This window comes from Populus euphratica, unplaced genomic scaffold (assembly GCF_000495115.2).
Source record: "Populus euphratica unplaced genomic scaffold, PopEup_1.0 scaffold201.1, whole genome shotgun sequence".
Lineage (NCBI taxonomy): Eukaryota > Viridiplantae > Streptophyta > Magnoliopsida > Malpighiales > Salicaceae > Populus > Populus euphratica.
In genome coordinates, this window is record NW_011500084.1 from 1 (window position 1) to 63,394 (window position 63,394).

The following is a 63,394-nucleotide window of genomic DNA, read 5'->3' on the forward strand; positions in this document are numbered from 1 at the left end:
GGTATCAAGACTTGCTTAATACTTGCCCTCATCATGGTTTTGAAACATGGAGATTGGTTTCACATTTCTATGAAGGGTTAACACCTAGAGATAGGCAAATAGTTGAATTGATGTGCAATGGAACTTTTGAAGATAAAGACCGTGATGAAGCGATGGAGTACTTAGACTTGTTAGCTGAAAATGCTCAAAATTGGGACACCGCGGGTACTTATGAGGCACCGAGTAAAACTCAACCCCATACATCTAGTGGAAGTATGTACAACCTTAGGGAAGATCATGACCTTCAAGCCAAGTTTGCATCTTTAGCTAGAAAAGTTGAGGCACTAGAATTGAAAAGGAGTGGTTAATTAAAATCTGTTGAAAACATTGTGTGTCAAATCTGTGAAACAAATGAACACTCAACCAACGATTGTCCAACCTTGCCTTCTTTTAAGGAATGTCTCCATGAACAAGCCCATGCTTTAAATAGTTTCCAAAGGGCCAACCACAACCCATACTCCCAAACATACAACCTTGGTTGGAGAAATCACACAAATTTCAGTTGGAAGAGTGAGAACAACAATGCACAAACTTCACAACCACCATTTCAAGCACACCATAATTTCCAAACTTCTCATGGATATGCACCTCCTTATGCTCCACCTCCTAGAAGAAATCTTGAGGAAACATTGCATGCATTCATTGAAAAGCAAGAGACAATCAATACTCAACTTACTCAAAACATGACAGATTTTAAAGATACTCTTGCAAAATTAACATCTGCTCTCAGTTTCCAAGAGAAAGGTAAGTTTCCATCTCAACCACAACAAAATCCCAAGGGGCAATACAATGCAAATGCAAGTAGTTCCGGAAGTCAACACATGAATCAAGTCAAATCAGTCACTACTCTGCGCAGTGGTAAGGTTAGTGAAAAACCCTATCTTGAACCTTATGAGAAAGATGATGAGTCAATCTTTGAGGGTAAGGAAGGGGTTGAATCTGAAAATTGCAAAGAAAAGACTAATTCTCTGTCAGCACTTCCATTTCCTCAAGCCATGACCAAACAAAGGAAAGTCAATCACAACTCTGAAATCTTTGAAACTTTCAAACAGGTAAGGATCAATATGCCTTTGCTAGATGCTATTAAACATGTTTCTTCCTATGCTAAATTTTTGAAAGATCTATGCTCTATGAAGAGGAAACTGAATGTGAAAAAGAAAGCCTTTCTAGCCGAACAAGTAAGTGCTATTCTTCAGAATAATAATGCTTTGAAATATAAAGACCCTGGTTGTCCTACAATTTCTTGCTTTATTGGAGAGCATAAAATTGAAAGAGCCTTACTTGATCTTGGTGCTAGTGTGAATTTGCTTCCATATTCAGTTTTTCAAAGTCTCAATCTAGGTGAGTTAAAACCAACTTCTATATCTCTTTTACTTGCCGATAGATCCGTAAAAGTGTCTAGAGGAATAATTGAAGATGTGTTAGTAGAAGTCGATAAATTCATTTATCCTGTGGATTTTATTGTCTTGGACACACAACCTGTTGAAGTATATAATTCATTTCCTGTTATTTTAGGACGTCCATTTCTTGCAACTTCTAGGACATCCATTTCTTGCAACTTCTAATGCATTGATTAATTGTATGAATGGATTGATGAAGCTATCATTTGAAAACATGACATAGGAGATGAATATTTTCAACATTTGCAAGCAACCTAGAGATGATAATGATTTACAGGAAGTGGACTTTACTGAAAAATTAATTCATAATCAATTTCCAACCACTTACAGTAAAATTGAGATTGATGAATCTGATGATTTGGAAATGATTTATGAGATTGATGAATCTGATGATTTGCAAATGATTTATTTTCAAGAAGAATCAAAGACAAGTAATTGGAGGCCACAAATTGAGGAATTGCCACCACGATCAATTAAGTTCATACCTTCAAATGTTCAACCACCAAAACTTGATTTGAAATCGTTGTCATCCAATCTCAAATACTTATTTTTGGGAGAAAATGAAACTTTTCCGGTAATAATCTCTTCCAAACTTAATGCACATCAAGAAGGTAAGTTATTACAAACTCTGAAAATGCATAAAAATGCATTAGGATGGACCATAGCTGATATAAAAGGAATTAGTCCTTTGATTTGTACACACAGAATTTATAGTCCTTTAATTTGTACACATAGAATTTATTTAGAGGAAAATGTTAAACCCTCTAAAGAAATGCAACGAAGGCTAAATCCTAATATGAAAGAAGTAGTGAAAAATGAAGTCATTAAAGTTCTAGATAATGAAATCATTTATCCTATTTCTGAGAGCAAATGGGTAAGTCTTACCCAAGTTGTACCCAAAAAGTCTGGAGTCACTGTGATAACAAATGAGAACAATGAGTTAATTCCCACTAGAACTGTTACTCATTGGCGCATGTGCATTGACTATAGGAAACTTAATTCAATGACTAGAAAAGATCATTTTCCTTTACCTTTCATGGATCAAATCCTAGAAAGAGTTGCAGGTCATGAATTTTATTGTTTCCTAGATGACTATTCGGGTTACAACCAAATTGAAATTGCATTGGAAGATCAAGACAGGACTGCTTTCACATGTCCATTTGGTACTTTTGCATATCGAAGGATACCTTTTGGATTATGTAATGCACCAGCCACATTTCAAAGATGCATGCTTAGTATATTTAGTGATATGGTTGAACATTTTCTTGAGATTTTCATGGATGATTTTTCTATTTTTGGCGATTCATTTGATGATTGTTTGACTAACTTAGAAAAGGTTTTGACCAAGTGTGAAGAGAAGAATCTTGTGCAAAATTGGGAAAAATGTCATTTTATGGTAACAAACGGCATTGTACTTGGTCACATTGTTTCATCAAAAGGAATTGAGGTTGACAAATCTAAAATCGAGTTAATTGCAAACTTGTCAACACCAAAATCTCTTAAAGACGTTAGATCATTCCTAGGACATGCTGGTTTTTATAAAAGGTTCATCAAAGATTTTAGTGTAATATCTAAGCCTTTAAGTAACCTTCTAACAAAGGATATTATTTTTTAATGGACTAAACATTGTGAAGAAGCCTTTGTTAAACTTAAAAACTTGCTTACTTGTGCTCCTTTCATTCAACCTCCTAATTGGTCATTACCTTTTGAAATAATGTGTGATGCTAGTGATTATGTCATAGGTGCTGTTTTGGGACAAAGAAAAGATAAGAAACCTTATGTAATTTACTCTGCAAGTAAAACTTTAAATAGTGCTCAAATGAATTATACCACCACTGAAAAAGAATTACTTGCAGTAGTATTTGCATGTGAAAAATTTAGATCTTATGTTGTTGGCTCACCTGTTGTTGTTTTTAGTGATAATGCAGCATTGAAATATCTTCTTTCTAAGAAAGATTCTAAGGCTAGATTGGTGCGGTGGATTTTATTACTTCAAGAATTTGATATCACAATCAAAGATAAGAAAGGCAGCGAAAATGTTGTCACATATCACTTGTCAAGATTGACAACAAAAACAAAAACCGACATCACACCAATCGATGACTACTTTCCCGATGAATCTCTACTTTCTGTCTCTACAATGCCTTGGTTTGCTAATATTGTCAATTTTCTTGTTTCAGGACAATTGCTAGCTCATTGGAGTACCCAAGATAAAAGAAAGTTCTTGAACGAAGTGAAGAACTTTTATTGGGATGATCCTTATTTATTCAAATATTGTCCTGATCAAATATTTCGATGATGCATTCCTGACAATGAGGTAAGTAGTGTCATTAAATTTTGTCATTCTAAGGCATGTGAGGGGCATTTCTCATCAAGAAAGACAACTGCAAAAATCTTACAAAGTGGATTTTATTGGCCCACCATGTTCAAAGACTCACATGCATTCTGCAAGTCTTGTGAAAATTGTCAAAAGTTGGGATCTATTTCAAAACGTCACATGATGCCTTTAAATCCTATTATTGTCATTGAGATCTTTGACTGCTGGGGTATAGATTTCATGGGTCCATTCCCTCCATCATTTGGTTTCTTATACATATTAGTTATAGTAGATTATGTTTCAAAATGGATAGAGGCAATTCCAAGTCGAAACAATGATCACAAAACAGTGATAAAGTTTTTGAAAGAAAATATTTTGAGTCGATTTGGAGTCCCTCGAGCCATAATAAGTGATGGTGGAACACATTTCTGCAACAAGCCATTTGAGTCTTTAATGAAGAAATATGGAATCACACACAAAGTTGCCACCCCTTATCACCCTCAAACAAGTGGATAAGTAGAGCTTGCTAATAGGGAGATCAAACATATTTTGGAGAAAACAGTGAACCCTAATAGGAAAGACTAGTCCTTAAGACTTAATGATGCACTTTGGGCTTATCGAACTGCTTATAAAACATCATTAGGTATGTCACCTTATAGACTAGTCTATGGAAAACCTTGTCACTTGCCTGTGGAACTTGAACATAAAGCTTATTGGGCTATTAAAGCTTTCAATTCAAATCTGGATGATGCTAGTCAACTGCGAAAATTACAAATAAATGAGCTTGAGAAAATAAGAAATGATGCATATGAAAATTCAAGAATTCATAAAGCAAGAATTAAAGAGTTTCATGACAAGAAAATACTGAGAAAAACATTCAATGTTGGTCAAAAAGTCTTGCTTTATAATTCTCGACTACATTTATTTCCTGGAAAATTAAGATCAAGATGGAGCGGTCCTTTTATTGTGAAACATGTGTATCCATATGGGGCCTACGACATCGAGAATCCAAAGAATGACAATGTTTTCAAGGTAAATGGACATCGTCTGAAAGTTTACTTTGACAATTTTTCAGTTGAACATGACTCTATTGAATTGGGTGATCCTGTATATAAAGATTGATTTTTTTTTTTATGTTTCTTTTTTAGTGATTTTTGCTAGTTTCTCTCACCCCGGTCAAATAGCGGATAACGATACTTCGTGACTTAAGTCGGTTCTTTCAATTTCCCACAATAACCGATATTTGTGTGTATATTTGTGCAATTCTTTGAATCTCTCTTTCAATTCTCATTTGAAAATGGACACTAATCTTGAAAAAATGAAAAAGTATTTTCCCGCTTTGCCTCAGAATGCGATTACAAAAATTTACTGTGCTAGATGTGCAAGATTGAGATTGTTAATGAATCATGGAATTCCTGAAGATATTCGCTGGTTGATTGAAGCAAAGGTCCGATTATCAGGTGAGTCCTCTAACTCCTTCATTTCACATATGCCTGGAACAGGTAAAAGTACTTTTGCAAAGAAACGTCGTGCAAAATGACTGAAAGTCTGTCATCAATGTGCTAGATGGACTTGTAATACACAATGTCGTTCTTTAGGAATGGTATCTATAAACTATGAAGATAAAATACAATTCATTAAGGATGGCCTGAGTAAGGAGTCTTTAGATAATCTTCTATTGACTCTTGAGACGCATCCTAGTGGAGATGTGCATCATGTAATTCATGATTTATGGCCATTATTTCATAAAGAACATGATCGACTTAGTCTTGGGAATCTGACTAAAAAAGACCATGTTTGCTAGTTTTTAAGAAAACTAGATGGGAAGCCTATCCCCGACCCATAGAGGGCGTTTAAGCCGTTCTTGGACGTAAAACCAAGGGAAGATGTGAGCCACAATCACAACTAGCTGTACATACACATGCTCTTTCAAAAGTAAATAAATAAATAAATAAAAAGAGAGAGAGACTGTGAGACTTCAGCTGGCCTATATATAGGTGTTATGATTGCCTTTCTAATTTGTCATCTATAAAACCCTCTCTTCCTTCCTTTCATTTCTACTCAACCCATACATTCAACAAATACAGAAGTGTGTAGAGATGGCATGTTCCTCAAGTCATCATATAAGAAATATTTGTGTTTTCGGTGGATCTAGTCCTGGGAAAGAAAAGGAGTTTTTAGAATCAGTAAATCATCTTGGTCAAGTGCTAGCTTAGAGAAAGATTCATTTAGTGTATGGGGGAGGCAGTCTTGGGTTAATGGGAGGTGTGTCAATAGCTGCATTTTTAGGAGGTAGTCAAGTTTTGGGGGTCGTCCCCGAAGCTTTTGCACAAGGGGACATCATTGGAAAAACAATTGGAGAGGAACTTCAGGTTTCCACAATGTCGGCTCGAATGAATGCAATGTTTAACCATGTTGATGCCTTCATTGCTTTACCAGGTGGTCTAGGCACATTGGAAGAGATCTTTCATATTTCCTCTTGGCTCAACTGCACATTCACCATAAACCCATAGGTTTGTTAAATGTTAATGGTTATTATGATAAGTTGTTGTCTTTTCTTGATCATGCTATGGAACAGGAATTTCTAACATCTTCTGCATGACAAATCATAATCTCTACTGCTACTGCTAAACAATTGATTGACTAACTACAATCTTTCATCCCTAAGATTGATCCTTCCATGAGTCGCATAAATTGGTCATCTAAGGAAAGCCGTAAAAAGCTTAAATTGGATTTAAGCCTTCATTTATGAATATTTGTGTCTTTTGGTTTTATTATTGTGCTTTGTTGTTTCTTATATTTGTTTTAGTGTGTTTCAGGTTTGTCAGTGTTCCTTATTTCAGGTGATATCTTCTATACTCTATCTTTCTACCTTAGAACATTGAGGACAATGTCTCGTTTTGGTTGGAGGGAGAGGGTAGTAGTTGATAAAAAAAAAATTGTTTTCCATTTCATAAAGCATATGTAACATTGTTGTTACTAGGATGGCGGAGTAAAGGAGCTTTTTTGTTAAATTGACTCTTGAGATGTATCTTAGTAACCATTCTTAATAAGGTCTATCATAATACTTCTTGAAATATTCAGGTTTACAAACTCTCGCATTGTTATCAATTAATTCTGCTCATATACTTATTTAACATGTATTCTTAAACCTTAATTTACACACACACACACTTTAACATATGATTGTGGGTTGCATATTGGATTATTACATTATTTATGTTCTTTTGTTAAAGGTCACAACTAAGGGAAATGGATTGTATATAATTAAAAATAAATAAAAAAAAGAAAAAAATGATAATAATAAAAATATAGATAAGTTCGGTTTCGTAGCCTTCCTAACCTAAGCAATTAATCTCGAAGGGGTGTTTTAACACCTAATACCCTTAAGTCAACTGACTTGGGAGCTATTGGCCCAACGCTTGTTACATGGGTTGAGGAGAAAAGCTTAAGGAAATCAAACATTGCACTATCTACATATCAGTATCTGCAACCCGAGTTACTAAACTCGTAGGGGTGTCTTAACACCTAATGCCCTAAGACCAACTGGTCTGGGAGTCATTAGCTGAAAGCTCGTTACATGGGTTAAAGATGCATGATGTTTTTAAATTATATGTATATATATTTAAAAAAAAAAGACAAAAATAATAATCCCAACCCAAGGAAGTTAACCTTAAACATTAGAACAGAAATTTTGTTTTCGTCCAAGAAAAGCCTCATAATTATGTGTTAATACATTGAGCACAAAAGAAAGGTTTATTAATATCTTGTTAAGAGGTATTGAGCAGATATATATATAAATGAGAGTTTGTTTATCTAGATAGATTAATGGAAGTTAAATGATGAATACCTTACTTTGTGGAATTTGCAAATTGTTTTTCTATTTTAACGATTTGATTACTAGGGATTAGTAATAAGCTGGTTGGGGGGTGTGATTAGTACTTAAAAGTGTATTTTTATCATGGTTTTATATCATCATTTTGCACTTGAAGTATCAATAACTCCTTAACTAAAGCATGTTAAAGTATAATGTAAACTTAATATGGACTTTAATGTTTGATACTAACATGTTTTGTATTTGTTATCTTGTTCTCTCTTTAATACTTTGCTTGTTAAATGACTAATCTTGATTTATGTTGTATATCACTTGGTACAACAAATGCTTGGCACTTTCATAGCCCATAATGTATGGTATAACCGACACCTGAGCTATGAAAAGAACTTGATTTGTTTTCAACATAAGTTATAATCATGAATGCTTGACGAGATTTACAAGTATTAGTATTAATTGAATAAGATGACTAATGTAATCATGTTAACAATATATAATATGATTGGAACCTCCTTTGTGTGTGGTTTCCAATTCAATAATAAGAGTTTATACTATACTTGTTTGATATACCATTAGTGGAACCTCTAACCTTGACATTTGTTATTATTATTGTTTAATCCTTACATTAATTTTTCATCTCCAAGTTATCATCATCTTCTTCTTCTTCTCTTTCTTTATTATTATTATTATTATTACTACTACTATTACTACTACTACTACTATTATTATTATTAGTATTATTATTATTATTATTATTATTATTATTATTATTATTGTTATTATTATTATTGTTATTATTATTATTGTTGTTGTTATTGTTGTTGTATTATTGTTATTTATAATTTGTACAAATAACCTCCCTGTGGTTCGACCCCGGTCTTGCCGGGTTATTTATTACTTCGACACTCCTGCACTTGGGAGAAGACATCAATCTTTTAGTCGTGTCAACATACCATTAGTGGATCCTCTAACCTTGACATTTGTTATTATCATCGTTTAATCCTTACATTAATATTTCATCTCCAAGTTCTCATCTTCTTCTTCTTTTTCTTTTTCTTTATTATTATTATTATTATTATTATTATTAGTAGTAGTAGTAGTACTATTATTATTATTATTATTATTATTATTATTATTATTATTGCTATTGTTGTTGTTTATAATTTGTACAATTAACCTCCATGTGGTTCGACCCCGGTCTTGCCGGGTTATTTAATACTTCGACACTCCTGCACTTGGGAGAAGACATCAATCTTTTAGTCGTGTCAATAGGAACACAAGTAAGCAAGTTTTTAAGTTTAGCAAAGGCTTCTTCACAATGTTCAGTCCATTCAAAAATAGTATCCTTTGTTAGAAGGTTACTTAAAGGCTTAGATATTATACTAAAATCTTTGATGAACCTTCTATAAAAATCAGCATGTCCTAGGAATGATCTAACATCTTTAAGAGATTTTGGTGTTGGCAAGTTTGCAATTAACTCGATTTTAGATTTGTCAGAAATAGGATAAATGATTTCATTATCTAGAAGCTTAATGAATTCATTTTTCACTACTTCTTTCATATTAAGATTTAGCCTTCGTTGCATTTCTCTAGAGGGTTTAGCATTTTCCTCTAAATAAATTCTGTGTGTACAAATCAAAGGACTAATTCCTTTTATATCAGCTATGGTCCATCCTAATGTATTTTTATGCATTTTCAGAGGTTGTAATAACTTACCTTCTTGATGTGCATTAAGTTTGGAAGAGATTATTACCGAAAAAGTTTCATTTTCTCCTAAAAATGAGTATTTGAGATTGGATGGCAACGGCTTCAAATTAGGTTTTGGTGGTTGAACACTTGAAGGTATGGACTTAATTGATCATGGTGGCAATTCCTCAATTTGTGGCCTCCAATTACTTATCTTTGATTCTTCTTGAAAATAAATTATTTGCAAATCATCAAATTCATCAATCTTAATTTTACTGTAAGTGGTTGGAAATTGATTATGAATTAATTTTTCAGTAAAGTCCACTTCCTGTAAATCATTATCATCTCTAGGTTGCTTGCAAATGTTGAAAATATTCATCTCCTATGTCATGTTTTCAAATGATAGCTTCATCAATCCATTCATACAATTAATCAATGCATTAGAAGTTGCAAGAAATGGATGTCCTAAAATAACAGGAAATGAATTATATACTTCAACAGGTTGTGTGTCCAAGACAATAAAATCCACAGGATAAATGAATTTATCGACTTGTACTAACACATCTTCAATTATTCCTTTAGGCACTTTTATAGATCTATTGGCAAGTAAAAGAGTTATAGAAGTTGGTTTTAGCTTTATCTTTTAATGAAAAAGAAAAAAGCTTTAATCTGATGGTGTTCATACTACAATTTAAATTATTATATGTGTTACAGACCTCCTCAAATTCCCTTAAATGCAAGTATGGATTTTCTAATTCTAAGCCATGAAAAGAAGGTAAAAGTTGAATAATGCCTGGCTTAAAATTAAAATGAGATGCATCGGGAGGAAAAACTATGCATGATGGTGCACTTGTTCTTGTAGAATTCATGTGGTCTCTAACTGTTCTACCACGGTTATTCTCATTATTCTCATTATGAAGTGATTGATTATCTTTTTCGGCCATATTTTCTGAAAATGATGAGAATACCCTACAAAGTCTACCACTTGATGTACGTGACCACACTCCCATGCACGTGTAGGAAAAGATTAAAAGGAAAAAGAAAACAAAAGAAGAAGAAATAAGAGAAAAGAAACAAAGTTATATACAAGAAAAGTGAAAAGAGAAAATAAAATAAATATTATAATTTATACAAAACTTACCTCCCCGGCAACGGCGCCAAAAACTTGACACGACGAAAAGATTGATATCTTCTCCCAAGTGCAGGAGTGTCGAAGTAATAAATAACCAGGCAAGACCGGGGTCGAACCACAGAGAGGTTAATTGTATAAATTATAAATAATTATAAACAACAACAATAATAATAACAACAACAATAATAATAATAACAACAACAACAATAATAGTAGTAGTAGTAGTAGTAGTAATAATAATAATAATAAAGAAAAAGAAGGAGAAGAAAATGAGAACTTTGAGATGGAATATTAATGTAAGGATTAAACAATGATAATAACAAATATCAAGGTTAGAGGTTCCACTAATGGTATGTCAAACAAGTATAGTATAAACTCTTATTGTTCAATTGGAAACCACACACAAAGGAGGTTCCAATCAGATTATAGATTGTTAACATGATTACATTAGTCATCTTATTCGATTAATGTTAATACATGTAAATTTCATCAAGCATTCATGATTATAACTTATGTTAACAACAAATCAAGTTCCTTTCATAGCTCAGGTGTCGGTTATACCATACAGTATGAGCGATGAAAGTGTCAAGCATTTGTTGTACCAAGTGTTATACAACATAAATCAAGATTAGTCATTTAACAAGCAAAGTATTAAAGAGTGAACAAGATAACAAATATAAAACATGTTAGTATCAAACATTAAAATCCATATTAAGTTTACACTATACTTATTCTTACACCATTAGTGTAACCTTTTCACATTGACATAATAAACTTAGCTAGACATAATGAAAGAAAGAAAAATAAATAAACAAAATAAGAACATCATTTAACAAGCAAAGTATTAAAGAGTGAACAAGATAAGAAATACAAAACATGTTAGTATCAAACATTAAAGTTCATATTGAGTTTACACTATATTTATTCTTACACCATTAGTGTAACCTTTTCACCTTGACATAATAAACTTAGCTAGACATAATGATAGAAAGCAAAATAGATAAACAAAATAAGAACATAAAAGTTAACTAAGTAAAGGAAAGGAAATGAAAGGCATAAACTTAATATTAATGAAAGCAAAGCATAAAAAATACAAAGAGAGAAAGGAAGAGCATGATCTTGATCTGGAAACCAAGATGCCTAAATGCATGGCAAATGCCTCCTTTTATAGGCCAAAATTGGGAACTATTGATTTGATGACTAATTGATAAGTGGGTGGCCAACTTTTGACTTGGTGACAATCCTTATCTTCTCTTGTCTGCCCAAAACGTCATTGATAACGTCAAAATTGGAATAAATAAGATAAGAGTTAACAAAGCAAAAAAAAGGAATTGAAAGGCATAAACTTGGTATTAATGAAAGCAAAGCATAAACATTACAAAAAATACAAAGAGAGAAAGCAAGAGCATGATCTTGATCTGGAAACCAAGATGCATAAATGCATGGCAAATGCCTCCTTTTATAGGCCAAAATTAGGAACTATTGATTTGATGACTAATTGATGAGTGGGTGACCAACTCTTAACTTGGTGACAATCCTTATCTTCTCTTGTCTGCCCAAAACGTCATTGATAACGTCAAAATTGGAGCCAGTTGCAAACATGAAAGTTACAGAGCCACTTGAAACATGAAAGTTGTATGAAATTGTCTCAGCTTTCTTGTGTAAAAAATTCAACTCATTTTGACTTCTAGAACTCTAGATATGGCCAAACTACTGAATAGTGCTCGGGCTAGAGGACAGATTCGGGCTTCTTTATTGTTGCAATAATTTGGACTTGAAAATGGCCTTTTTAGATCTTGGGCTCTATATGAAAGTTGTAGGCCTATGTCTTACCTTTCCATCCATATAAATTGGACCTAAATCTAATATCTACAACTCTAGATATGACCCAATTACCGCATAATGTTCCGGTATGGACTGCACCGGCATCTCTTTTCTAAGTTTGGTCATCTCTTTGCCCTTGCAATTTAAGTTCTTAAAGTCATCAATCAATCCTTTCATTTATGTGATAGGCCTACATTTAAAATGAACATTTACCACAAATTAAAGGTATTTTATATTATTAGATATATTATTATAAAACATGTTGTAGTTAAGGAGTTATTGATACTTCAAGTGCAAAATGATGAGATAAAACCATGATAAAAATGCACTTTTAAGTACTAATCACTGGTGTCTGCTACTTGTCAATTATCCTTAGCTAACCAGGACCTATTAACCTTGGATTTAGCAACACATATTGAGTCATGCTGGGAGGTCGGGCCTATCGCTGATGGGTCTTACTACTTGGCATAGCCCAAGTTATTAGATCTTGGTTGCAAAGGGGCCCAACGATGTTGGACTTAGAGGCAGTAAGACCCATTTGAGTGGTGGGTCTTGTTGCGAGCAAGGCCCAATGTTGTTGGGTTGTGCTTATAAGCAGGGCCTAATGCAACCATGGATTTAACTACGCGGCCAAATCTAATCTTAATATAATATCTTTTAAAAAAAGGTATGTTAAAAAATAATACAAAAATATCAAAAGAATATTAATGTGAAGTCAAAAATAAATTTTGAATATTAGGTCCTCCTAGGCAACAAAACCCAATACTGTTGACACTTGTTAGAAGTGTTTTGGGCCTCGCTTTGCAGCTAGGTCCAACAGCGTTGTGCTCAGCTATCAAGCAAGCAAGACCCAACAGTTTTTGGTAGAGAAGGCAACACCTCCAATCGCAATTCTTAACCAAAAACACAATAGAGGAACCCCTCCTCAGGTGCTACAGTAGGACCCAACATTATTGATATTTGTTGGAAGTGTTTTGGACCTAGCTTGGCAGTCAAACCCAACAATATTAGATCCAACTACCATGCAAAACCTAACAGCTTTTGGTAGAGAAGGCAATGTCCTCAAGCACTGCAATATTGTCAGCAGTGCAAATACTTTATATCTACAGTGCAAAAGCAATTGTGCAAATTCAAAGTTAATTGTCTCTTGGTCTATAATGTAGGTACGATAAATCCACAGTAAATTGTCTCTTAGTCCATAGTGCATGTATTTATAATAAAAATCTCATATGTTTTAGAGTTTTATTAAGAATTATGAATAATTGGAAAAAAAAATACTCTTAGAAGTTCCATCTATTGAACGAACAACTTTCTCTTATGAGGCAAGGGTAGTATAAAACAAGTTTATCTTTGATTTAGAAAAATTTAGATATTTTATTTATGTTATGTAATGAATCGGATCATTTAAAAAAAATGATAAAAATGTATAAGTAAAGGACTTGTTAACATGGTTTTTAACATAAAAAATCAATCATAAATTCAAAATGTGATACATATTAGACGATATTCTTTTTAAATACTAAGAATATGACATATTAGATAACATCGTTTTTTTAAAAAAAAATTGAGATTGTAACATATTAGATCGATCTAGATCAACCCTAGCTAACCTACAAACCCTACTACTTAAGTTATGAAACCATAATAACTCTATAGAAAGCAAAGCAAAATAAAGTAGGAAGTTTAATTTTCAATAAGCAAAAATATTAAAAGATAAAAATTTAATATATATTAAATTTTAAAAAAGAACAAGAAAAGAGAGTTAAATTAACCAGAGTAAACCCGCAACATCCAATTCATAAGAATAAAATTATCCCATGAAAAACAAATTAAAGAAAATATAAAACCCAACTTTTAAGCATTTCATTTTGAAAGACAAATCATAAAAGAAGCAATTTAAAAATAAATAAATTAATTCAACTTAAGTTAACTTATCAAACTTATGACTAAGATCATAAGACCTAGATAACTTAATAGAAAGCAAATTAAAAAAAAAATCATGAAGTTGAACTCTTAAATAACTAAATATTAAAGACCAAAACTGAAAAGAAAAATAATTATATAAAAAATATGAAAAAGGGCTTACTTTTTAAGCCCGCAACTCGTTTCATGAAACTAAAATAATATGTACAAAAAAATTGAAAAAAATTGCAAATCTTAAATCTCAATTCTCAAACCAACCTAAAGTTGAAGGGGAAAAAATAAAAATAGAAATTCAATAAAAAAAACTTAAGTCAACTTAGGTTAACCAGTCAAACATGTAGCCTAAATCATAAAACTAGAATAACCCCATGAAAAATAAAGCAAAATAAAATTACAAAATCTAATCTTCAGCCCACCAATGTTGAAAGATAAAATTGAAAAAAAATCAATTCTAAAAAAAGACCTAAAAAGAAGACTAGAGTCAACCCTGACTAACCTTCCAAACTCGTAATTTAAATCATGAGACTAAGATAACCATATAGAAAGCAAATAAAAAAAATCATAAAATTTAATTATTAATTAACTCAATAATAAGATATGTAATTGAAAAAATAATAATCCAAAACATAAAAATAAAACAACAATTAAAAAAAAATAGATTTGACATTAAAATAAAATAACAAGTCATCTTGCTATTTTGGAGAAAATAGGTTTGAAAATTGAGAAGATAAGAGAGAAAATAAAGATAAGAAAAGAAATAAAAAAAAAAGTCACCACATGCCTTAACTAATAACAAGCACTGCACTACCATGACAAACTCCACAAGATGCTTATAGAAACATCGAGGATTACAAAAAGCAAAACATATGACAACAGTTCAATGGGTTTCTTCACGCTTACATATTAGCATATGTAATGATGGTGTTAGTGTTTTTTTCCCAACCTATTCACTCAAATCTATATAATTGTTATTATTTACCTAAATTTATATAATTATTATTATTTTAAATCAATAAAATTGAACTTTTTTAGCAAAATCAACATCGCATGATTTTAATTTCTAGGCAATCAAAAGCATTGTTAAAAATAAATTTAATTCTAAAAAATAAAATTAAAAAAAAATGACCAAAACAATACAATGGGGGTGGAATCTTCCCCTAACCTTCAATTCAATCCCTGATTTAACAGCCTATTTGAAATCATATTACATGCTGCATTGAATTCAATTTATAAGCAAATAAATTCAATTCATAAGCAAATTTCAATTTAATTGTAATTAGGTTAACCGAATGGTTAATTTTGGAATACAATTTGAGGGATTTTATAAATCTTTTTGGCTGATTTCTACTTAATTTCTTACCCAAAATGGGCATCTGCTATACAAGAACTAAGGTTCCTCGAAAAACTACATGCATTGTTTATTCCGATTGCCTAATTTTCTTTCCAACCATGTGAGCTTGTTACTGAGCCACTTGAATAAATCTACATTGCTAGTAAATCTTAAATTCAATTTGATCTCAGCGGAGCACTGAATGGTTGTGTCCACTTCTAAGCTTCAAGTCTCTGTTAATTGAAAGAAAATTTGCAGGCTGGCACCTGAACATTTCCTGGCGGATCAATTTCCAATTGCAAATATACATCAAAAACTGAGAAATCAACATTACTTAAGGCAGATTAAAGTTTTGAAAATTCCCGCCAGCCTCAAGACCAGGGAGGGGGACCTCAGATAACTCGAAGTAGTTTCAGAAGAGTTAAATCCTACAAGTCAGCCTCTATTTTACTAAAATTGCACATCTAATATATACAGTCTTCAGTTATAGCAGTTCAGCAATGTGCATATTTTTAACTTCTTCCCCCTTGCATGCCTATAATTGATGTAATTCTGTGATCCCTGGAACTCCAATTCCATTTCATTAACAACACTGATCCCTGATTGTCATCAATTTCCCCTTGCCTTCTCAAGATCAGGAAGATCTGCAAGCAATGTCTCATACAGTCAGATATGGCATCACAAGCAATAGAAGAAATGAAATTAAAGGTAAAGGTGCAGAGACAAAAGCAATTTTTTCGTTTGTACAATGCATAATTTGACACTTGAAATGATATGGACTGCATAATAGTGGAATAATTTTTTAAAAAAGAAAACTGTCTTCGTAGTTTTGGAATAAAAAAACTCGAATTTTCCAGGTGGACTGAAAATCACAAAGCATTCTTTTCATTACATGCAGTTAAAGGGTTGGAAGTTCATAGATGATAGTGCATATAAAGATTATGAAAATTACGCACGCGCTGCTTACTACATTGTTGCAGAATCCTATCTATGCAAGTGAAGTACACACAGAGGATGGTAAATATGATGCAACCAAGGTCTAACTTACAAAGCATTCCTTCATCATCGCTGCTCCCATCATCTTTTTCATCCTGCACAGAACAAGTGTTAAATAATCATGCAGACTTGAAGTGCTGCTATAATCATTCTTTAGATTAACAGAAAACCAAACAAAAAAAGAAAACAAATTACCCCAGCATTATTGTCATCAGAGGCATCAGCTGCAAGGGACAACAGAAATTTGATATTAGATTCAATCAGAAACTGAAGCTGTAAATTCTTGCATACTGAACCATATATTCTTGAGTTATTTAATACAAATCATAAAGCAGCCTTGTTATGCAGTGAACAAAGAGAAATAAGGAAAAGTTCATGCATCCCAGATTGCTAAGGATTGTGTTGGGATGCAATAATGGTTGAAAGAATAGAGACTTTATTTTCATTGAGAAGCACAAGTGCTAACAAAACTCAAAAGCAGCACCATCATGGTATTGCTAATAAATTTCAAGAATTCATGCCACACAGACCCATGGTGCACAAAACAGTCACGACTGCAAACATTTTGAAAGGAGTAAAAACCTAACTAATTTTTCTATAAACATTGGAATTACATATTCTGCACATTATGGCGTTCATTGTGAGATATAATGAATGTCAACCATACAATAGCAATATCAACATCCATGGTTAACACAATTCAATGGCTAGAATCAATCAAAATGACTCTTGAGAGTCTTTTAGCATACAATTCTCCTTCAAGCTAGGAAGATATCTGATTTCCTATGAGCCTATGGTGAGAACAGGTAGAGGTCACAGAATTTTCCTCGCTCGTAGAACCTCACTAATGTGCACTCCCATTTTACATGTGAAGATAGAACAATAACTGTTCATCAAGAAACAGAAGCCAAAAATACAACCCAAGAGAAAAACACTAAGCTATTCAGGGGAAAACAGGACCACACACAAATTAGAGGAAGATAATTTAACAAGGCAAGTCCAACTTGTGCTAGGCTTTTAGATATTAAACCACACCAGTTAAATGAATTAAACAATCAAATGACAGGACTTTGGGACAGGATTAGATATCATGAAGTTCAATCAATTATAGCATACCCTAACTAAGGGCAGAATCATGTTTTGAAAACTTGAGCCCCATAGAGAACTTTGAAAGACCTCATATCATAACCCAAAGAGCAGGTCGTGAGAACTTACAAGCTGACTTCTCATCATACTCATCACACCACTTGTTCCAATCCACCTTAATGTAAGGAGCAGGCTTCCCTTCAGATTTTAACAGCCTTTTCCACCAGACTTTCTCTTCTTTCTGGATTGAGCATATAATGTTCCTCAACCCAACCTTAGTTTTAGAACCCTGCATAGTTAACATCAAAGCCTTAAAGCATGAACATTATAACGTTTCAAAAGTTTGCAATGAAAACAACAACGGAGAAAATTACTAGGAATTTTCATATTTAAACACTGCAATTTAGAAATACTACACGTTGAAATGTCATATGAACAAAATTCTCAATTATGTGGCACCAGGTTTCTCAAAATTGAGCAGGTCAGTTACATGACAAAAAAGTATAAGACGTACAAGACAATTCTAAGTATTGGATATTATATGCTACATGAAAACCTTTTGAGTAACAGATCAGGAATGTCATGAAAAAAAAAATGAAAATTTTAAGATACAAGCATTTTCTTATATTCAATGCTTATGGACACTCAGCAATAATTCTAGAAAATATTCCTCACGATGCTCTTGATGATGTGATGTAAATGAAAACCTAAGGAATGTCTGTGCAAGCACAGCATTGAATTTATCCTGAGTAGTAATGTTTCATCAGAGTGAATTGGAAGCCTGGCTTCAAAATGAGGTTTCATGCTAACTTGTCGATCAGAGTATAACTGGAAGACTGAATGGCTCTATGTTAATTCATTCATAAATAGTTAATCATTTACTTGTAAGCTAACCAGAGAGAGGGAGGGAGGGAGGGAGGGAGGGAGGGAGAGGAAGGAGAGGGAGGGACATCTCTTTGATTAGAAAGGTGTTGCTTGATATTGAATTAGCAGCAAGAAATTTTTTCTGTGTTTAAGTTTTATCCTTCTGTTTCCTTTTTTCCCAGGAGGCGTTTAAGCAAAGGCATCACATCAGAAATGGTTCCAGAGCTAGTGGCAACAAAACCAGAATGACAGGGACAATGATGGAGAGTCATTAAAAGCAAAAGCGATAACAGCAGATAGAAAGGAGAACTATTCTAAGGGGAGCAGTACTGATGGTTACACAGATCGACATTGGATCTCCTGTCAACTATTCTAACTTAATCCATAAATTTTCCCACCCAAAAGAAAAAAGAAAAGAAAGCAGAGCATGAAGCACAACATCATGAGTTATCTTCTCCAAACTACGCCAATTTTTAACACAAAAATGCATAACATGAAGATGCATTAAAAAAGTATGGCCAAAAGAAATGCAGCAATTCCCAACTTGGAAATCTACCAAATTCAAGTATTTTTTCCTTCTTGAGAACAGTAAAACTGGCATGCAGGAAGTGTTACGACACCACAGATATCAAACATGATTTTACCTCCTCTAACACAAGGACCAGCAACTTCAAAAAGAACCCATCATTAACATTCTTCTTCCAATGAAACAAAATGACAGTAAACCATCAAATACACAACTGTTCTCTTTCCAATAAAATGACAAGAACCCGCAAAAGATTTCACAACTCAAAGCCAAAAGAGTGAAAATACAAAGAGAAATAAAATAAATACCTCAGGAACAATGTTTCCAAAGAGTTCCAAACTGAAATCAAAGGATTCGCCTTGAACCCCAACAGCAGAGAAACTAAATAACCCTCCACCTTCACATTTCACTGATACGTCTTTAGCATCAGGTAATGCAATCGTCAAGTAAACCTTGTCTGATCTCTGAGCCCACAGAACCTCTGGGTGCCGTCTGCACATACAAGCCACCACAGTAAAAAATAATTGCAGAGTCAGAGTCAGAGAGAAAGGGAGGACAGGAGAAATGACCTGACCTCATTGTTTCTATGGAGGGCGGGTGACCGATGGCGGAAACGAGTGGTCGTATGAGGGTAATGGGAGAGCGCCGTAACCACCAGTAAAAACGCTACAAAGAAGACGACCACCGTGTCTTTGCCTGTTATTGTCAGTGAACTGTATATAAATGAGTTATTTTAGAGTTTGTGTCTACATGTATTTTATTTAAAAATATATTAAAATAATATTTTTTATTTTTTAAAATTATTTGTAATATTAACAAGATTTGAAAATATAAAAAATAAATTAAATTTAAAAAAAATAAATTTTAATGAATTACGATTCCAATCATATTTACAAATGATATTTTACGCGCCAAATTATAATTTTTTTAAAAACAATAATATTAAATGTAAAAATAAAAAATATCATAAAAGACCAATTATAAAAAATTTATGATCATGATAATTAAAATAAAGTTAATATGAGATATTTTATTAAACTTGTAGTCTATATCATTAGATTAAAATTCAATAAAATATAAAAAGAATCATAAATTTTTTAAAAAATATATGTTAATTTTTCAAATTCATAATCTAAATTATTAAACCTGAAGTACTTTATCTAAAAAAAATAAAATTTAATTCTAAATTAATTAAATATTTAATGATAAAATTAAAAAAAAATTAATTATACAAAAAAATTAAAAAATAATAATTAAAAGAACGAGGATCGATAGTAAAATACAAGATATATTTTATATTTAGTTGTAGGTGAAATTAAAAAGAAAAATCAATTTAGTAAAAGGACCAAAAAAATTCAAAAAAATGAGGATTAACATTGACATAAAAAATATTTTGATTAAATAGTGAATTAAAATAATAATAATAACTTTTAGAAAAGAACAAAAAAATTAAAAGTCAAACCAACAAGAATCAAATTGAAAAATATAATATTATTAATTTAAATTGAACGATGAAATTGCAAACAAATAAAAATTTTACAAAGATACTAAAGTAAAAAATTAGAAATTCAAAAATTATCGGTTAAAGTTAAAATATCAACAACCAAAAAGTCAAGCTAAAATCTTTTGGCAAGGAGAGAGGGAAAAGAAAAAAAAAAAGAAAAAGAAAGGGCCATAAGTGACAAATCACACCACCTTTATAGACAGACACTGAACTAATAGAAAAAAAACACGACACTTCTATGTTATAATTTGGATGTTAGGAGGCGTCACACGCACCTTTTAGATGGTATGGGTGCCTCTCATGAGCCTCTGATACGCCACGCACAAGTCCTCATTTGTTTTTTTATTTATCTAAATACTAAAAATACCTTTGATCTCACTTTATTATTACAAAAATATTATTATGTAAAGACTAAGAGGCCTTTTTACTATAGGTTCAAAATTTTAGCTTTTAAGGATATTTTATCGTTTTACTGCTTGTTTTTGTTATTTATTATTTTTTATATTTGATCAAGTATTAAATTGTCTTTGTATTATATAATGAAAAAACCATTGTGAAAAGACAAAAATGTCCCTTAACACCAAATTTAATTTTTTGTTTTCAATGATATTTTAATTGTTTTACTATACAATCGAGATGAGAAAAGACTCATCTATCCTTGATGAATTTTATAATAATTAATGCGTATGAGAAAAGACTTTAATTCTCTTTGAAGATAGTGTTAATGTTTTTTAGTGGAGGGGTATAACCATTATTGCACTGTTTCTGTTCCGCTGAATAGAAGGTCCAAAGCTAGAGTATTTTTCTAACGCCAATTAGGTTTTATTAATATGAAGAAACAAAAAATTGAGTCACTCTCATTTAAAAAAAAATTACAACAAAGTTATTTTTTATTCAATTTTTAAAGATGCATTTTATCGTATTATACCTTTTTATTAATAATTATATTGGGATAATCTCTTTAAAAGAATAGATGATTATTTGAATAAGTTGATGAACTAAATATTGCATGTTATATTCACCAAGCATGAACATATAAAAAAACTAATATTCAAAATTAGTCAAAAGTGTTGAACTTAGAGGTTCCAAAACTAATACTAACATGATTTATAAGTTCTTCACGAAACTTAACATCCAAATTCATTATAGAATTGAAATCCAACCTCAATATAAAATCAGAGATTCTCTTTATAAAAGACAAAAAACAATTCTTTATAGAAGCTTTGTAGTTGAACCATCAGAATTCATTACTTGCAAGATATTGATCAAACTTCAGAGATCAACATTTTTTTTTATTCACATCAATAATAATAATAATAATAATAATAATAATAATAATAATAATAATAAAAGAGTCAAGGCATCCCTTTTTTACACTAGCAATCCTCCTACTTTGGGATGTATTAATGTTTGGTTTTGTTTAGAAAAAAATCAACTCGTAAACAAAAACATCTAACTCTAGTTAGTAGTTTTTTCTCCTTTTCAATTGCATTATCTCCATTCTTCTTTCTTTTGCTCATGGTTAAGACTTCATATGACATCTGGTAGTGAAATTTTAAGCCGATAGTTTTCACCATTGACAAGTTCAACCAAGAATTCTTAGGAATTAGGGAATATTTCTTTTGCATATTGATGTAAGGCATATTTCTCCAGTGCCTACCTCTTACTAGCACAGACAACTATAACATGTGGACATGGAATCCTAGCCATCTCAAGCAATCTATAAGTATATATGTCTGGCATTATCATTGTAAATATTAATGATCTTATACCCATCATCACCATTATGCAACGCTCTGGATTTGAAATTAAATTCTTTGAATTCTTTATCCTTTTCCCAAATCTGAGGACTGAAGCTTTTTTTAAACCTGACTTCTTCAAACAATACTTTTGTTTTCCACCATGTGCTTGCTATCCTTTAACAATATAACAATACTTTAATAATCAATTTTTAATATTATCTATTTGACCCGCGCCACGTGGATCAAAATATTTAATATTGCAATATGGACTATATATCCAGTTATGTTTAATATCTTTATTTCTTTCAACAAAATTTTTTATTAAATCAAACAATTATCTATACCAATAAAACATTAAAAAAAATAGTTAATGATAAATAAAGACTAAACTTAAAAGATAAGAGATAAATATAAATCAAGATATTTGATCTCGCAACATAAGTCATGCTTATAATTGTGTCTAATAAATTTACTTTTTTAGAATAAATTCTTTATCTAATCAAAATATAATAGAATTTGCTTGTGCTATGCCACGAGCAGAATGAAAAAAATTTGCGAACCCCAAAAAAATGTTTAGACATAGCCAACGCGTTTTCTAGAAAAAAAAGATTTTAACAATGAATATTTGTATTTAATATTAAAACAAAAACATATTAGATTTATGGTCAATTTAGGTTGACCTGTGAAACCTACTAGGATAATCTTCCAAAAAAAAAAATCATAAAGCTAAATCTTCAATTAACTCAATGTTAGAGGATGAAATTCGTAAGAAAAAAACAACACACAATTAAAAAAACCCAAGTAAACTCGAGTTAATCAACCAAATTCGCAACATAGGTCATGCACATCATTGGATCTCAATAATTTTTTTACCCCAAAGATTGTTATTTATTTAATTATACAACAGCAAAAGACATGAGATTTTTTTGTGAAATAATTTTTTTTAAAGAAAAAATAGAACATATGTGTTGAACTGAGATAACAAAGTAGATAATTGATAACAAATAATAAAATTGATGTTTTTTAGTTTTAAGTTAAATAAAAAATTGTGAAATTTTACTCTTTTTTTAAATCGAGGGATAAAAAAGCATTAAACAACCACAAAAAAAGTTCAAATATTATGACTTAACTCATCTATATAAGTCATGAAATCAATAAGTTTAATATTTTTTTCTTAAAATTATATTTAACCTAAAGATAAAATAAATTTAAAAAAAAAACATAAAAAGGCAAAAAGGAACCCAACATGCTTGGGCATTTGAAAGGAAAATCTCCGGTGCATGGGCAAGCCCAGACCTATACACTCAACATTGGTCTTTTTTAAATGACCAAATGACATGTAGCTTATTGAAAAAAATAATGTGTCGTCAGATTCAAGACACTATTATTATGCTTAAAAAACCTTGGCAATAGGTTTTTCACTATAAAAAACCTAATTTTTAAGTCATTTCAATCTAAAAACATTTTACCAATACTCTTAAAACACTTATAAACTAATCCATCAACCTAAAAAATTCAAAAAAGATCCAAGAACCTGAAATCAAACCAGATTAGATTTGTCTTCCTCAAATTATATTTATTTTTAGGCATCAATGACACTTCAAACAATAACTATTAAATTCCTCTCATCATATGAAACTTGTGGACACCAATAACAACCATTTTAGTGATCGAGAATGACATGAAAAATGACTATCTCTCTTAACATAAAAATCTAACAATTCTATTTCTCTCTCCTCTCTCAAACTAAAAACTGAAAAATAATAAAAATAAATTTTTGTATTAAAATTAAATTGCCAAATAATTTAGGGATCAGATGGGTAAAATTTTTAAAGTTAAAGGACTAAACTGAACTTTTCATGAGAACTTTGAACCCAACACCCATTTTCTATTCCTTTTCCACATTATTCCTCTTTCTTTCAATCTTGTCCTTGGTTAATAAATTTGAATTAGCTGCCCTTTAATTTGGCTTTAAAGGAATGCAATTTTCTAAAAAAAAGTTTGACGACTAAATTAAAAAATTAGAAAAAATTTGAATAGTAATGAAATGTGAGAATATGAACAATACAAATGTGTATAGTAATCCCCCACATGTTTTAGAATTTTTGTTAGTAGAACCATTTTCATGTTTTATATAAATTATGGCAAACTACATTAGATTTTACATTAATACTAAAGCAAGCTTTATACTATCATTCTCGATACTTTTCTAATTCTACCTTGTTATATTCCTCTAATTACTTAAGATATTCATCTAATTTTTATATGGTATTTTGGCATAAATTCAAAACTTTTTTTTATGTTTTCATTATGTTTGGACTTCTTTTAATTTGCAAACATATGTCTACACACCACTTCTATTATAGTCTAATCTGGACTCTAAATTATATAGAAAAGAACATAGACCTTATCAAACATAATAAAGTAGTAAATTATATTAATTCATGCAAATAACATAACCTTATAATTAATAAAATGATAATATATTATCTTATAAATTTGATAAGAGTGATTCAATTATTTATTCTTGAGGGTACATAATAATATGATTTGATAATTGAAAAACATGAATGACGATATAATTTTAAAAGCCTAGTGTTCAGAAGACTTGATGAGAGTGTGCAAAAGAACATTAAAGCTTCTACGGTATATATATTTTCTACTAATCATATCAACCTATCTATAAATTTTATTAAAAATCACTTAATCATTATAAAAAAGGTAAAGATTATTGGCTCAAAGGTTATTTAATATAATATGTTGTAAAGAATACTTCTCCATCTTATACCTATAAATCCAAAATAAAAACAAACAAAATATATAACCTTGTACTTTACTCTTTAAATACGTCGCCTCATCCAAGATTTCAAAGCAAGAGGTTTGCTTAAATTAACCTTGATGCAAACCCTAACAAAATTATCCCAGGGTTTATACAGGGTTGCCTTGTCCACCATAATTTTATGTTTTAATTTATTACCAATTCAAGTTAGCGATATTTAACTTGTTTACACTTCTAATAACATGTATCTCTTACCTCAATCCTAACTCAATCATCCCGAATCTCAATCCCACAAATATTATCATACATAACAACTATAATATTTATGATATATATATTATATAACAAATATTATTATGGATGGATAAAAAATATAAACACGCATACATGAAACATAGTTATATGAACTATAGAGTTAACTTTATTTAATCCAGGTTAAACATTAATTGTATAAATTAAGCTATATAAACATTTTCATGTTTACAAAAATATAAGGGTATACTCCCTAGAACTTAGATTACAAGAAATGAACATAAGTTAGGATTTACTCCTATCGTGCATGCGACGGTCTTGAAACAAAATACATATTATTGAAAACATAAATATCACAATAAATATAACAACACAAATATTTAACTATTTAAAAAGAGTAACATGTATCCATATTTTGTTTACTTCTCCCTTCTAGTTTTTATTAGAATCTCTTTCTTGTTCAATTACTAAAAAATGTTTCCCCTTCCCATTATTAACCTTCATTCTAGGTTTTATAAAGTCAATCATGATTATTTCTTCTTAATACAATACCAATACCAATTTCACTGGTATCATTATCATCACCCCGTAGGAGTCGATGCAAGGCGATCTCCTTATCCGGGATCTTAACATACACTAAATATATGCTAACCAATACATGGTGGTCTCCTTACCTGGGATCCTAATACATACTAAATATATGTTATTTTACGCCCTAAATCACAATTCTTATATGTTCTTTATCAACGATAATTTCATCATTTGACAATTCACACAACAACCTTTCATCTAATATCCAATATTCAGTAATTCACATTTCATATCGATAATGTATTAAATCATGAAATTTAACTAGAAAATATAGATGCGATTCACCTGCCTGCAATAGAAGCTATATTCGTACTTCCCTGTTGCACCACGCTTGTGATCCCTCCTATAAATCATATGTTTATCTCATAAATTTTTCTCATCTTAAGGATATGTTTTATAATAATCATATTAACAACCAATAAGTCTTTCTTTCAGTCATTTCTTTATATTTTACATTTTTCTCATTACATCTATTAATATTATCGTTCTTTTTCCAATCATAATTATCATTCTTTTATTTATATAGTGTTACTGTTTAAATCTTGAACTATTATTGTTCAATTGTTACTGTTTAGACATTGAACTGTTATTATCCGACCTCTCCTTAAATTTTTAACTATATCTAGAGTTATAAAACTCCATTTTAAGCAAGACTAGTTTCGTTGGAAAGTTAAGACATGAAGTTATGAGTTCTTTAAAGGAAAGAGAATCTAGTTCTACCCAAAGACAGTTAAAATTGATTGTTAATAAACATTGAATTATTACTGTCCAATTATTATTGTCTTGATATCGAATCTATGAGTTCTTTAAAGGAAAGAGAATCCAGTTCTACCCAAAGACAGTTAAAATTGATCGTTAATAAACATTGAATTATTATTGTCCAATTATTATTGTCTTGATATCGAATTGTTATTGTCCGACCTCTTCTCAGATTTTTTATTATATATAGAGTTATAAAACTCCGTTTTAAGCAAGATTGCTCTTATTGGAAAGTTAAGACACGAGGCTACAAGTTTTTTGAAAGAAGGAGAATCCAGTTCTGCCTTCAAGATAGTCAAAATTGCTCATCAACAAACCAGACCTATTGCCCTACAGGGTCTGTCATGACCCAGTCTCGATTGGTGACCCATAGCTGAAGTTCTATAAATTCAAATTGAGTAAGACCAATTTTTTTAGTTAGTCAATATCTAAAACTATAATTTATATGAAGGAACCTGAACCTAATTCCTTCATCCTCTTACTCGAAATCTCTTTGAAAGTCAAGAGACAAAACTATCTGGGTTCGTCAACCTTTCCATTTACACATAACACATGAAGTTATTAAATTTTAGCAACTAATATTTTTTTTTAAATTCAAGTATAAGAACCCTAATTTATAATTCAACATCCAGGCATCAATTCATAATTGACTTTGAAATGACTCATCAAACCATGTTTAAAACACCTTATCCGGTAAGAAATCGAGGTTTTGATCTTCAACTCCCTCCTTTCCTTTCTAATGACATCCGACCCTCTCCTCTTCTCTTCTTGTTCAAATTTTCTGGTTAATTCATTGCCCACAAGTGTTTATTCTACCTATAACCTTTAATCTTGCATTGGTTCTTGAAATTTTGGTGTTTCTCTCTTGATTTGTAAAAATAGATAAAAAAAAAACTTCATCTTTTCTTTTCTTATGTTTGCTGTAAATTTTTTGTGAGAAGAGAGGTATTTATGCTCTATAATTATTCTCATTTGCATTTAGGCCTCATTTTTTTTAAATGTATTATTTTTCCCCCCACATCTTTTTTTCTTCTTTTTATAATGAAGTTATACCTCTTTTCTTTTCTTATAATTTCACCCCATAAATTTTAGTTTAGTTTTTTTTTTTTAATTTAATCCAACCTTGATTTTTCCTGGGGTTTACAAAGATAGTGATCCACTATTAACTATGAACCTTTAAATGGAATACTTGTACAAATTTCTCGAGCAAGTTCAAAAAATGATAAAATATTGTAAATTGACTTTTGATTTTGCCAACAATATGCCACACTAAAATTACCTATAATAATCTTATGGGTTAGTCCTTATTGTAAATTCATTAAAACTAACACTAATAGGAGTTCCTTGGGAATTCCTAAAATAGTTAGGTTGAGAGGTGTTCTATGAGTTCATTTGTGGCTTGTGAACTTTAACAGAATCAATATTAATTACTCACTTTTTAGCTTTTAATAGGATCAATATAGTTATTGTTATAAAATTACAAGTCATTTGTTTCATAGGATGTTGAATATTTAATGGTCATTCTTGAATCTAATTCACAAAAAGTGATTCACGCTATCATGAATTCTAAAGGTCTATTAATTTCTTGCTATTCTATTCTTGGTGATATTAATGTTCTTAGGTATTGTTTGGTTATTATCTCGAGAAAAGAATTATTTTATATTTTTGTCTCTATTTATCCAACCAAACATGCTTATGTCATTTTTATATATGTCTCTTATATCTTAAAATACTAACTGAACACAACCTTACCTATGATATGTTATGGGTGGGGTTTTAAGCTGATTTTTAACAGAAAAGGAGAAAAATAAGAAGAATATGCTAGTATCAAGGATGAGAAAAAAAAAACCAAACAAATGATTAAACTAAGAAAATAAAAAAATAACCAAAAAAATTAAACCAAGAAAAAAACTGAATGAACTGATAAGAAAATTTTAAAAAATTTAGTTTAATTGGATTTTGGTTTTAGAAATCTAAAACTAAAAAAACTAGATCGAACCAAACTGGTTCAACCTAAACTAAACCTAGTATAAAAGAAAAACAAGTATAAAAATCTCAAACCCTACCTCTTTAGCAATTAGAAGCTGCCCCTCTTCTTTTGCTCTTCTAATCTCCCTTTAAACTTCTTCTTTTTTTATTTTCAAGAATGCATAACCTTTCGCAAACACTTTTGGATCTTATTCTATGTTTCAAAAGTATATGATGTATGAACTTATTACTGCTCCCATGGTTACTATCATCATAATATGTGTTACCATTCAAAGGTGTCATCTAATGCTATTAGGTTGTTTAAAAAATCTGTATTAGTTAGTGCATTGAATACCAACTAACATTTTGTTTACTTTTATCTCCAAATAGGTATAGGGACAATTTGCTCGATTTTTTTTTTTGATTTGGTCACCCTTATTCTTACTAATGCGCTAATTAGCCTATACTTTTATTCACTGGTCAGCTAGAGGATGAAGCATAGGGGGTTCATAAAATTGAACAATAGATTTCTCACAAGTCACAATGGATTTATCACTTCTCTCTCCATAGGAATTTATGTGCAAGGCTAGTAAGAGAGAGAAAAAATCAAATATCTAAGTTAAATTTATTTGAACTCATAAAAAAAACCGAACTGAAATAAATTTAGTTTGAAATGAAAAAAACCGAACTAAACTAACAAAGGTCAGCTTGAACTAGTTTTTGGTTTAGTTTGATTCAAAACCTTGAAAAAACATAAATTTGATTTGATTGTTTATTTTGATCCAAAACCGAACAAAAAATAATTAGCCCTGACTAGTATCATGAACACATTTTCTTGCATCATAAAGAAATCTAATTGAAAAATAAAAAGATGCTATGTATATTTAAAAATTATATGAATTAATAAATCATGCACTAACTAAAGGTTAAAACAAGAAGATAAAAGATAGATGCATGCAATGATTTTTAACCTCGTGACATGTGATGTTTTTTATTTTTTTATCTATTTAATTATCTAGTAATAAAAATAGAGTTTCATCATAAATATAGTAATTTAAATATTATAGAAAAATGTAATTCTTAGTATAATATTTTTATTAATATATTTTTTTAACAAAAAAATATAACTTTCATTGTTATGTTACATGAAAACTATAAGAAATTAAAATTAATATCCAGAAATATTATACCATAATATCTCTTTAATCCAAATCTCCTTCCCTTATTAATTTATTATTCTTTTACAAAATATTTTTTATCACAATTTTTGTTTCTTAAACAAAAAATTATCATCATCAAAGCAAGTTTTATAAAATAAAATAATAAATTGATGATTTTGATATGAATATATTCAGAAAATAAAAATAATAATGTTGAGAAAAGTCATATGAAAAATTTACAATAAAAAAATTTAAAAATAAATTTTTTACCTGAATTTTAAAAAAAATATGGATATTAAGTGCATACATAATTATTTTGAAAAAAAGTGTTAATATCACCATGGAGGATGCTAGTATTATTTCAAAACAATGGCTTTACGTGGATTGTTGTCTAAATATCATTTAAATAAATTTATTTAAAAGTAATTCAATTACAAAAGGTAAAAAACAATGAGATTTTAAAAAATAAAATAAAATAACACATCATTTATCATTTTTTTTTTGTCATTGGAGTAGGGTTCAAGTTTTTGAATCTCAAAAACTCATATATCAACATTTTTTTCATCAAAAAAACATTATAATGGACATCCCATTAACTTTTATAATTATGTTTTTTATAATAAAACACATTTTAATTGACCTAGAATTTATAATCAGATAAAATTAAAAAAAAAAATTAAAATCTAATTTTTTTTTCAACATCATAAAAAGTGGAAACCATCTTCATTAAGTTTCATATTAAAGTTATTGGTAGCTAAAATCTGATTACACAAAAGCTTTCTCTATCTTAATTTTCTCTAATCGTTTTCTCTTTTAATTTTTGGGACATAAATGAAAAATCTAAAATTAGAAGGTACCAAATGTAAGCAAAAAATAAAAAATAAAAAACTAAGATTAAAATATAGATTTTTGCATCTTTTAAACAATAAATAGTTAAAAGAGATTGTCATTTTTGTTCGATGTTAATTTTGATTTTTTATTTTAAAATAATCTCAAAATCTTCCATGAAAAACTCAAGATGCCATTTAATATTGAGACAACCCACAACAGTCAAGAATTATAAAAAATTAAATTAAAGAAAAACGTTTGATGACCAAAACAGAACGAAATCAGAATTCATGGAAATGAGGCAAAAAAACGTAAAATAAATAATTCTATAAATAATAATAAAAAATAAGATGATGAATAGAAAGCGTACACCACCTATTTTATTTGTTTTTTAATTAATGTCAATATATTCGCAAAGCATTTGGCTAAATGATATTATTGATATTGCTTTCATGCGAATGTAACCGAGGAAAAAAAATGAAAAAAAAATGAAACGCATCACATGAATTGCATTTAGAATATAATAATTGTTTTATAAACTTTACTCATTAAAAAAAAAATAATGTAACATAACAATCACTACTTTCATTAATGTCTAGAAAATAATAATAATAATAACAATAATAATAATAATAATAATAATTTATCCTAAATTTCACAAGGATTACATGTGTCCAATGCCCATGCCAAAAACCACCCCCTCATGTAAAAAATTCAGAGAATGCACATTCTCTCCATGTTTTTATCAGTGTCCACGTGCTTTTCACTCATGTCACGTGACACAAAACTTAACAACCTCCCTCTCCTCCCAAGCCTTGGTTTGCCCCTCTCCTCCTTTCCCACTATAAGTTATAGCACTGAAACAGACCACTCTCATGGAAAATGTCACGCGCTTAAAACCCAAGCTCTAACTAAACCCCCGCCTCTAAAACCCTAACAAGATTCTCCTACCTTTCTCCCTCATCACTAAAACGATGAACCAAAACGACGGCGAACCGGCTGAAGAAGAATGCCTCCCCAAACCCGAAACTTTACAAACCCTAACTGCTACCCATTTATCCAGTTCAATCCCGAACCTCTCCGCCTCCTCTCGCGCGATTCCGTCGAACAAAGACTTCCATTTCTACTACAACTTCGATGAATTCAAGGTCCCGATTCAGGAAATCGCAGCGAAATCTCAGTCGCTACTCGAATCAATCGGGTCTTCCTCTTCAAATGATTTATTCAAAGAGAAATTACAGTTCCCTAGCGATGTCGACATCGACGAGGCTTATGATTGGTTGGTGAATGTAAACGACGAGATTTTTGAGCGTTTTGATACTTCAATTGACGAATTCAAGAGAGTCCGAGAGGAAACGGGTCGGGTTGTGGGCGTGGATAATGAGGATGGGTTTCAATTGGTGCTTGGGAAGAAGAATAAGAAGTTAATGAAGGATGCGTTGAATGATGACTCGGCGAGTTGTGCTGGTGTTAAGTCAGGAGTGAAAGTGGCGGATAACAAGCAGGGGATTTTGGGAAATAAGGCAAAGGTCCCGTTTCATATACCTACGATAAGAAGGCCGCAAGAGGAGCATAATATTTTGGTTAATAATTCGAATAGGGGTTTTGAGCATGTTTGGTTGGAGAGAAGCGAAGATGGGTCGAGGGCTATTCATCCACTGGTTAGTGATTTACACATTTTTAGATTTCTAAATTGTGTTATAGGGTTTGATTCACATTGTTAATCTTCTTTTTCACGGTCATTATTATATTTGTAATGTTAGACTTCTGTAAAGCATGCATTCAGAATTGTGTATCTTTAAGGCTTTTCTCAAGTATTATTGACTAAAAATGTTACCAATTACTATATAATGTATGGCAGGGTTAACCCTTGTGGTGGTGAGTAGTCAATTGGATAGTAATTGTAAGGAAAGGCTGAAGGGCTGAAGTGTTAAAAATTAATTTAGATAAATTCATATTTTTGAGCAGTCTGTTGATTTTATTTGGTAAAAATTGTGCAATGTGGCGAGCATCTGCATGCATGGTTGAAGAAGTGAAAAAATCCACTCCCTCTTTCAGCAAATTTTCTAATCTAATGGTTCTTCTTTTACAAATGTTTTGGGAAGTTAATTTGATCTCTATGGTTGTTTCCTTATCAGGCACATTGAATGACTTCTGATCAGTTAGCATCTCTAAATATTTTGATTACTATATAAAATGTAATCTTTGTATCATATCTGTATTCAAAGAAGTTTTATTGATCTTTACCATCATAAGCATCTCTTGCTGCATTCTTTACCAATGTTATCCAGATTGCTTTTTGGATCACACAATTCTACACCTTTGCATTCCAAAACTCACCCGACAATTTTACCCTCTAAAATATTGTACTAGAATGAGAACAGTAATTGAAACACCAAACTCTTTAAAATCTCTGGCAGTGCATTAACTTATTCTCGTTATATTCTCAATTATTTGGTAATTGAGCTTTGGATATGTGACCAAATGGTTTGAAAAACTTCAACACTGAAGAAATGTCTTTTCATGGGCTTGATTTGATTATGGACCTAACCAAGTGTTAATTTGATGACCTTGATCAATAACTTATCTTATATATAATAACTGTGTTTTATTAACCAGCTGATTTTTCTACAAAAATTCTCTTTATATGTGACTGAATATTAAGGAATACTGGAAATCAGTAGTTTTAATATTCATAAAAATATAGATCAAAAGTGTGGACATAAAACTCAAAGACGGGATGGGTGAGGGAAGGATGGGGTTGCACATTTTAACTTATTCTAGTTATATTTATATTTTTAAAACATAATTTTAGTAGTATGTAAAATTTTTCAGTATTTATGATTTGATATTTTAGACACTCCATCAGGATGGGTGAGGGAAGGATGGGGTTGCACATTTTAACTTATTCTAGTTATATTTATATTTTTAAAACATAATTTTAGTAGTATGTAAAATTTTTCAGTATTTATGATTTGATATTTTAGACACTCCATCAAGCCTTCTTAAGAAAGTAATTTGAACAACCTTGATCTTTACCTCAGGTAGCTCTGAACACCTTAAATATCTAGCTTTTATTTTTAGTTCTTTACAATTATTTGATGTTACTATTTCCCGTAAAACGATTCCTGAGCTGCAGATATAGTGAATGAAGTTAATTTTATTTGATTTACCTGAAAGTCACTCTAATCTGTTCAATAATTACCTCTACCTTTTCTCCACTTTCCTCTTTTTGCTTGGAAATAGTTCCCAGTTGTTTCCTCAGGATTCATTTGTTACTTTACTTTCTAGGTTCTGAACTGCCCCCCATGAGATCTGTTGGGTGCATTGCTTACAAATTGACCTGGCTTTTCTTATAACATGCATAAGAGCAGCATACCTTCTAATTTGCTTATTTGGCAATATTCTGTGCCAGAAGGTTTTAATGTCCTTGAAAGGTAATTTAAATGACTGGGAAACCTTTCCTTTGACAGGAGCTGGGTTCTTGTATTTCCCTCCCAGCCTGAGCAATCTTGATTGAGGGATGTGAAGCAATGCTGAATCACCCATAGGTTTTCATCACATCTAGAATTCATAGCTAAGACAGATGCTGACTGTTCTATTCATGAATGAGCTATTTGTTTGCCTTATCCATTTACTTAATCAGGTGGCCTTCAGATTATGTGTGTGCTATGCATGGTTATGTATCAATTTGTAATGGATTCTATTTATCCAACAGAATATATGTTCATGTTACATCATTGACGATGTTTTGGTACATCATAAGGGTTTGAGAGGCTGTTGGTTGTATTTGTTTATATATTGATGCTGTCTGGAATTTCTTTAACTTTGTGATATGGTTTGGACCTAGCTATTCATTTGTTATTCTCATTCCACATCAGTAGCTTTTTGCTTACTTCATTCTTGTATTTTTTGGTTATGATTTCTGAAGATAGAAGACTCTAATTAGCTTCTTATTATTCCTCTCTCATGTGTATAGGAAAAGCTCTCTGTTCTTGATTTGGTGGATAAAAGAATTGGGGATGTTGAGCCTGCGCCACCTCTTCCAACAGAGAGTACTCCATTTAAGCTTGTGGAAGAAGTCAAGGATTTGAAGGAGTTGGCAGCTAAATTGCGTGGTGTAAATGAATTTGCGGTAAAAACTGAGTATTTCAATTGTCATTATTAGTTATAACCTTTGAATAACTAAACTAGAAGTTCTATGAATGCCATTTTGTTTCTTTCTTGAGTCCTCAAATGCACAACCTCGTGTTACAGTATTGCTGCTTTCCTCCTGTGATTACTTTTTTTGTTATCATAAAATTTTGCAATCACTCTTGAAGGTCCAATTAAAGGGCATAACTTTATATAGGATTACCTGTAAACTAACTTCAGTCATAGATGATGGCTTCATCTAATTTTTTTGTATGTCCTACATGCCAGTTCAATGTTAACGTTTGCTTCTTTGTTTGTTTACAAATTGCGGAGTATGACCTTTTTTGATCCAATGGCTAGGTTGATTTGGAGCACAATCAGTATCGATCTTTTCAAGGATTGACATGCTTGATGCAAATTTCAACTAGAACCGAGGATTTTATTGTTGATACATTAAAACTTCGAATACATGTTGGCCCATATCTTAGGGAAGTTTTCAAGGATCCTGCCAAGAGAAAGGTCTGGTATTGAATTTCTGCTTTCCATTTCCCTTGCTCCCTCCCTCTCTTTTATGTCAGGTTTGTCATATTTGTGATAGAATTTAATTTAACTAGGTCATGCATGGAGCAGATCGAGACATTGTGTGGCTTCAACGTGACTTTGGCATATATATCTGCAATCTGTTTGACACTGGACAGGTCTTGTACTTTGACTTTTTTGCTTCTCTTAACCACTTGATTTTATTTTTCTTGCTACTCAACAGTTCTTTATTTCAACATCATATACAATGACTCTGTAAACTCATTTTTTCAATATTCTATCCAGAAAATCTGGTATCATAGTGGGTTCATAGCTAGTTGATGGTTTGGGTGTGCCAATCTGGTAGTATGTCGTGTGATCTTGTGCAATTTTATTTTTCTTATACACTCACAACCTTCTCTGTCATTAAAAAAATTAGGCCAGCCATTTTTTGTATTATTTAAAATGTAGTTTCTTGTTGTCAATATATGCCTCTATGAATCAAGCGAGGCTAGAGGTCTTAGTTGGGAAATTACAGATCAGAAGTCAGTTTTCTGTGTCCCTTTAAAACAAAGTGTCAGATCCTTATTCTTGCACATCTTAGCTGTTAGATTTACCAGAATTTAATTATTTTATATTTCATGACCTCAATAATTTCTTCTTTTCTCCTTTCTCGTTGAATGTTCATTAGCATTTAGTGCTTCTTTTGATTAAGACTTTTATTTCCATCCCTAGGCCTCGAGAGTGCTGAAGCTGGAAAGAAATAGTTTGGAGTACCTTCTGCATCACTTTTGTGGGGTCACTGCCAAGAAAGAGTAGGTCCCCATGTAATCACTTGATCTGCCACTGCTTATGGTTTGATTCATATAACTTTGCACATACTTGTATGCCTAAATTTACCAGAGTACAATGAGTGTTTGTGTTTTTTTTCTTTTTTCCAGTTTGGTGTGTGTAGTTGTTTTTATAAAAATCCCTGTAGAGTTGACTTGTCTGTTCATGGTAGATACCAGAATGCAGAATGGAGACTACGCCCTCTTCCTGATGAGATGATCAGGTGAATTCATATTTTAGAAATTGTCTTTTGTTTTCCAAACATGCCACCTAGAGCATATACTGGAGTCTTGAGCAACTATTTCATGCAATCAGTGAACAAGTGTGCTGGTGAATTCAGATTAATTAGATGAATCATTTTTCACATTTGGAGTCAATGATGGTTTTGGTTTTTGCTAGACTTGAAATATAATCAACTAGTTGGCATAGGTCGCTTTTCCAGCTATGCAATCAAGGATACTTTCCATGTGATGTTATGATACAAGAATGTGTGATATTGAAAGACTAATAAGTAGTGTGTTGCATGCAAAACCTCACCACCCCTCATAATGCCAGTGTAGTGTGACAGCTTTCCCACATACAAAGATTTTCTTGTTTTTGCTGTTTTATTCACTCATGTCAAGTGTATATTTCAATCAAAATTGATCAATTTGTATGTCTGATTTTCTATTATACCAGCCAAAAGTGTTCATCTGTTGATCTGTTCTTTTGATACACAGATATCTGTTTCTAGAACAGTGATGATTCTGTATTTGTTTATATATATATATATATATTGTTCAAGAAATTCTATTTAGATAATTGTAAATGTCAATTTTTCAATAGGAGAATGAGAAAATTGAAAAGGAAATCATGGAGAAAAAAATGGGAGAAATTTTAAGAAAAGGAATAGAGGTGCCGAAAACATGTTGGTTAAACTTTTCTATATATTAGAAAAAAAGGAAGAAAAAGACCAGTGGTGGTTGCTGGGACCACAAGTGAGTGGATATGGAAATGGAAGGAAATTTCACTCTTTGAAGAGTGAGATATTTCAGGCGTTTAATAACACATTGTTGGTATTTTATGAGAAAGTTCCATCTAGTGGTAAAAGTTTCTTTTGTAATAATCTTCCAGTTGTGTAAGCTTGTTCTTCATCATATACAATTTGTTTTCCGGAAACAGGATGAATTAGGACTTGCATGGTGCTCCGAAGTCTTTCAGTTTTCTCATATCTCTTAATGCTGTTTTATCATCGTTGTACATCTCTATTATTGATATTGGTTTAGGTAAATGTAGTCGATGTTAACTCTCTACAGTTATCTAATGGGTGAATTTTTTGGTGACAGATATGCCAGAGAAGATACCCACTATCTGCTGCATGTATATGATTTGATGAGGGCATTGTTACTCACAAAGCACAGTGACCATGATAATGGCGATCCACCATTGGTAGAGGTATAGTTTTGATAAAAACAACAGGCATTTTCTAGATTGTTCAACCATATGAAAGAATGAGACGGCCAAGACTGGGAGGATGGAATGTGACTATCATCTGTCCTTTCCTCAGTTTTGTGTGGGAGCTAGGTCTTCTATTTTGGTTGGTGTTATTCTTGCTTGGCGATATTTTTTGTATTTTTTTTATTCACATGTCTTTGGACAAGTGAAGATTCATACCAAAAATGGCACATTGCTAGAATTTCTGTAAAGTTGAGCATTGGATTTGACATCACTATTTTATTTGGTTACAAGTCCTTTAAAGCTGCAACCTTGATTTCTTCCATGTTATCTTTGATGGGAACTGGGAAGGCTTTCCTTCACCTGATTACTGGAGTCGATTATGATTTTAGAAATAGGTTATGGTCATTGTCGACTACAACATTACTATAACGAGTGAGTGATTGTTGATAACAGGTCTACAAACGCAGTTATGATGTATGCATGCAGTTGTATGAGAAGGAGCTTTTCAATGAAAATTCGTATCTCAATATGTATGGGTATGTTACAGACCATTTTACTTTAAGATAATATGTATCATCACATGAACTGCGTAATATTTTATACAGCAATGCTTTTTTTTTTTCCCTTCTTTTTCTGTAATTTGGCTGTTTCTGTGCCATTTCTTTCTTTGGTATTTACAATATCTTGAACATAATCCACCAGTGCTTAATTTCTATACTTTATTTCTGAGGTGCTGTTATGTCTTGATTTAGGTTGCCTAATGCCGGTTTCAATGCTCAGCAGCTTGCCATTGTTGCAGTAAGTAGTTGCCTTTTGTCATTTACTTAATTTGTCAAATTGAGTGAACTAACACTGCAATAGATACAACTTTGTTGCTGAGTTATTATGGACTCCTGTTTGGTTTAAACTTGGTTATTTTACCTACTTCATTTCTTTAATTTCCAGGGGCTTTACGAGTGGAGGGATGCCATTGCCCGTGCAGAAGATGAGAGCACGGGATATATATTGCCAAACAAAACTCTTCTTGAAATTGGTAAGAATCTTCTCAAATTTGTCATAACTTCAACTTAGTCTCTTTGCATTCTTATGGTAAATGTTGACTCTTAAATCTTCTTTTGTTTGGAAATGGTGAAAGCCAAGGAGATGCCTGTTACGCCTAGCAAATTACGTCGACTGCTGAAATCAAAGCACTCATATATTGAGCGGCACCTTAGTTCTGTTGTTAGCATCATTAGGCACTCCATGCAAACCTCTGCTGCTTTTGAAGCTGCTGTTCAACATTTAAAGGAGAGATGCATGGAAACAGTAAGACTTGCTGCACATATTTGATGATCTCCACATATATATCATAGAGGTGTCTCAGCACTGAATTTAGAATTTATTATGAATCTTAACCTACAAAGATGCCTAAATTATGAGTTCATGCTAGAAATGGATTTAATAGCTATTTAATTGAGGGCCATGTCCCCCTCCCTGGATGATGACAGGCTGAGGATTCAACCTATCTCGTGTGGTGTTGCTTTGACTACAGTTTTGAAGAACAAAACTGTAGATATTCTTTAAAAAAGAAAAAAAATAGTGGGTTTTGATGCTCTAGCCAAGGTACTGGGTCTTATGTGTTTAAAGTGAAGCGAACCTATTCACTTGAGATTAACAGAGTTGCACTCTAATTTGAAAAGTTGGGCAAGCAGAATGAGTCCAGGTCAATCTGAATTAACTGCATGGTTGGGCTTGTTTAATAACTGCTCGAAATTCTGATGGTCCTTGGATGTAAAGTTGTAATCATGTTTCCCATTAAGTTGGAGAGTTGCTTTTACTTTTTTCTCCCCTTAGTGCCCTGTTTATTTGATAACTGAAAGATATTTTTTTTGAAGGCCTCACAAAAAGATACAGAAGTTAATCATGGTTGTGAAAAAAAAAGCGTTCATGTTGGCAATGGAATGAATGGCAGTGTGGCTGCTGAAACTTCTGTGCAGCTGAATAGAGGGCTTCAGAAGCAGGGAAGCAGTATTGTTGAACTTGGCAAAGATGGGCAAGAAAGCTCTGCCAAGCATCATGGTGAAAATGGTGGAGTGAAGACTGGATCTAGTAGTTATATTTCAGATACATCTCCAGCAGCAAAGGTTGTAGATATTTGATTAGTAGATCGATATTTATCCTTGTTAGAGATCTTTAGACTAACATGTCCCCTTTTTCTGCTCAGGTTGCTGGAGCAACTGTTCAGATTCTAAAGAAGCCAACTGGTGCTTTTGGGGCCCTTCTCAGGGGTGCAGCAGCAAAGAGGAAACTTGGTACTGATAAAAAGGTGAACATTCTACCCTTGACTTTGCTTCTTCTTCAATAATCTAGACAGCGTTCACATAAGCCAGAACATGGTAATGGATCTTTCAATAGGGTGGTCTGCCTTGTGGTTGAGTTTGTGAGTATATTAATTTTGAAAGGCATTAAAATCAGTATCATACACACTAAATGGAAGGTGCATGAATGGAAATGTTCTTGCCCATCTCTATCTGTTATTTTTCTCTTTTCTTTTTCCCACTGAAGAGTTTTTTTTTGGTTGGGGTTCTGTTACAAATTCTTTTGAACTGTCCACATTATTTAGCATGTTCCTTTCATACCTTTGGTAATTCCACCACTACTCATTTATGCCAGGGAACACAATTTGGATGTCTTCACATGCTTAACTTATCAAGTCATCTTGATGCATCTAACTGCCTTTTATCCTTGTTTAAAACTCCTTTTATTCTATTTTTGACTTTTGGTTGACATTATTTTTACAAATATTTAGGTCGGGGAAGAGGTCAAGTTAGAAAAGATAAGATCTTCAGTGAACCTTCCATTCCTTTCTTTTATGCCCAGAAATGAACCTCCAAAACCAGTAGTCGAAGAGCCCATTGTTTCAGAAATTTCACATCCTGGAGAATCTTTGGCTGTCCCAGCTACTGTTTCTAGTTTGCAAGATATAATAATGTTGGATGATGATTCGGATATGGAACAAGACACTCTTATTGGAGAACCAGAGAGAGATGATACCAAGACCACAAATGTCAACAGGGATGACAAATCTTCAGGAACTGCTTTGGAAACAGACATAGTTGAGGAACCTGTTTCTCTGTGTGATTTGTCTACAAGTTCCCAAAAGCGCTTCCAATCCAGTAATCAAAATAGAGGAACTGCAGAAGGTAAGAAATCTGGAGAATCAAGTAGTGTTTTGAAGCTGAAGCCATTTGATTATACTGCTGCACTCAGATTTGGTGAAGGCCCGACAGAAAAGTTGGAAGTAGGGAATGACAAAAATCAGAGGGACGTGCGTGTTTCTGTGGGTAAGATAAAAAGTTCTCCAGGAGCCCCAGTACAAAAGGATGATGAGACAGGAGAATTTCGTGAAGGCAGAAGACGTCAGGCCTTTCCCGCAACTGGGAATAGGAGTGCAACATTCCGATGAGTGCGTTAGGAGTGTAGTTGTAGAAAACAGTTAAAGATAATATCTTGTCAACGCTCTGAAATTTAAAACAACTTTTCACGTTACCATCCAATGCAGGATCGCAGCATTTTCCTCTTATGGATTCCTCGGATCATAAGCACCTTGTGCATTGGTGACAGCTTGTGTTTTCATGGAATTCATTCCCACTGGTTGGTAGGCTTGTTATGCTATAGGTTATGTGTGGAAAAGGGATCAAGTTGGGTCGGCAGTGATGTTGGGGGAAGGCATGCTTGTGTTTGTTTGTGATTGCAGGGGGGATTGAACGGGAAGGTTGGAAGCATTTATCATAGCAGCAGTCCGTCCTCTCGTTGCAGTGGGAGACAGATGAATGGTTTCTGCTCAAGGCCTTGCAAAGCCGACGAAGGCTGAAGCTCATCACGTTTCTTCTAGATTTAGGAGGGGTGGAAAGGACCTTTGAAGAATCTTCGGAGACCGACTCAAAAAGGAGAGACTGGCTAGTGCCGATTCCATTATTTGCGTTTTAAAACTCTCTGAAGAGCATTTTTCTTGTCCGGCTAGACTGTTTTATGAAATTCCCCTTCTTTTACAATATTTGAAAGTCAACTATGAGCAGATGCACGTGAGTCTTAGGTATTAAGAGGCCTGGTGCTTGTTTTCGCTGCTAGTTGTCGATCAAAAGTATGTGAATGCTGTTATTTTTTTTTTTTTTTGAAACGAGAAGAAATAACTTAACTAGTATATCTGATTAAAATTAATCGTAAACCAGTTGCCTTGTTTAAATGGTGATTTGGTTTTTAAAAATGATCCATTGTTTTTAACTTTTAACCTCTAACTAGGTGCTTTAGCTCAAGAGCATGGGAATGGGAATGCGGGAATGCGGTGTGAATTATGTTTTTAAAAAATTTAATTTTTTTTTAATAAAATTTAATATATTTTGAATTGTATTAATGTCAGATAATTTTTTAAAAATAAAAAAATATTATTGATATGTATCAAAAAAATATTATTGATATATATTTTGATACGAAAAATTATTTAAAAAGTATTTATAATTACACTGCTAAATAAATTCTAAATCTAAAACTTTCAACAAGGATTAAGATGGGGTTTAGTGTTTTAATTGTAGTATCGAAATGTGAGTAGAATATTCAAAATTTTATTTTCTTAAAAAATTAATTTTTATTTACATGTTTTGGATTATTTTAATATGCTAATCTAAATATTAATTTAAAAAATAAAAATATTATTTTGAAATTAAAAGTACTTTGAAAAAAAATCACAATCAAGTTTTGTATGTTTTTGAATTTGTTATTTAAATTAATTTTTTTATATTTTAAAATTGTTTTGAAATATTGATGTTAAAAATAAATTTAAAAAAATTATTTTAATAAATTTTTAAATAAAAAGCATTTGAAAAAACTTTACTATCTCAAATTCTTCTTAAACTCTAAAAACCTTTTAAGAGGTGAAAGGAAAAGATGAAGACAAATGTTACTAACTTGGTTATCAAATGAAATTTAAAAGCATGATGGACACAACCATAATAAGTTAATTTAGTTTGGACAATGTCTTTATTTGTTTTTTTTTTTTTATTCATTTCTTAGTTGAGTCTTAATTAACCTCGGGTTGGAGTAAATATGAAACTAAATTGAAGAATTTATCAAAAAATTAGAGATAAAATTTAAGAAATAAATAAATCTTGAAAGGATAAAGTTGAAAAAACATAAGTATAAAGAAATAAAAAAAAAAAAAACAAAGCAAACCGAGTATCTTGAATCAAGGTTAATTTTTCCAACCTACAACTCATGCAATCTTAAACCTGGGTTTAACTAAGAAGCTCAAACTCAAGTTAAATGATAAAAAAAAAAGAGAGTTAAAATCTAATTAATTTTTTTTCAAAGTAAAATAAAAAAAGGATCAAATTTGACAAAAACATAAATGAAATCAAAAGTTGAGAATGACATTGAAAAAAAAACAGTTAATAAAAGAATTCAAAACAAAACAAATAACAATAAAAAGAATAGAGACTAAATATGAAAAATGAGAAAAATTTAAGGATGATGAAATTGAAAAAAATAAAATTTATAAATTATTTCAAATAAAACAAATAAAAATCAAAATAAAAAGAATTAAATTTGAAGGAAAAACAAATTGCTTAGAAAATTTAGAGGTTCAGAAATTAAAGAGACAAAAAAAAAAAAAGTTGTTGAAACCAAACCAGAAATTCTTATGCCACAAGCGCCACCTAAAAATAAAAGGTCGCCGAAATGATTCAAATGCTAACCCAAAAATCAATTTTTAGTGGTTAAACACCTTCTCATATACCACTCGAATAGCGTAAAGATGCTTCACATGGTAGCGGGTGAGTTGCATGCACTTAGATAATTTTTTTAAATAATATGTTTTTATTAAAAAACTAAATTACTCTCATTCAACTGGATTATAATAAAACAAATTCAAGATAAAAGTAAAAAAAAAAACCATAAATGTAACTTAAAGAGATTTTACTTTTAAAAATAATTTAGTTATTTTATTGGGTTATAAAAAGTGAAAAATAAAAAGCAAACTGAAGAGAGTATCTTGAACCAAGGTTAATTTTTTCAACTTACAACTCGTGCAATCTTAAACTTGGGTTTAACTAATAAACTCAAACTCAAGTTAATTTAATGTCAAATAATAAAAAAAAATGTTAAAATCTAATACAATTTTTTTCAAAGTAAAACAAAAAAAGAATCAAATTTGACATAAACATAAATGAAATCAAATGTTGAGAATGACATTGAAAAAAAAAAGTTAATAAAAGAATTCAAAACAAAACAAATAACAATAAATAGAATAGAGACTAAATATGAAAAATGAGAAAAATTTAAGGATAATGAAATTGAAAAAAATAAATTTTATAAATTATTTCAAATAAAATAAATAACAATCAAAATAAAAAGGATTAAATTTGAAGGCAAAACAAATTGCTTAGAAAATTTAGAGGTTCGGAAATTAAAGAGACAAAGAAAAAAGAAGAAAAGTTGTTGAAATCAAACTAGAGATTCTTATGCCACAAGAGCCACCTAGGGATAAAAGGATCGTCGAAATGATCCAAATGCTAACCCAAAAACCAACTTTTAGTGGTTAAACACCTCCTTATATACTGCTCGAATAGCGTAGAGGTGCTTCACATGGTAGCGGGTAAGTTGCATGCACTAGACAATTTTTTTAAATAATATTTTTTATTAAAAAACTAAATTACTCTCATTCAACTTGATTATAATAAAAAAAATTCAAGATAAAAGCAAAAAAAAAAAAAACCCATAAATGTAACTTAAAGAGATTTTACTTTTAAAAATAATTTAGTTATTTTATTGGGTTATAAAAAGTGAAAAATAAAAAAAAAATCCTGAACACTAGTTTAAAATTTTTTATTTTAATAATAATTTAGTTATTCAACGTGTTTAAAGATATGAAAAAGATAAATCCACCCCTCACTAATACCGATAAAAACTTCTGATAAAACCAAATTATCCCCATTAACAAGACTGTTATTTTTTTTCTGGAAAAATAAAATGATAACTACACTATTGCAGACTAGTAATCTATACCTAAAGATGCAGTCATTTTTTTATTTATCAAGCAAATTAGTATTACTTGAACGTCCAAAGGCACTTTATTTTTTTTTTCCATATTTCTAATTTTATTTTTCTCTTTAATTTTTTTTTTAATTTTTTTATACTAAAAGAAGAAATAAATTGATGAGACTATTTTTTAAATATTATATAAAATTTAGATAATGCTAATTTTTTTTCTATTTATGTTGGGTTGAATTTTCTTATTAAAATATTTTTGTTTTTTAGTTTTAAAAATACTTAAAAAAATTTATTTTTATTTTTTTTTTAATTCAAATTATTTCGTCTGTGTTTTGTGACGGATTAATAATTTTTTTTAAAATATAAAATTAAATATAAAAAATATTTTATTTATTTAAAGTCTGATGGCTATATAAAATTAAGAGATTTGAATCTGGCTGTGAAGCTAAACTTAATTGGCTTTGAAGAGAGATCCAATGTTAATTGAAGTTGTGGTGGATGTAAAAACGAGTGGATAAAGTAATGGTTAGGTGTGCATTCAGTTTGGCATAGGAGAGTGAATGGCGGGCTATAAAAGTTGACTCTATAGTTATAAAGTTACGAGTTTTAATTTTTAGGCTTGCTTTTATAGTAAAGGAATTTCTTTCTCTTTATTTTTTTCTTTTAAAATATTTTTAGTTTTAATTTTTTTAGGATATTGAATCTGGATGGCTGTTAGGATCTAGCTCCAAAACTAGACTTAAAATAATTAAAATATTCTTCATACTTTTCTTATTTGTTTTATATTTTTTTAAAAAATTATTATTGACCACTTCGAAGCATAACTAAACATGCTAGTAAAAATTCAAATCCTGATTATAACTGTTGCCTGGTTCAGAGGGCACAATGCAAAGCTCCGGATGTTCCTAACACTTACCATCTTCAACTTTCTCATTAGGTCAAGTGGTTGAAGAGCTCTTGCTTTCCATTTTGATAGATGTCTGTGTGTTGCAAAGCTAAGGAATTTGTACAAACAATGCAAAATCTTGTAAGATTGATTGGCAAGAAGGGGGGTTATTTACGCTTCTTTCAAAATCTTCATTATCTTTTTTTTTTTTTTAATGCAGTCAGAACAGAAGGTTACATGACTCAAAAGTCTCATTTAATTTTGCAGCAAAACAAATCAAAAGAGCTCATTGTTGAGATTGCTGCTTTTGTTCCCCCCCCACACCTCCTTGTACTGATTGTCGATTTTTGGATGGAGATGGGCTTCAGGTCTTCAATTTCATTTCTTGGTGAGATTTTATTATGTGCTTGCTATTCATTTAGGAAGCCTTTGATCTCTACTACCCTTCTTTGATTCCAAGTTTTGAACATTGCCCTTTCCCTCACTGACTGAACTCATCCATGGTCGACCGCTGCCAGACCCTCCGGCACTTCCCTCACTGTGATAACCGGAACTCGAGAGATTGCACAGCTAGTATCGAGAAGAGCATTGATGAGATGTTATACAGGAGGACGAATTAGCAGCAAAGCTAGCATGGGATATGGTAGAATAGTGGCAACAACTGCAGGTGGTAGGTAGTACGTAGCAGGTGAGCATGATTGGAAGCATCAGCAGCAGCATGAAGGCATAGCAGCAAGAGTTAAAGGTAGCAGCAGCAACAACAGTTAGTTAGACGTGTACAACAACTGCAGGTGGTAGGTAGTACGTAGCAGGTGAGCATGATTGGAAGCATCAGCAGCAAGAGTTAAAGGTAGCAGCAGCAACAACAGTTAGTTAGACGTGTAAAAGTAAGTTAGTTGTTAGTTAATACGTAGTTGGAAGGTAGCGAAATCTTGCATATAATAGTTTGTAATAAGAAACGTGATAGTCAAGCAATAAAGTGAATAGTTGTTTCTGTAAGTCTCTCTCCTATCTTTCTTCTTCTATTCTTCTCTGTTTCTCTTGAATCCTTCAGTGCTTGCTAAGGGAAACCTTAATTATAACAGTTGGTATCAGAGCCAATCCAAGACCATCAATCAGTTCCAAGACCATCAATCAGCTCCTGCCTTGCTTATAACTAAACAAATGGTGAAGAATGATAAGATGAAGGCTGTGGAAGAACAGTACTGTAGAAGGCTTGATGAGCAAATATATACGAGGCATCCATCAAGAGCTTCAGGAATCCATAGCTGATAATCAAAAGAAATGGCAGGAATCCATGTTAGAGAGTAAGGAACAAAGTAGGAAGACTGTTCTAACCAACATATAGATGGAAGCATTCATCACCACAACTCCAGTCCTCATGGAGTAATCCCTGGTTTTAAAAGCTAAAATCGTGGATAGACAATGGAAAACCATGATTTCCACTGGGCTAGCTGGATACAATGTAGCCTTGCCAAAGGTTGATTTATACCGACTCTTTTTAGAGAGACAATACTCAGAGGGGTTGGATCAGGAATGGTAAGAAGTTGATCCATCACAGATATTAAGTTTCGAATATCCCTTCAACATCTATATTCAATCATTTTTCAAATCTTTAACACCGAATTCCTTGACATTTCTGTAGTAGTTGGGCTGCACTTTGCTGCTGGTAGAATATTAAAAAGCATATAACCGTATATTAAAATAAATTAATCAACTATCACAATATTTTTAAAAAATAAAAAATTGTATGACTTATTTGACAAAGTGAACAAATAAAACACTAGCTTTCTCACTCAAATGGTGATTTTATTAAAAAAAATTCTATCATTTTAATCTTGTCTAACCTTAGTTTAAATGTGACAATAAAAATCTAATAAAGGATTGAATCACAAGAAAAAAAAACAAGAGAGTAAAATGAAATGACAATAACAAACTTTATTAATCCAAATTAAGTTATAAAATTTATAATCTGGCTAATAGATACAATCATAATGAGTTCATCCATCTGGATAATTTGTTTTTCTTTTTTATTTTCATATTTTCTTTACAGCTGGATCTTCATTGAGTTTTAATTGACACAAATCATATAAATTTAGAAGTGAATCAAAGAATTATAAAAGAATTTTAATTAAAACTTTAAAAATATATCATATTATATTAATCTCATTTAATTTTAATTAACAAATAAAATTTAAAACTGAGGTCAAAACATAATCTTAATTAGACATAATTTTTTTAAGATAAGTCATAAAAAATGATGAATTGCATTTTTATTTTATTTTAGGTTAGATAAAAAAAATTAATGATAACAAAAAATCAAATTGTATCTAAAAAAAACTTTAAAGTAAAAAATTAATAAAAAAATCTCTAAATGTTATATCACAACCCATCAAATCAACAATACGCACTAATAAAATAAAAATCTCTAATAGCAAATCAGTGCTTGGCCTAGCGGTGAAAAGGGCTTGTCTCCTTTCACTGCAGCTGGGTTCGAGCCCTGGCGTGCACGCCTGTCACCCCCGCCATGCCTTACATGCCTACTAGGTTTGCAGGGTATTCAGTGGGTCGTGGGGATTAGTCGTGGTGCGCTTAAGTTGACCCGGACACTCCACGTAAATAAATAAAAAAAAACAATACACACTAATAAGTTAATGATATAATATTTTCAATATCTAATTTGTTTTTAATAAATTTATGTTGCCCCCCCTTGATAAAGAATAAAAAAAAATTGAAAACAAAGTCTTCAGAAAAGATCCCAGATGCACGGGTTTAATGATTTGATAAAGAATAAAAAAAATTGAAAACAAAGTCTTCACAAAAGATCCCAGATGCACGGGTTTAATGATCCCAGGTGCATGGGTTTAATGGCCCAGTGGTTAGAAGAGCTTAGGCCAAAATTATATGATTCCAATGAAGCTTAAGTTTTTTAAGGTAAATAATAAAAAATGAAGAAATTTTCTTTAGGTTAAATAAAAAATTAATGATAATAATGTTTTTTAAAAATTAATTTGAAAAAATAATCATAAAAATTCCCTAGATATTATGTCATAACTTATCGAATCAATAATCTGCACCAAATATATGAGGGTCATTAATAATTTACATGATTGTTAATTTTAAGGCTTGTAAAATTAATTGTGGTGTGTATAAACTAACTCAAATATTCATATTAATTTTAAAAAAAATAATCTGCACCAAATAACTCATAACATGTTAAATTAATAATTCATGTTAATATTTTTTTTTAATTTTATCCCTAGCGGATAAATTTAAAGCAATTAGAGGCTAATCTTGCGATCAAAGCACACAATAATAAAAAGTTAAGGGTTCAATACTGCTCTGGTCCGTGGTATGGGTGAGTGTTTTTCACTGTAGAATCACACCCTTCCGCGTTTACTTTATTATTAACGCCGAACTACAAGCAATTTAAATATATAGGTGTGGTTTTGACCTCCTGCCCCTTGGAACGCAAAAGAAAGGCTGCCCCTCGTCACACGTTGAGATATGCCCCCTTCCTTTTCTTCTCGAAGTGCATCCCAACCAAAATACCTTATCTTCTAAGACAAAGCAAATTTGTTTATGTTATAAAATTTCACTAACTTAATGTATTAATTTAATGATTCGCTCGTTTAAAGTTTAGCCTGGGACTAAGTTAGTAATAAAAACCTTGATTTTTTAATTAAAATATTGTTATTCTAAAATTTAAAATACCTTAGATTTTAGGTAAGATTTTATAACAATAGAGTCCCAGTTACTTCACTGCTTTGTGGCATCTATTTTTTATGTTATTTATTAGGTTAAATTTATTTATTATTAAAATTTTAATTTTTTATTATTTTTAGATTATTTTGATGTGCTTAAATGAAAAATAAATTTAAAAAATAATAAAATATTATTTTAATATATTTTTAAATAAAAAATATTTTAAAAACTAACTTCTACTATTTTCAAATGCCCTGAAAATTTTCGGTTGATAGAACACTTGTCACGGACAGCAAATTTTGTTCTAATGAATTATTACTATTGTAACTGTGATCTAACTAAATTACTAATCACAACCCTTTACACATTTCCGGACAGGATGCTCTGTTCAGACATGTCTCATCTTAACAAACCCCTAGTATAGAAATAAATAATCTTAAACTAGTTGCCTTGTTTAAATGGTGTTTTGGTTTTAAAAAATAATCCATTGTTTTAACCTCTAACTAGGTGCTTTAGCTTAAAACTAAAACTTTGGACAAGGATTACGGTGGTGTTTGACCTCGTGATGTTTCAATTGTAGTTTTGCATATTTTTGAATTTGTTTTTATTCAAATTAATTGTGTTTTTGAATAGTTTTGAAGTGTTGATGTGAAAAATAAATTGTAAAAAATAAAATTTATTTTAATATATTTTTAAATAAAAATTATTTTGAAAAATAATCTCTACCGATATCTTCAATACTCTCTAAATCATAAAAACATTTTAAGGGGTGAAATTAAAAGATAAAGATATATTGTATTGACTTGAGTTAACACATAAAATTTACAAGCCAGATAATGAGTATGACCATAATAAGTTAACTCAGTTAGACAATTTATTTATTTTATTTTCCTTCTATAAAATCTAAGAAATAAATAAATCTCGAAGGATGAAGTTGAAAAAACATGAGCATAAAGAAAAGAAGAGAAAAAATAAAGCAAACCAAAGCAAATATCCTGAACTTGGGTTAATTTTCCCAACCCGCAACTCGTGGAATTTTAAACCCAAGTTCAACTAAGAAGCGTAGACCTAAACTAATTTAATATCAAAGGATGAAATTAAAAAAAAATATTAAAAACTATTTTTTTCAAAGTAAAAAAATAAAAATAAAAGAAATAAGAATCAAATTTGACATAAAAATAAATGAAATCAAATGTTCAGAATGACATTGAAAAAAATCAGTAAATAAAAGGATTCAAAAAAAAAAAACAAATAGAAATAAAAATAATATGAACTAAATATGATAAGTAAATAAAAAATTAAGAAGGATGAAATTAAAAAAAAAATTAAATTTATAAATCATTTCAAATAGAATAAATAACAATCAAAATAATATACATCAAATTTGAAGGAAAAAAATTAAAGAAGCTTTCAAAATTTAGAGGTTCATGCATGCAAATCAAAGATAAAAAAAAGGAAAAGAAAAGCTGTTGGAGCCAAACTAAAAGTTCTTATGATGCAAGCATCATCTATGGATGAAAGGATAGTTGAAATGATTCAAATGTTGATCCAAAAACCAATATTTAGCCATTGACCACCTTCTTATATGCCGCTTGAATAATTATTTTTTTCAAAGTAATAAAATAAAAATAAAAGAAATAAGGATCAAATTTGACATAAAAATAAATGAAATCAAATGTTCAGAATGACATTGAAAAAAATCAGTTAATAAAAGGATTCAAAAAAAAAAAACAAATAGAAATAAAAATAATATGAACTAAATATGATAAATAAATAAAAAATTAAGAAGGATGAAATTAAAAAAAAAATTAAATTTATAAATCATTTCAAATAGAATAAATAACAATCAAAATATACGAAGGAAAAAGAATTAAAGAAGCTTTTAAAATTTAGAGGTTCATGCATGCATGCAAATCAAGGATAAAAAAAAAGAAAGAGAAAAGCTGTTGGAGCCAAACTAAAAGTTCTTACGATGCAAGCATCATCCATAGTTGAAATGATTCAAATTTGATCCAAAAACCAATATTTAGCCAATGACCACCTTCTTATATGCCGCTTGAATAACATGGAGATGCTCCACATCCTAGCACTTAAAGTTGCATGTGCTATACAAATTTTTTTAAATAATATTTGTTATTAAAAAAATCAAATTATTTATATTTAACTTGATTATAACAAAAATAAAAATTCAAAAAAGCTTCTAGACACTAGTTTAAAATTTTTTATTTTAATAATAATAATAATTTAGTTATTCAAGCATGTTTAAAGATATGAAAAGGATAAATTCACCCCTTACCAATCTAATAATTACCAGTAAAACTTGCCATAAAACTAAATTATCCCCATTAACAAGACTATTGATGTTTTTTTGGAAAAACAAAATGATAATAACTACATTATTGCAGAGACTAGTAATCTATAACGAAAGATGCAGAGATTTTTTTATTTATTAAGCAAATTAGTATTACTCGAACGTCCAAAGGGGGGTTCTTTTAATCCAAACTTACGAAAAATTCTACCCAGTTTTGTTTGAAATTAAGAGTATTTTATTTAGTAATATGTATATTTTAACTGGTTAAGTCTTAAATTTATTTTTTAAAAAATATTAATTTGATAATTATAAATTCTATAGTCATTGGAAATTTACCTAGTTATTAATTTTAGAATATCAAAAAATTAATCAAAAAATATATAAAAATTGATTAATTTAAACAATTACAGTTAAAAAAAAATACTTGCTGTAAAATAAGTATTTACTTTGATGGAGGTACACTGCATGTAAGAAATTATTTGGTAATGTGGTATTTTATTTTTTATCTAATTATAAAGAGAAAATTATTTTATTAATAAAATAATATATATATTTTATATTAAACCCCACATATTATAACGTTTCATACCATGATATCATAAAAGGTAAAAAACTAGTATTTTTTTATCCATAGAGTCATGTTTTTTTTTTTGGTTTTTTTAACATGCAAAAACTTATTTCACACTAGTTTTAACCATACTTGTATTTTTTAAAATCTATATTTTCAAAATTTCAATTAAAAATATTTTTTTAAACAATAACAACAAAAACTCCTTTAATATCAAACACACATTGACTGGAATGTATAAGCAGCACATCCGATTATTTTTCACTATGCTGGGGGGTGCTGCATGCACCTTTTTAACTATATAATAAACATATGGATACCTTTATTTGTTGGAGGTTCGTCTCTATTCAGAGTTATAGATGGGTAAAAATAAATGATTTATTTGAATATGAAGACGGTGGAGGATGGAGTAATTTTATTTTTTTTAAATTATTATACGCTTTATTTATCGTAAATTATTTAGAGTAGGGATGAGGATGAAGTTTTTTATATATATATTTATAGAATTTTCATCCGTATTACATTTTTTAAGCTTGATTAATACATGTAATTGTTTTTTTTTATATCCCTTAATGCTTATTATATACTTTATTTATTAAAAAAATCATATGAAGCCTGCATTGCATGTCAGGATTGAAAATTTCAGGCGGATAAAAATAAAGGGGCCATGAGGTCAAGTGGCATTATGTTCTCGAAACTCCAGTAATCAAAATTTATATACAATATATTTAAAGTAGTTAAATTCATAAATTTAGCATCCGACTCAATCCGGTAGAATGCTCCAGAACCAAGTTAATTCAAGATTAAATTTAGGTTGGGTTTTGATAGGTTGATTTAATAAAAAAACTTAATTATAATTTATTAATTATTATTTTTATCAAAATAATATCATTTTAATTAAAAAAATTAGAATTAAACTAGGCAATCAGGTGACCTCATCAAAACCCGTGACCTTATTTTTGGGTTAGGTTGATCACCAGTTAAGTTTAAAAACACGGGTTATATCATGTAATGAGTTTTTTTTTTAAATTAATTTTTTAATATTTTTAAATTGTTTTTATTTGCTAAAGTTAAAAATAATTTTTAAAAATAAAAAATATATTATTTTAATGTATTTTTTAATAAAAAAATATTTTAAAATATAAATGTTATTGCCGTTTAAATATCTTAAATGACTTTATTAAAAATTTAATTTTTTATTTAAAATTATTGTTTTAATAATTTTTGATTATTTTAATAGGTTGACATTAAAAATAAAAAACTACAGTGATAATGAAATGATGGGGACAAGAATGCAGTCAGTTCATAATTCGAAATTAAAGAATGTTGGCAGATTATGTATGGACAGGGGCAGCCATTCTTTCAAAATATTCAGATTCTGCATATTCTAATTAACTATATAACCAGATAACATTTTATGAATGTCGAGGTTTCTATGCCCTAACCTCTGCATCTTTTAAAAACACTCGGAAAAAAATAACAGGAAGAGCAATAGATGACAGTTTACAAGATTTTTATGCTATTTAATTGTTTAATATAAAACCTCATTATTTTCATTGTTTTTTTTTTTTTGCATGACAATCCTATATTTAAGCTATTGTAAAAAAGAGAAGAACATCTCGAATTCAAGTCGTGGTTAAATGTTACATCAACATTAGGAAGAATGCGTATTGTAATATGGATTTTGGTATAATTTTCAATAAAATTTAGCTATATTATACTATACTTCAAAACATATGGAGAAACACTATACAAGTATTATAAACTATATTATAAATATAAAATATTTATACCATGAACGAAATTGTAACACTTGAAAGACGATGTGTTTTATGTTTTTAATTTCAAAAGCTTCTAGAGTGCTCATTCGAAAATGACAAGTCCCCATACTACTAGAAATTCGCTTAATACTAATAAAATAATTCTGTCAATAATTTAAGGTCGTCATTACTGATTGAATTTAATTCGTCTGTAATTTCATCTATATCTACCAACGGCCAAATTCCATCGGTATATACGAACGAAATTATGGGCAGAATGTTGAGAATATATATAAAAAAAAAGATGGTTCGCTGATGTGGAGGTTATTGCAGGTATTTTTTACTAATGAAATCACCGAGGGATTCAAAACGTCAACTCCGTACAGTGATGTAACCGATTCACCGATGAAAATACCGACGAAATTACCAAGGGGTTCAAAACGGTAGCTCTGTAAGGTAGTGTGCCTTGTTTGCCGTCAGATTAGCCGATAGAATCATAAATGGAATAGTTTTGTCCATGAAGTCGTCGGTAAAAGTTAATATATCCCCTCTCCATCGACCCTCTCCTCCCCTATTTCTCCTTCTTCTTTCCCATCTCAACTCTCTCTAACTGCAAACAACCAGCCCCCCCAAAAAAATCTCCCTCTTCTCAGCACAAGTTATATTTCTTGAAGTCTTTTCGTCACAGCATCCGTATTCTGATTTACCGATGAATTTTTATTAGTTTTGTACGTAATTATATCTTTTTAAATTTTAACATTTAAATGTGAATTTAATTGTTTTTTAGTATATATATTTTGTTAGTAGATGTACATGTTTTATTTTTATTTCTCAAACAAACTTGTAGTATACACCCTAAGGATTACAGAGGATGGATTATTGTAACGAAGTTCAGGGTTTTATTAATTTTGCAACATCTATTCCTAGAAAGTTTACTGGAGATGATATTGGGTGTCCATGTAGGAAGTGTCAAAATAAAAGTATCTGCATCCAGATGTTGTAATATTGCATCTTCTACACAAAAGGTTAATGAAGAATTACCAGCGTTGGTATGCACATAGAGAAGTATTTGTTAGTAAAAGGAGAATGAGAGAAAGGGTGGTTGGGTCAACTTCGAGTGTTAGCAACGTACATGAAGCGACAAATAACAACACTAATCCTTATAGGAATATGGTTGTAGATGCAATGAGAATGAATTAAGGTAATGTCAGTCAATATCCAATTATAAAAGAAGAACCTAATACAGATGCAACTAGGTTTTTTGATTTGTTGAAAGATTCTAACAAACCATGGGATGGTTGCACGAACCACAGTAAATTATCAGCGGTAGTATAGGTGTTTACCATCAAGTTAGATCACGGGTTGAGTGAGGCCGGATATGATAAGATTATTGAATGGGTGATAAACATTTTACTTGAAGGGAACAGACTGAAAGAGAACTTTTATATTGTGAAGTCCATGATGAAACCCCCCAGTTTAGAATATCAAAAAATTATCATGTGCCCTAACTTCTACATGTTATACCACCTTAAAAATGCTAAGATGATCGAGTGTATGACATGCGGGCATTCCAATTACAAATCTAGAACTAGTAGGGGAAAGACTTTAGTGGCATATAAAAAACTTATATACTTCTCATTCACATCTAGACTGTAGTGGTTATTCATGTCACCAAGGACTGCTGAGCATATGACATGACACTAGTCATATGATGCAGATGATGGAGTGATGGTGCATCCTTCTGACAATAAATCATGGAAACACTTTAATAGTGCACATCCTCACTTTCCAGTTGAATCAAGGAACGTGCGTCTTGGGTTGTATACAGACAAATTAAAACCATTCGGGTCATTTGTTGTTCCTTATCCTTGGTGGCGGTCATACTGATAGTTTATAACTTTCCACTAGGGATGTGTATGTGGTCGGAGTTCATCTTTTTATTTATGGTCATACTAGGTCCGAGTAGCCCGAGCCAGAATATAGATGTTTGTCTTTGACCGTTGATTGACGAGTTAGCACAATTGTGGTTTTTCGGAGCTTTGACTTATGATATAGCGAGGAAACAAAATTTTCTTATGAGGGTAGCTTTGATATAGACTATCAATGATTTTCTAGCTTATGGAATGCTTTCTGGTTGGAGCACGCATGAGAAACTAGCATGTCCATACTGCATGGAAAACAACAAGGCATTCACGCTAACAAATAGAGATAAAGCTTCTTTTTTTTACTGTCACTATCGTTTCTTGCCACATAATCACAAGTATAGAAAAAATAGAAAAGATTTCTTTGTTGACAAAGTTGAAAAGGATGTTGCACCCCCACGTCTTTCTGATGAAAAATTATATGATGTTGTATTAGAGTAATGTAACATTGTGTTTAGTCCCCAATCAGGTAAGCAGAAGTTCCCTAGTTTTCGTTTAACCTATAATTGGGTAAAGCAAAGTATTTTTTGGGAGCTTCCTTATTGGAAGACCAATCTTTTCCACCATAACCTTGACATCATGCACATTGAAAAGAATGTGTTCGAGAACATTTTCAACACTGTAATGGATGTAAAGGAAAAAACAAAGGACAACATTAAGGCTAGATTGGATGAAGCTTTTTTCTGTAATTGTAAAAATATAGAGTTGGTTTGTGATGAGTCACTGGTCGCAAAACCAAGAGCAAACTTCGTGTTAGAGAAAAACGCACAACTACTAGTCTATAAATGGCTTAAGAGATTGCGTTTTTTGGATGTACATGCCTTAAACATATCAATGCTAGTTAATATGGAGGAATGTAGATTGTATGGAATGAAGAGTTATGATTGCCACGTGTTTATGCAAACACTCATCCTATTAGCTTTTTGTGATTTGTTGCCAAAGGGGATATGGGATGCACTCACGGAGATCAGTCATTTCTTTAAAAATTTATGCTCCAACAAGTTGAATGTTGATCACATTGAGAGGCTTGAAACGAATATCATCGAGATACTATGCAAACTTGAGATGATATTCCCTCCATCATTTTTTGACTCAATGGAGCATCTCCTCATATATCTACCATTCGAGGTAAAAGTTGGAGGACCGATCCAGTATAGATGGATATACCTATTTGAATGGTTAGATATTACAGTTGTAATGTAATTCATATATAAAAGTATTTTCTTTAATTTTCTTTATTGAAAATATTTGATTAATTCAATGCAGGTACTTGTTCAATCTCAAGAAAAAGGTTAAGAACAAGGCGTATGTTGAGGCTTCGATATATGAGGCCTATATTGTTGAGAAGATCTCAACTCAATATTTATCTCGTACTATTTCAAAGCTCATTTGAAAACGAGAATCACTCGTGTTCCACGGTATAATAATGGCAGTGAAGTGCCTTCCAATGGGAACTTGTCAATATTTTCCAATCCTGAAAGACCCACAACTAAAAATGTTGTAAGAGAAAGATATTTGTCAAAAATAGAATTCAAACAAGTACACAATTATGTTCTATTAACTGTGATGAGTTGAGACCTTTCATTCAGTAAGTTTATATATATGTAATACTAATTAAACTTTGTCAATAATATACTGTTAATTATATATTGTAATATATTACACTCATTGTCACTTGTAGGCAACATTGATAAAATTTGTTGCCAATAACTCACAGCTAACTGAATCCCAGTTTTTCAATTACAGGATGAACAATTTGTCACGTGGTTCAAAACACATATAAGCACTATCACAATCTCATTCTTACTTGCAAAATTATTGTATGCATGTCATTACGCGATTCTTGTTTACTGTTCATTGATATACATTACATGCAAGGTTTATAAAATGAGAAGAAGTGCTGCTAAGTGTCATTGTCTTCACTAAGACTGGGTCTTGAAAGAAAAGTTAAGTGCTACAACGGGTATTCTGTCAATGGATATGTTTTCCATACTGAAGAATACATGCATGGAAGAAAGCTATATAATAACGGTTTATGTGTTAAGGGATCGACTAGTAATGAGTTAGAAGTTGACTATTATAATAGATTAGAAAAGGTTGTCAAACTGTAATATCATAACAAGCAGAATATAGTGTTTTTATTCAAATGCTATTGGTATGACACGACTGACAGAGGAATCAAAGTTGATCCGCACTATGATATGGTCGAAATCAACTCAAAGCTAGACTCCGCAATGTAAATGATGTCTTTGTTTTCGCAAAGCAATGTCAACAAGTTTATTACACATACACCCCTTCTTTTAGAAAAGAATCAATCAACAGTGGATTGACTGTTCGTTTTAAAAACAAAAATCAGGGGTCGTGTCGAGCTTGTTTAGGATGAGAACGAAGACACAAGTGTGTGAGATAAAGCCTTTCAAGTTAATGAATTAGTTGAACCATATCGAGTTGATCCTTCAACTAACTTGGAAAAAAATTTAAATTTTCATGTTTTAGATGATAGTCTTGTTGATGTTGATATAGAGGAGTTGAATATTATTTTAAGCTCTAGTGGACAAGCAAATATCGATGAAGATGATGATATCCATATTGAAGATTGTGATGAAGGTGATGACTATTCAATTGACAATGAAGAAGAAAATTCAAACTAACTATCAGAATGAAGCTGACACGACGAAAAGGTTGATGTCTTCTCCCAAGTGCAGGAGTGTCGAAGTAATAAATAACTCGGCAAGACCGGGGTCGAACCACAGGGAGGTAACAACAAATCAAGTTCCTTTCATAGCTCAGGTGTCGGTTATACCATACATTATGGGCTATGAAAGTGCCAAACATTTGTTGTACCAAGTGTTATGTAACATAAATCAAGATTAGTCATTTAACAAGCAAAGTATTAAAGAGTGAACAAGATAACAAATATAAAACATGTTAGTATCAAACATTAAAGTCCATATTAAGTTTACATTATACTTATTCTTACACCATTAGTGTAACCTTTTCACCTTGACATAATTAACTTAGCTAGACATAATGAAAGAAAGCAAAATAGATAAACAAAATAAGAACATAAAAGTTAACTAAGTAAAGGAAAGGAAATGAAAGGCATAAACTTAATATTAATGAAAACAAAGCATAAAAAATACAAAGAGAGAAAGGAAGAGCATGATCTTGATCTGGAAATCAAGATGCCTAAATGCATGGCAAATGCCTCCTTTTATAGGCCAAAAATGGGAACTATTGATTTGATGACTAATTGATAAGTGGGTGACCAACTTTTGACTTGGTGACAATCCTTATCTTCTCTTGTCTGCCCAAAACGTCATTGATAACGTCAAAACTGGAGCCAGTTGCAAACATGAAAGTTGTAGGCAATTGTCTCAGCTTTCTTGTGTAAAAACTTCAGCTCATTTGGACTTCTAGAACTCTAGATATGGCCAAAATACCGAACAGTGCTCGGGCTGGAAGACAGATTCGGGCTTCTTTGTTGTTGCTACAATTTGGACTTGATAATGGCCTTTTTAGATCTTGGGCTCCATATGAAAGTTGTAGGCCTATGTCTTACCTTTCTATCCATATAAATTGGACCTAAATCTGAGATATATAGCTCCAGATATGACCCATTTACCGAACAGTGTTCCGGTTTGGATTGCACCGATATCTCTTTTCTAAGTTTGGCCATCTCTTTATCCTTGCAATTTAAGTTCTTCAAGTCATCAATCAATCCTTTCATTTATGTGATAGGCCTTCATTAAAAATAGACATTTACCACAATTTATAGGTATCTTATATTATTAGATACATTATTATAAAACATATTTTAGTTAAGGAGTTATTGATACTTCAAGTGCAAAATGATGATATAAAACCATGATAAAAATGCACTTTTAAGTACTAATCAGAAGCCTTGTGTAAAACATTTTTTTCATTTAATATATATTATGGATGATATATTTGAAACATGAAATATTTATTTTATAAGTTTATGTATTGTTTAAGCATTGTTGTTATTGTTTTGTGCGATGGATAGTTTAGCCATCAAAATAATTATTTGAAATGTCACTATCACCGACGTCCATACCGACGGACAAACATCTGTCGGCATTTCATAGAGAGTTGAGAAATAATTACTTGAAATGCTACTATCACCGATGTCCATACTAACAGACAAATGTCCATCGACATTTCACATACCGATGGACTGGAATCCATTAGTATGTTGTCGGCAGGTCACTATTACCAACAGCATCACCAATGGACTATGCGAGTTCAAAAGAGCGGTGCATTAAATGCATCTCTGACCGCGTTATTTTGCCAACAGAATTACCGACGGACAATAAAAAATATAGGGTAATACAAAATGTTGGTGCAAAATTTAAAAATTACTGACGGATTTTCGAAACTTCACCAATGAAATAAATTAAAATAATATTATTTTTAATTTTTTTCTATGAATCCATAAAAAAAATATTCCATAAATCCTAGTGACTGCCCTTTCAATTCATTTTTTCCTCATTTCTTCAAGACTTTTACCTGCAATCTCTAGCTAGTTTTCTTCTGAATCTTCATCAAATTAAAAGGTATGTGTTTCCTCTATTTCATTTTACTTTTTTGAATTTTTTTTAGCTATTTTTATTTTTGTTATGTTATTTGTTTTGGTGTATTTTTATAATGTAGATAAAGTCTTGAAATAAACACATTATTAAGGTAAACATATTTCATTCCTAAAATCTATAAAAAAATTTTTAATTTATTCAATATATTTTATTGTTGTATTGGCATAATAATTGAATAATTTGTTGAATTATAATTGTTAATATTGAATTTACCTTAGAATAAGTAATTGATTATGTTGGAATAATTAGTAATTTTACTACATTATTGCATGATTTGTGTTTAATTATTTTCATTAATTTTAATTGTTACTCTAGAGTTTTTTGTTTGAATTTATTGAATATTTTTTATTGCTTGTATTTATATCATGATTGAATAATTTGTTGAATTGTGATTGTTAATGTTGAATTTACCTTAGAATAAGTAATTAAATATGTTGGAATAATTAGTAATTATAATACATTATTGCATGATTTGTGTTCAATTATTTGCATTAATTTTAATTGTCAGTGTATAGTTTTTTTTTTTATTTATTGACTATTTTTTATTGTTTGTATTTATATATGATTGAATATGTTGTTAATGTTGAATTTACCTTCTAATTAGTATAAACGTTATATGTATAGATGTTATGTTATATACAATATTAGTATAGTTGGAGTCAATTGGTTGTGGCTTTTGTTAATATTTACAAGTTTGTGGATTTAGGTAATATCCAGTATAGGAAAGGTGCTGTCGAATTTTTTTTTTTAAATTCAAATTTAATTATATAATTATTTGTATACAATTATATAGATGCATAGAATGAAAACCACAGCTCGTCGCTCATATATGGTCTCAGATAATTCTTCTAGTAGCGAGGATGACATATCTTGAGGTGCCTCTCAAGAAGAGGCACCTACGCCACCTGTACTGTCAACTTATGCTACCTCTTCCAATGCGGGTTCACAGCGCAGTGGTGGCATGCTTTCACAACGGAATTAATTCACCTGCAAGTATAAGGCATAGTGGAAGAACGACCTTTGAATGTAAGTTTGTTAAGGTTTTAGTTTCTTCTTTTAAATTATAGCATAATTTATGAACAACTAATCAATATTTTATTAATTTAATTTATTTTTAGGTTCACAAACATTGAGGCCATCTAAGTAATATCATTGGCATTTAAATCGTCGATGGAGATTTCATTATTCCAATGGAGTCAGGTATCCAAACATCCTGAATGGAGACCTCAAATTGATGCATGGTTTGACAGATTTGATGTTGGTGTTAATTTCTAATTTCCAACTTATTTCTAATAAATTATTAATATAATTTTCAATAAATTATTATTTTTATTTAAAATTAATTATTTATACATAGAAGAAATTCGACTGGGACAGTGCGTAAGACACTGTTGTGAGGAAGATGTGTGAAAATCACGCGGCAACTAGGTAATATAGGAAACAATATGAGACTTTTTTAGACAATGTAATTTCTTGCTACGAAAGTAGGTTGTGTGATTTTTGGTATGAAGCACAAAAAAGGCAAAAAAAAACTGCGAGACATAGGGGTCTCCAAGGATAAAATGATATACATCACAGAAGATATATGACCGCGCTATCTTGAGCATGTGATGTTTGAGCGGTTCACACGATACTCATAATACGGTGATGGCAACCAGAATTGGCCAATTCATGACTTGGTGACAATGCACATCGGCGACTCTATTCCTTTTGCTGCACATGCGAAACAGATGGTGAGATTAATTTAAATAAAATATATCATTAAATTAATTTGTTGTTAATTAATATTTTTTCATTATAGGCCGCGTCTCTTTAACGCGAGTCAAACCTGATGGAGCTGTTTATTGAGATGCACGTGCGAAGTCAAGTCCACCAAAAGGAGACGCAACAGTTCATTGACAACCGTGCTCAACACTTTGTAGTATGTTTGTTCAAACATTTTATTTTGTAAGTTATTGTTTTCATTAAATTGAACATAATGATTACTTTTTTCATTTTCAAGAGACCTATAATAGTCGGTTGAGGGAGAGATATGGGGACGATCCTTTGACCCGTCAAGAATTCGATTCGGATTTCTGGATGGAGGTTGAATCGTCTAGTGGACCCAATAAAAATCGGGTTTCTGGGCTCTCTAACACTACAGTCAAGAACTTACAAGCAATCCGTAGTGTTTCAACTATTGAGTGCTCCCAATCAATATCTACCACCCAATCTAAGGGGTTTGTGACCTTGCAATAACACACGGCTCAACTCACCAAAAAATACAACCACCTATTAGCGGAGTATGCATAACTCAAAGTGGAGTATGCACAACTCAAAGCGAATCATGATCAGCTTCACAAAATGATCATGAACATGGCATCATAGAGTGGTGATACATATGCACCTCATCCTTTTTTACCGTATAACCACCAGCCTTCTCCTCTTTCTCCTTCTCCTCCAGCTCTACCTTTATATTAATTTGTAATAAATATTATTAATATTTTTTTTGAAACACATTTAGTTTGTAATGAATATTATGTAACTACATTTTTTTTATTATTGAAGTTTTATAAAAACTTTATTTGCATATTTGATTTTTATTACCATTAATTTATATAATTTTATATTATGTATTCTAAATAATTTTTAAAAAGTATATTTAAAAATAATCACAGAGGGTTTTACCGACGGAATATATTCGTTGGCATTTAATAGTAGCTGCCATATTCACCAACAAATTTAAAGACGGATATATTCAGTTGGTATTTCACACTCACCGACAACTTTACCAACAGACCTAATTCGTCAATCTTTGACAGTACCTGCCATAATAACCGATGAATGTACATAACATGATCAAAAGATTGACGTTTGCTTCCAAGTGCAGGAGTGTCGAAGTAATAAATAACCTAGCAAGACTAGGGTCGAACCATAGGGAGGTTAGTTGTATAAATTATAGATGACAATAATATAACAACAACAACAACAATAACAACAATAAAGAAGAAGAAGAAATTGATGAGAACTTTGAGATAAAAGATTAAAGTAAGGGTTAGACAATGATAACAATAAATGTCAAGGTTAGAGGATCCACTAATGGTATGTCAAACAAGTATAGTATAAACTTTTATTAGTCAATTGGAAACCACACACAAAGGAGGTTCC

At 30.9% G+C, this 63,394-nt stretch overlaps 2 protein-coding genes across 2 annotated transcripts; one reads left to right on the plus strand and one right to left on the minus strand.

The window, feature by feature from the left end:
* Positions 1 to 15,875: 15,875 nt before the first annotated feature.
* Positions 15,876 to 19,668, minus strand: LOC105108903 (uncharacterized protein At3g03773). Its single transcript, XM_011003399.1, has 6 exons — positions 19,530 to 19,668; positions 19,264 to 19,447; positions 17,695 to 17,854; positions 16,675 to 16,703; positions 16,532 to 16,574; positions 15,876 to 16,127 (listed from the first exon to the last, which is right to left on the minus strand). Exons 1-6 carry the CDS (start codon positions 19,532 to 19,534, stop codon positions 16,093 to 16,095), a joined length of 456 nt encoding a protein of 151 aa, XP_011001701.1. The 5' UTR covers positions 19,535 to 19,668; the 3' UTR covers positions 15,876 to 16,092.
* Positions 19,669 to 31,388: 11,720 nt separating this feature from the next.
* Positions 31,389 to 41,313, plus strand: LOC105108904 (exosome component 10-like). The gene is made up of 14 exons (XM_011003400.1): positions 31,389 to 32,199; positions 34,518 to 34,673; positions 35,033 to 35,191; positions 35,287 to 35,370; positions 35,927 to 36,006; positions 36,195 to 36,245; positions 37,348 to 37,456; positions 37,913 to 37,995; positions 38,212 to 38,257; positions 38,405 to 38,492; positions 38,595 to 38,764; positions 39,334 to 39,582; positions 39,663 to 39,764; positions 40,248 to 41,313. The coding sequence occupies exons 1-14, from the start codon at positions 31,513 to 31,515 to the stop codon at positions 40,902 to 40,904; spliced, it is 2,721 nt and encodes a 906-aa protein (XP_011001702.1). The 5' UTR covers positions 31,389 to 31,512; the 3' UTR covers positions 40,905 to 41,313.
* The last annotated feature ends 22,081 nt before the right edge of the window (positions 41,314 to 63,394 follow it).

Excerpts from the sequence above, each read along its gene's own strand:
- LOC105108903 (XM_011003399.1), bottom strand. Across the intron at positions 17,855-19,263 it reads TTGGAAACATTGTTCCTGAG|GGTTCTAAAACTAAGGTTGG; the intron begins GTATTTATTTTA and ends TTAACTATGCAG. Across the intron at positions 16,128-16,531 it reads CGATGATGAAGGAATGCTTT|ATCTTCCTGATCTTGAGAAG; the intron begins GTAAGTTAGACC and ends CATTGCTTGCAG.
- LOC105108904 (XM_011003400.1), top strand. The coding sequence starts at position 31,513 with ATGAACCAAAACGACGGCGAACCGGCTGAAGAAGAATGCCTCCCCAAA. Across the intron at positions 37,996-38,211 it reads TCGTATCTCAATATGTATGG|GTTGCCTAATGCCGGTTTCA; the intron begins GTATGTTACAGA and ends GTCTTGATTTAG. Across the intron at positions 39,583-39,662 it reads ATACATCTCCAGCAGCAAAG|GTTGCTGGAGCAACTGTTCA; the intron begins GTTGTAGATATT and ends TTTTCTGCTCAG.